Source organism: Saccopteryx leptura, chromosome 2 (assembly GCF_036850995.1).
Source record: "Saccopteryx leptura isolate mSacLep1 chromosome 2, mSacLep1_pri_phased_curated, whole genome shotgun sequence".
Classification (NCBI taxonomy): Eukaryota; Metazoa; Chordata; class Mammalia; order Chiroptera; family Emballonuridae; genus Saccopteryx; species Saccopteryx leptura.
In genome coordinates, this window is record NC_089504.1 from 155,985,946 (window position 1) to 156,058,034 (window position 72,089).

Consider the following 72,089-nt stretch of genomic DNA (forward strand, 5'->3'; position numbering starts at 1 on the left):
TTTTAAAATCATAATCTAGAACATATAAACACAACTAAGCCACAGAAAGAGGAAAAAGATATAAATATACTGTACTTATACTATATTGTTGTAACAGAAAAAATGAAAAAAAATGAGTGTAAAAAAAATTTCTTACGTTTATTCCTGTGGTTAGCATATACACTGGAAGGAACATTGCAGGGTGGCAGAGAGTGACCTATTGGGAGGAAGAAGCTTGAGAGGCAGGAGAACCTGCAGAAGGTGCTGGAGATACTGGGACAGGTGAATCAGGATTGCCTAAGGAACACATGGGAGATGCTGGAGATGATTCTCTCTTCACTACAGGTGTTTCATCTGAAGAAGCAACTGATGTAGAGAATACAGAATCTGCTGCAGATCTCTACACCTTCTTAAAGAATTGTTCCAGGTTAGTCTGAAAGATTGATGACTTCTTCTTTTACAAATCTGTTTATTTTATTGCAAGGCACCTATAACAGCTCCGTACACCTTACTGAATCTGTCATCACTGTGATCCTCAGCCTGAGATTTTGCCAGCCTATCCTTCACCATAGAAAAACCTTCTGCCCGCCTGACTAGGCGGTGGCACAGTGGATTGAGCATTGGACTGGGATGCGGAGGACCCAGGTCGAGGCCCTGAGGTCACCAGCTTGAGCACGGGCTCATCTGGTTTGAGCAAAAATCTCACCACCTTGGACCCAAGGTCACTGGTTTGAGCAAGGGGTTACTCGGTCTGCTGTAGCCCCATAGTCAAGGCACATATGAGAAAGCAATCAATGAACAAATAAAGTGCCACAGGGTTTTGAACCAGTGACCTCAGCATTCCAAGTCAATGCTTTATCCACTGTGCCACCACAGGATAACAATAACTTTTATAGTTAGCCATCTTTCATCACTTTATTGATTTGTCTATTTTCTCATGGCTTTTTTCTTTGATCTCATTTGCATTTAGGTGCTCTGTATGGGTTTCACCCTGTGGTCAGTTTGTAATCGGTTCAGTAGAAGTACTTATACTATTGGGTAGTAACAAGGAGTTTCAGAGACCAATGTCTGAGTTATCTGCTAAGGCTGCCTACACCAAATCATAGTGAATAAAGAGGAAATTATTCACATACCCTAATCCCAGGCTATTTAAATGATGATTTTGAAGATAACACAGCTAAAATAAAATTATCTTATAACATCATTCTAACCACAGCTCTTTTAATACACCTTGTCCTTACTAGATATAATGGAAGAAGAGAATGTAAAGAAGGAGGGGGCCTAGGTCTCTTTCTATGTGTAGCCCAGATTTTCATTTGCCTTATACATTCATCTGTACTTAAAATTCAACTGCAGGCTGTTGAATTATTTTGTTATTTATTTATTTATTTATTCATTTTAGAGAGGAGAGAGAGTGAGAGTGAGAGTGAGAGAGAGAGAGAGAAGGGGGGAGGAGCAGGAAGCATCAACTCTCATATGTGCCTTGACCAGACAAGTGCAGGCTTTTGAACCAGCGACCTCAGCGTTTCAGGTCGATGCTTTATTCACTGTGCCACCACAGGTTTGGCATGTAATGTAGAATTCTTTTATTCCATTTTTCACCTTATCAGATTAATTTTACCAAATTTGTTTTTGAAAGATGTTCATCCAGTTTAATAACGCTCTCACTCAACACACACACACACACACACACACACACACACACACACACACATAATCTGAATGTATATAATGGCAGTAGAATGTAATTTTACTAAGACATCATTTACATCTTGGAGATTTTCGGCTGAGAAACCTTACTGATCTAATTGTATTTTAATAAGAAGTTTTACTTTATTCTTGGGTGTTACTGTGTTAAAAGATGAGATAGTGTCTTGGAAGAAAATTCATCTGAAATCTCTCCCTCATGCTTTTTCTCTCTAAGGTAATTCAGTGACAAGCTTTTAGAGAGATGATGAATGTAATGTAATGTTTCTGAACTTTTGTGTGTGTGTGTGGGGGAACTAATTAACCAACTTAAACTACTTTTATTCAAACACTCCAGAAAGATAACACCAGTCACAAATGTTAAATATCTGTTTTGCTTCAGTTTGCTTATTCATGCATTTATTCAACACTTGCAATGGCAGTTTATCTAAAATTAGGTCCAAAGTAATTTAGGCAGCTATACCCTATGTGAAAGATTCTGTAGAAAGCTTTAAATCATAGTGACAGCATTAGAACTTGCTTAAAGGAAATACATTTCTGAATAACTCCAGAGGAAACTATAAGGAAAAACAAGCCATAAGTATATACAGAAGGTCTTATAAGAAATTACTCAGCATTTAGATATGTGGTCCTTTGAAACAATGGAAATAGATGTATCGCTTTTTGTATTTTATACATCTATTTAAAATAATATAATAGCTCCTATTTATTGAGCATTTATTCTTTGTTAAGTATGTATCTTGGTACTTGGATATTAATTCATTAAATTCTCAAATTTAATTTTCTAAGTTAACCAAACTATAATGCAACTCTCATTTTTCCTATGAGGAAATATTAGCACAAAGAGATTAAATAATTGCATGAAGTCACATCAGTAGGTAGTGGAAGATATGGGCTTTAAATGCCAGCTGTGTGATTCCAGGGCAGGTTTCTAACGTCTGCATCATTTTCATTTCAGTCCCATCACTGGTTTCTGTAAGTATGATGAAATCTTTCACATTGTTTTCTTTCAGTTGTTTCAGGTGAGACTAAGTCATCCCAAAATATTTATGGAGACTTCTAGAGTTAGTTCTTCTGTAAATTTCTAAATTTCAAAAACATACTAGACAAAGGATTTATTTATCTCTGCATTGCTTGGATATTGTAAACATGTCCAGAAATATAAAATAATAGATGTCTGTGATATATCAATTTAACAGGCAAGTGCTGCTATTTTTAGGTTCAAGGATGTTGGTAAATTGATATAATTTAGGAACGTGGGCACTAAATACATATTGTTTTTTTATATCTCAGTGTTGCATCCTAAAAGCATTTATAAACTCGTTTAATTTTGCAAAATGTTTTCTATTAAACTGTGTCCATCTGCAAGACAACACTAGTTTAGAATATTCGTGGTACAACTTTAAAAAGTGTTTATTACAAAACTTTTCCTACATTAGATGCTCTAAGCTTTTAACACCAATTGATAGAAGACAAGGTATTTATAATTTTATAGAAAAAAATTTAAAATACTTTCTTACAGTTCAGCGTATATGTAATTTTGAGAAGTTTTACATAAAATAGTCTACCTGACATCCTTCAAAGAAAGCACCTGAGACATCTGGAAAAAAAACGCTGAGCCCTAGAGAAAAAGTTGTGAAGTGTTTTCAACCTTAGCACTTTTCAAGAGCAAAATCAAATTTATCTAAAAACATGTCATTGCAATTTGCACATTTATTTTTATTTATAATCATGGAGCATAACTTCATTTTTTAGTATATGTGCTATTGAAGTGAGCACATAACTTCCTTCTTTAAAGAGAAAATTGGACGACGACTCACTTAACTGATCTTCGAGTGAGAAATTAACTTGAAAGACATAGGAGAATAAGCTGATATCTACTTCTAGAAAACAGGATATAGTATCAGATTTGATTCAGTATGATTTGACAATGAAAGATCACTATAGCTGTCTAGGATATTCCAGATTCCTTGAAATGGTTTCTTTCATGAACACTCTACTCTGGCTCACAAAAATAACTATTTTGTTGCCTGACCTACAGTGGTGTAAGTGGATAAATCACTGAACTGGAATGCTGAGGTCCCCGGTTCAAAACCCAGGGCTTGCCTAGTTAAAGCACATATGAGAATTGATGCTTCCTGCTCCTTCCCCCTTCTCTCTCTCTCTCTCTCTCTCTCTCTACTCTCTCTAAGGTGAATAAATGAAATCTAAAACAAACAAACAAACCAAAAATTACTCTAAAATTAAAAAAACCCTCTTTTATTGACCCTAAAATACACACAGTGAGGTCTTACTGCTTTTGATAATGGTATAACCTAGTCTTGCTTTTAAAGTTCAATTAAAAATCTGCACTGTACATGAAAACTGTGTTGATGAATTATTTTTTGTGAAAATAATATCTCTATCTCTGAATCCCATAACTCTACTCAATCTTTTATTATAATATTAATTTTATTTTTTGTGTCAGAGTCCTCAGTTTACATATATCACATAGTTCTTAAATGTTTATAGTGTGGGCCATATGTTACTGTTAAACATTTTTACAAAAGTAATAATATGCTTTCTGAATTTTATTTTAAAAAGTTTGAAAAATTACTTGTGTCTACATTTTCAAGAGTTATATTTATTTTTCAGTTTTATTACCATTGTGTACACAAATACATATTTATGAAATAAAATAAAGAGCATGTGGAACACACTATTTTTTGTGCTTTTGAGAATTAGATGAGCTCTGACCTGTGGTGGTGCAGTGGATAAAGCATCAACCTGGAATGCTGAGGTTGCTGGTTTGAAACCCTGGGCTTGCCTAGTCAAGGCACATATGGGAGTTGATGCTTTCTGCTCCTAAATGAATAAATAATAAAAAAAAATTGTTAAAAAAATAAAGAATTAGCCTGATCAGGTGGTGGTGCTGTGGGTAGAGCATTGAACTGGGATGAGGAGGACCCAGGTTTGAGACCCTGAGGTCGCCAGCTTAAGCACGAGCTCATCTGGTTTGAGCAAAGCTCACCAGCTTGGACCCAAGGTCACTGGCTTGAGCAAGGGGTTACTTGGTCTACTGTAGCCCCATGGTCAAGGCACATATGAGAAAGCAATCAATAAACAACTAAGGTGTTGCAACAAAAAACTAATGATTGATGCTTCTCATCTCTCTCTGTTCCTGTCATCTGTTCCTATCTCTGACTCTCTCTCTGTCTCTGTAAAAATAATAATAATAATAAATAAATAAAAATTACATGAGTATAGTTCTTTATCTTTATGTGGAACATAATTTTTAACAGCTGTATAATATCCATTTTTGTATCATATTTAATAGTTTCTAAATTTTTAATAGATTATTGCTTTAAATTTTAAAATATGATATACTTAACTTAATTTACATAAATACTTTTGTACATTTTTGTATATTTTCACATGCAAAAGTTTGACTTGAAATTTATTGTCATTTCTCTATCTAAACCATTTATTCGACATTTTATCAAATCATCATTAACACTTTTTCTTCCATCAATAATGACAAATGTTGTTTGAAACAATTTACATTTGTTATTTTGTAAATTTTCTATTCACATAATTTGCCCATTTTTAATTGGTGAGGGTTTAAAGATTTCATTGAATATTATTTATATATTAATGTTAAATATTTTACTTCTCATAGAATTATAAATACTAACTTAATTTATTTCTTTTAAGTGAAGAAATTTATTTACTTTTCTTGACAAGACTTTCAAATTCAGTTTTCAGAAAAACAACAAATCTTATCTATCACTCTGATTGTCTAACACCTTTTACATGAAACAAAGAATTGCATCTTTTGGAAGACCAAGTTCCAGTCTAATTCAATTATTTTATTCAACCATAGCCATAACCAAATAGGCAACTAAAACAATTACTATATGAATAAACCAAAGAATTAATGACTGGATGATATTTGCACATGACACTTATTTTACATATACCTTTATATTTAGATATATATAAACTGAGCTTGAAATTCTATTGATCAAAATCTTGATTGAAAATGAAAGTATCAAAAAAAAATGAAGGTATCTTTTTTTCTTGCATCCTATTCTAAATAAGTTTTAAAATATAGAAAATAATATTGCCTGGTCTTATATAAATATTTCATGGAATCAAGGTAAGATTTTAAAATTTATTGAAAGCATTACCTTATAAGGAAATATTAAATACACATGAAATACTTTTCATATATTATATAGAAATACAATGATGTATACGTAAGAAAAATTTAATCTTTTATATTTCATATATATCTGATAAAATTGCACTGACAAGTATGATTTTCTGTGAACCTAATGTGTATAAAAGCTTTCTTGAAAGTACAATAATAAGTACATGGGAAGCAATATACTGAAGGAAATAACTTGAAAGATGGAATACCCTGTGCCATTTAATACTTTTAAAGCTAGAAAAACAGTTAAATCGAAAGTTCACAAAATTGTTTAGTCATTTCTAAAATGAAGGTATTTCAAAGTCCATGGAGAACCCATAATCAAATTTTACATGAGGAAGTTAGAAATATACTGCTCACAAAAATTAGGTGATATTTCAAAATGAATATGAAGTGATATAATAAAGAAGCATTTGATTTTTTTTATTAAACAAGAACATCAGAAAAGCAAATGATGCCAAAAAAAGTTGTTCAATTATGCAAATGAGATGCAAAACTAACTTTTATTTTATTGGTGAAAATGCACTGCACAAAAGGCTGAAAGTACTGGAGTATCTGCAAATTCCCCAATTCTTTAATTTTTGTGAGCAGTTCAAAATAGTATGAAATGGAATTCATCATATAAAAATGCAAATTACCGTATCTGGAGAAAAATAGTTCGAAAAAAAACCATGTTTAGATAATGAAACAACTTAGAAATCAGCAACACTGAGTAATTTTGAATAAAATTCAGACTGTAAAACTATATTTTAGAACAGTTTATAGTATAGTATTAAAATCGCTGAGCTATGCTTAAAGTTCAAAAATCTTTAAGATGGTTTAAAAAGTCTCAACAAAATGCCTCCTAAGAAATTTCTACAGCTTCTCCCAACTTACTTCCCTTGGAATATTTGGAATGATTCCTTGGCTTCCAGTCTGTTCAACAGATTAATTTCCTAATCAGATTGGATGGTAGTGTTATTCTATAAATAAGAATCACAGGGATATGATCATAAGGTTTTGTGGATTACATCTGTGTTAAGTTTGGTATGAGTTGGCTTCTTGGAAAATCAAATTATGATGCCCAAGAATAAGTTAAACATATGAACATGTAATCCCTCTGGAAGTGACATAAACTTTCATAATGATTTACTTCCATATTTTAATAGAAGAAAAGCTGATATCCAATTAATGTCTATATTGTCATATTGTATAAATAGAGACAGATTTATTTTTTCTAAACATTAAGGGCTTATATTATACTTATTGTTAATTATTTTTAATATGTTCTTCAAATGGAAGATGATGATTGTGTTTTCCATAGAGAATAATCAAGATGCAGTTGGAGACCTAGTCTGGATATCCGAACCAATCCAATGTATAATTATATTTATCTTAATGAGCATGAGTGAAAATGTCAATTTGTACCAAAATGACAGTCATTCACTCTATAGCTTATGCCCCTCGAAAAAGTAAAATCTACCAGATCTTAGGAATTAATGTGCCTAATATTTCAACTTTGATTTTTATAATGTGAAAGAGCTATTTAAGTTTTTTAAAAAAACTTTTCCTAAGAAAGTTGTCAAAAATTGTTATGGTATTTTTTTACCCATTAGTAGTTTGACTGTCAAAATACCTATTTTCCCATATCTGAATGTGGGAAAATATTGACTAAGGGGTTTCGCGTTGTTTTTAATCTTACCAACTTGGGATTTGTGTGTAACTTTAGTGATTTCTTAGTTTTATAAGCCTTGGTAAAAGGATGATGTTTACTTGTTTAGTTTTTTAGATATCATCATGTTGCAATAGATTTCCTAAAGTGATTTTATTTCTTCTATATTCTACTATGTTTTAAAGATTAAAATTTCTAAATTTATGTTACTGTATTCTCCTATATTACATATACTCATCATTTACCAGATATTCTTAAAATAAAAGTACAAAAGGTTATTGTTATTCGGTATTTTCAGGTTCAGTGTACATTTTATTTCAGAACCAGACTGTCTCATTATATGGTTTTAGTTTATCTATTGATAATGTTTCTTTTATTGCTAATGAGTTCCAAAAATAGAATGATTTGAATTGGTCTGGTCCTGTCTTTCCCTCTATCACTAATTACTTAAACTATGATTTCTTAATAAAACACTTTTATTTTTTAAAAAATAAAAAGCTTACCCAAGGTCGCTGGCTCCAGCAAGGGGTTACTCGATCTGCTGAAGGCCCGCGGTCAAGGCACATATGAGAAAGCAATCAATGAACAACTAAGGTGTTGCAATGCGCAATGAAGAACTAATGATTGATGCTTCTCATCTCTCTCCGTTCCTGTCTGTCTGTCCCTGTCTACCCCTCTCTCTGACTCACTCTCTGTCTCTGTAAAAAATAAATAAATAAAAAAGCTTTTATGCACTTTTTAATTCTACTACTCCCCAGTTACATTCATTCTAGAATTTTATCTGTTAAAATATACAAATAAATTTCTAATATTTTTTTAATTTTAATGGTGATTTTTTTCTACCAAAAATTATTTTTTCATTCCACTATAGTATGCATAGAAAATAAATATTTTTTGTACAAATTATTACATTTATTTTTAAAGCTATATTTCCTATTAGTTAAAAAATTATAGTGTCTTCTGAATAATAAGTATTTAAAATCAACCTTTGAAATTAGCTATATTTAATAAGAAAGCCAGGTTCATGATTCTGAAGCAATTCTTTTTATATGTCACTTTCCTCATAAACATGGTAATTATGCTATAATTGCTAGTTAACTAAACATTTATTTACATGTGATTATGTTGTAATTTTAGCTAAAGATGTTTACACCAAATATGGAAGTAGTTTTACTGTGTAATTAGTTATTTCTTCTACTTCTATACTATATATTTGCATAGTTAGTAAATGGTCTGCATAAAATTACCATATATATATATATACATTTGTAAAGTTACTTTAGAGTAAAGTATGTAGTTGATATAAAAGATGTTATTATACCTTAAAGTGACTTAGAAAAGTTTCACTTAAAATAAAATCATGAAGAAATTATGTTTTAAGAACAATTTGTGTTCTTGAGAATCATTTTTTTACAGATTTGCAAATGGAGTAGACCCTGGTCAACTGTAAGGTACAGAATTTTGAGACTGTTCAAAAATTAAAAGTGCACCATAACATAAATTCACCAATAAAATGCAATGAAATAAATCTGAAAAATAAAAACAACTTTTGTAGACCTTTTATAATTTTAATAACACTGGATTAAAGTAATTTATAAACTATATAAATGTATTCAGAATAAGCTGTCACTGTATACTTTTTCTATATCTCTTTTTAAATTATAATTATTCATATGAATTATTTGTATCTAGATAAACCAGTCAAATTGGACATTCTTATTTTGTTTATATCAATATATATCTCCTGAGTATTACTTTCTGATATTTTTTTTGTGTGTATTTTTCTGAAGTTGGATATGGGGAGACAGTCAGACAGACTTCCGCATTAGCCTGACCCGGATCCAACCGGCATGCCCACCAGAGGGCGATGCTCTGCCTATCTGGGGCGTCGCTCTGCCACAATCAGAGCCATTCTAGCGCCTGAGGCAGAGGCCACAGAGCCATCCTCAGCACCCGGGCAAACTTGACTCCAATGGAGCCTTGGCTGAGGGAGGGGAAGAGAGAGACAGAGAGGATGGAGAGGGGGAGGGGTGGAGAAGCAGATGGGCACTTCTCCTGTGTGCTCTGGCCGGGAATTGAACCCGGCACTCCTGCACATCAGGCCAACGCTCTGCCACTGAGCCAACCGGCCAGGGCCCTACTTTCTGATTATTAATTCAAGAAAAATTATAGGGTGCTTACTATGTGCCAGCTCGGAAATTAGATGTATTTATCTGCTCTTTATGAGCTTACATTCATTTGTTCTTCCCTTGTATTGCCATCACTAGTGATTTGCTTTGTGTTGTGCTTATAATAAAATGCAAATATCTTACTATGACCTACAATGACTTGTGTCCTATCTGCCTTCTTCTCTGATATCATATCTTATTACTTACTCCCTCTGTGCATTTTGCTCCAGCCCTAGTTGCCTCCATTCAGTTTCTGCAAAACAAAAGACCCACTTACCAGTCCCTTGCCTCTACTTCCTTTGGCTACAGTTTTACTTTTCAACGTTTTTATGGCTGGATTAATAATATCATTCAAGTCTCAACTCAAATGTCACACCCCCGTAGGGATCCTACATGACTAATGTTCTCTCTCTCATTATATCATGTGCCTTTACTCAACATTTAACACAATTTTATGTACCTTTCTGTCTCTCTGTCATACAGGAATGTAAAATGGAGGAAAGAAAAAATATAGTAAACACTTAGAAAATAACTGATTCATTAACAAATGTATTAAACTAGATAGAAATAAAAAAGTTCTCATAATTTTTTTTGAGAAATTCTGCCTTTTATACCTTGGAAATTACAAAAAAATTAATATATTTAAGCTCTGCATGTATTATTTTGTTTGACCCAGAGTTTCCAAAGCTTTTATGAATATAAAATCTTTATTGTTTGTTTTTTAAATAGCACCTACTAACATCTCTGTTAACTGTTGTTCTTTACGACACTTGATGGCAAACATTAGCTTTTTTTTATCCTATTGAGATTTTCATTTTTCATAATATGATTTAAATAAGAATTCTAATATATATATATGAAAATAAAAGCTTAAAGTTTTGAGATCAGAATGTATTTTCTGAGTGAACCAAGTTTAGTTCAAAAAGAAATACGCATTTTACCATTAGCTTTCTTGCCCATTGTTGACAGTTGATGGAACAGTGCATGGAGTAATACGTTTTCCTTTTGCTTTCTAAATTTGTATTAAGCCCATAGCAATTCACAGCAAATTTAATGATGTTGTTGGGAAAATGTATAATATAAAATATTTTATTATAAAAGTGCTGAAACATTAAGGCTATACTATATCTGCCTTTATGTTTGACAGCATGGAAAAAGTAGTACTATACTTGTAGGGAGGAATGTAGAATGTTTTTAGAAATGAAAGTGAAAACCTGAACTGAATAGACATTATTCCTTGGTGCTTAACTCTGTGAGATGTTTTTATTATGTTTTGTGTTTGATAAAACATAGCTTTTCATGTTCAAATTTTGGGGAAGTTTATCCTGTTCTGGCATAATGGATTACGTTATAAATTATCTTGCCAATTCTGAAATGGTACATTAAAATATGTTTGTGAAATGATATGTTGTAATATACTTACTATAATTCCTTCATAAAAGTTTTAAATTTTTAATAGAAAGAGCAGATGTAGCTTTAAGGGATTTGTAGGTCTATTTCAGGGTGGTATTTTTATCTACTCTTCTTATTTTCAAGAATAATGGGCTAACAAGTTTTCATTTAAAAATATTGATTACTCCAAATGAATTGTAAGTGAAGTAAAAAATTTCTGTCCTAAATTTTTGATATTATAGTATTTTCTATCAACTATTAATCTTCAAGACTTAAAATAAAAATGTCTATCTCTACTGAATCTATATTAGGCTGAAATTCAAGCTACTTGAATTATCAGCTCAAGAAAGTATACTTACTAATATAATAGATTGTGTCCTTTGAGAATATATCACACAAACACTGCTTTCTTTCTAAAATGGGCTTTAGGTAAGCTTAAATAGAGGAGTCAGGTAATAGACCTTTTTATTTATTTTTTCTTTTAAACCAGATTATTTGGGCTGAACCATTAATATGGTGGACATTACATACTATTGGGTGGACATTAATAGGACAAAGTACTATTCCTATTGACAGAGTCAGAATTTAAATGAAGGCCAGAATTCAAAAATGGTTCCACAGAATGTGAACTTCTTATTGACAAATATGTATTGTGGATAAAAAAGGAGCCACATGCTGAACCTGACAAGGTCAGGGAAAGCCTGCATGGTGGCCTTCTAGATTCAGGAATCTAAAGTAACCACACAGGATGGTCTGAAATTAATACTTTTTAACTAAAAGCAGTTTATGGTGGGCAGTCATGTCCTAGGGAGTTATTCTCTATCTGTACTAAGGTCAATGCTTGCTTTGAAGCCTGTGTGTTGCCTTTTATATCTACAATGATGTACCAATAACATGACTTTGAAATGTAGGAATAATCTTTTTCTGCCCCCTTAGGGCAGGCATCAGACCAGAGCAGGAACCAACAAACTCCTTCATTGTTATTATTATCACGTTAATTAACATACCTATTTTATGCCTTCCTATGTAAAAGAAATTTCAGTATGTACATTTGAACTTTTTATTCAATCTCAGAGATTTCTCCATTTTGCTTTCTCCCACCTCCCTAATCCATCACCAATTAATTTCATATAACCCCTGTTAAGCCAGTTGTTGTGGCCACCATCACAGCTGCCTGGCCAGTGCAGGTTTACATTTGATTTGGACAGACTGTAATGAAACAATGGAGCCAAGATCTGGTGGGCCATTACCTTTAATCCTAGATTGTACCTGGTGGACAAGAAATACACACAGTGGGAAAACACTGCCCTTCTTATTCAGGGCTACCAAAGCCACTGATTTATCCAAGTTTCCTAGAATCAAAGGTTTCTACCTCACCAGCCTTATTCACCTCTGTTCTCCATCTCCTTCTTTTCTGTACAAACTCTGCACAATCTGGCTTCTCCTTCAGCACTCCACCATTTTGGCTGCCTTTCCTCTCCTCCACATGGCCTTTATCTGCTCTCCACCAGTATGGGCTCCTCTGTCCCATTTTATAGTGTAGAAATCAAAACTTTTAATCCAATATACAAACAAGAAAGTCTCTGATACAAAGTCACTTATCTGAGGCATAATAGGATTTCTCATGAGAGTGCACCACCCCACATCATGCAACAGTCAAGGCTGTGGGGCAAAGCTTAGTCTTAAAACTAAGCCTTAGGCTACAACCACCCTGCCTGCTTACAGCCTGTCCCCCCACACTCAATGCAAACTATAAGCGAGCAAACATATATATCATATTTACAAACTTATTTGACCAACAATCCTGTACATCTTCCTCTTTGACTTTGATGTGTAAAATTTAAGTTGTGAAACCACCATTTCCCAGAGGACTTTCTCTATCTGTTGAGACTCTTCTTCCCGGCAATTGTCAACAGTGTAAGGTCGGTGGATAGAGGCATGGTCACGTAGGGACTCAGACCCGCCCACATTGGCTAGGACCGCCCACAATCAAGCCCGCCAAAGGAAGCTTCCCAGGAACCATTTGGAAAGAAGCGATCGTCTGCCAGCCAGTGAAATTTTACCACGTCATAGTAGCTCCACCTCCCTAGAGGGACCCTTTAAATATCTGCCACGTGGTTTAATCTTTGCAACTTCCCTAGCCTCCATTTTCTCCATCTTTCTTTCCTCGGGGCCAGGGAACCTTGCCGGGCGGGGTGTGCGCTCTGTACTCAATAAAGCCGTTTATTATTTCACACTTTGCGGCTCTGAGCCCTCTTCCTTCCTTCTCGGCGAGGAAAAATACCTTACAAACAGTTTGGCTCAAATAAACTCATAAAAATTCTTACAGGTTTGGAAGTTTTTTTTATGTTGACAATATTGATGACTAGAGATATCAGCTTTGAAATAATGTATAAAGAATTGGTAGTTGAAATCAGACAAACATGTAAATGTCAAGGAGGGACTTTTAGGTAGAAGAGAGCAGGAAGCAACTGGAAACTAAGCTTCTTTTGAATACTGAAATTTAATATTGAAGGGCAAGAGAAGAGTCCTTTTTTAGAGACAAAGAAAAAGAGAGGTTTTAGAGCAGAATGATAAAATTTTCAAGAATGGTGGTTTAATAATGTCAAGAGAGGTCTTGATGTCCGATTTTTGTATAATTGATCTATATTATCAAGTTAAAAAGCACCTTAGATATCAACTAGGACAGTTACATTATGTTCAGATGAGAAACTGAGACCCAGGAAATAATTAGTGATAATCAGTATTAATCATTCACTGAGCATTTACAGAGTCCCTAATATATTCCAAGAATTAAGGTAAGTAGTTCTTCCATATAAATATGTTCTTCCTACTCTTATGTGCTGGATGTTTAGAATGGTGATAAAGGGATAATTATCATACAATGTGAAAGATGTTGTAAGGGAAAGGAGTTCTATATTCAAAACTCAGAGCTATGTTGTAGGTCAATGCTATTTTTGTAGGAGCTTTTAGGGCACAATCAAAAATATTTTCACAGAAAATATAATAATTGAAGAGTTTGAAGACTGAGTAGAAGAGGCAGGCCACAGAATGAAGAAAGAACATTACTGGCTGGTGATGAAGTATGCACAGAAGTGTGGGGCATAAAATAACTCAGTGACTACAACAGGCTTTACTTCATCAAAACTCTTATTTGCCCTGATTTCCTGGTTGTCTTTTCATGTTTCACCTCCATTAATGTCACATAGGCACATATTAAAAAAGAAAATCAGAAAAAAGTATAGCTTTTAATGCAATCTTATCTCTGCCGTCTTTAATTTTCTAGCATATGTACATTTGTGGGGTTTTTTTGTTTTTTGGGTTTTTTTGTTTGTTTGTTTGTTTTTTACAGAGACAGAGAGAGGGATAGATAGGGACAGACAGACAGGAACGGAGAGAGATGAGAAGCTTGCGACACCTTAATTGTTCATTGATTGCTTTCTCATATGTGCCTTGACCATGGGCCTTCAGCAGACTGAGTAACCCCTTGCTCAAGCCAGCGACTTTGGGTCCACGCTGGTGAGCTTTTGCTCAAACCAGATGAGCCCACGCTCAAACTGGTGACCTTGGGGTCTCGAACCTGGGTCTTTCTGTATCCCAGTGCAATGCTCTACCCACTGCGCCACCACCTGGTCAGGCCGTACATTTGTTTTTTAATGCTACACATATCTCTACTTATTGGTATAGCTAGTGCATTTTTGTCAAATAGTGTATGTCATATTTATCCTTTGATTATATTTGCTTGTATTTTGACAATCAACTAAAACTCCAAAATGGGTTTAAGACCACAAATGCAACCATTTATAATAGTAGCCAAGGGAGCAAAATCACTTTGTGATTCTGGCAGGGTGCCAAGTGTATTTGCATGCTTTTTTGTGGTTGGTGGCGCTGAGATGGGATGAGGAGACCCTGTGTCCGATGGAAGCTCATTGCTGCTGGGAGGCAAAGTGCAATAGTTCCTATTAAAAGCAGTTTTAATCTGAACTATCCTTTAAATAATCTAACTAATCACCATGATTTAGGATTAATTTAACATTAAGATGCCTTTTATTCTTATATTTTTATATTGTGTAAATTACAGAACTTTTATGATATAGATATTTTCTATGTAATTGTTTGATAAGCTATTTCTGATGATTTTATTTATTTAGTTTTTAAATTTGCTCTATCTTCCTTTCAATGTATTAATTTGTTTTAGAAAAAAATTAAATGCAAAACATAGTTCTAATAGTTTTAATATAAGTAAACTATGGAGAGAAGCAGCAATTTAAGTATTCACTGAGGACAACATGAGATAAAACAGAACAATAAAACTTACTTTATAAACACAACACCTATTAAGGGATGCACAAAGACTACATTGTGAAAAAAAATCATATGGCGTGATTTCCAGCTGTGGGAGTAAAGACCTAACAGAGAACTGATGTGCAATGAAACATTTTTACACTTGACATTAGGAATATTCTAGTGCATTTTCAAACTAAGCAACTTAAATTTAAGGAAATCCATATGAGACATACATCTCATCCTCAGAATATGATAACAGTATTTCATTATCAAGTTTAAAAAGAGTTAATAGCAGCATAGTTTTAAAATCATTAGTTAATGCAGATAAATTACCTCACAATCAGCAATGTTGGTGCTACTCTAGTTCAGAGTATCAACAGAAAATATATTGTACTTAAAATTCATAAAATCTTACCAGAAAATATATAATGCAATGATAAGTCAATGTATGTGCCATTTAAAGTAGAACATTAAGTATTTGTGTGTATGTATGTATACAGTGAGTATGTAGAGGCAGAGGCACATGCACATTTGTTCATGTTAATAGAAAATATTCACATTGCCAGTATATAAATAAAGATAGTTCAGAAATAATCGGAATAACCCAGTCTCATAACTATTAGAGACTTTTAGGACTTATTCAGCTTCACTCATCAGCAGTGATTTAAACTTCCAACCCAGTATCATTTCTCAGTTTTCAATCCTTTGTATCTTTACTGTTATTAGTCATGACCTCTGTTAGATAATACTTTAAATATAATACATTTATGTTATATATTTCATATACCTTTTTCAGCTATAAAGGAATTAAGAAATTTATCTCATCCTCTTTAATATGTCATATAACACTTATGACTCTCCAAAAAAAAAATCATGGGTGGAAAAGTTTCTGACTTTCATAAATGTATTACAAACCAAGATGGTAATGGCCTTTTATTTTTCTTTTAAATTTTTTTCCCTTGCTTTCACTGGGTATTGTCGGGCTCTTTTGAGTCAAATTCAAACAAAAAGAAATATTTCTATTCACGCATGAATTAATCTAGTAAATAGACTGTGTTTCCTAAATATGTGTATTTCTTTTTTTACAATTAGCCATTTAGTGTTTCATTTTTTTTACACAGGCCAGTTGTGTTTATTTTTTTAAACAGGCATTTTGTGTCTATTTATATTACATTTTAAAGAATATTATAAACTTTGCAAGTAGTTTAGCAAAAATTACAAATAAACACAACCAACCAAGAAACACAATACTATTCCTTATTCTCTATAATCATCATCATCTGTTGTTGGGCATCTTTGACCTTACATTCTCCTGCTTTGTCCCTTATTTTCTCCCTGTTCTTGTATAGGCTTCTTTTCTGCTTCTTACGCCTTGAATTTCTATAGCCTCTAAGACTCGGTCTTGGCTCTTTTGTTCTCTCTTTCTGCATCTTTTCTGGCAATGTTCTCTCTCACTGAAATGTCAGTAATCCATTTAAATCATAGCCCTCACCTTAGCTTCTCCCCTCAGATCTCGCCACAACTACCTCCTCTTAGTCATACTTACCGAAAAGGTAATTTGCTACCTCAGTGTGGCCAGCAAATTTATTAACCTCTATTTCCAACTTGCTCCTCTTACTGACCTGCTTTCTGTCCCTGGCATCCTACTCCCAGTCACCCTACCCACAACTTTCAATCTGTGTTATGAGTAAACTTCAAGTTTCTTAGCGGTGTCTGAAAACAAGAGTGAGCAATTCATTGTGTGGGGTTCTGGGTCCCATGACTCTCTTTTTCCTTTCAACCAGAACAGCTGCACTTTTCTTTATTTGATAACATAAGATTTCTGGATAAAACTTGCCTGACCTGCGGTGGTGCAGTGGATAAACCGTCAACCTGGAAATGCTGAGGTCACCGGTTCGAAACCCTGGGCTTGCCTGGTCAAGGCACATATGGGAGTTGATGCTTCCTTCTCTCTCTCTGTCTCTCCTCTCTCTCTCTCTCTCTCTCTCTCTCTCTCGCTCTCTCTCTCTCTCCCTCCCTAAAATGAATAAATAAATAAAAATAAAAAATAAAAAAAAATTTAAAAAAAAAAAGATTTCTGGATAAAACTTTATCAATTAAATAATTAAGTGAACAAAAAAACCTGAAAGCCACTGACCTATTTGAAAAATCTTGAAGCTATTCTTAATCACTTATTAACACAACCTCCTTCTTATGAAAAAATCAACACCTCAATGCTTTGAAACTCATATTTACTTCTGCAGGAAAATTTGGACTGTCTCTCAATGCCGACAAGAAAGTTGCCACACACTAATGGATCCCCTAAATATTTTAGATCTCTGAGAATATCTGTAAGCTCTTTCTAGCCTAACTTATCCAAACAGTCTATCCTGAACAAATGTTATTCTGTTTTATCTCTTTCATTCAGAAAGTTTCCTCTCCATAAAGTACCCTCATCACCCAACTTTGCATGAGATTCTCCTATGGGTTCAAGTGGTAGCATGAAGAAACAGTCCTAAAACCCCACACAAAAATTATATCTTTGTCCTTAGAGCTTCTACAGCATTTGTTATCCCTCTCTACTTCATATATTCTATTTTATTCTGAATTAATAATAGTAAATATGACTGAACATAACTTTGATTTATACTACTCTCCTGGGCCTAAGGGATCTATTGTTATTTTATTTGTAACACTTTTTATACCTATCAGAATGCCTAATATAAAATAACTTTAAAAATGTGCTTAATAAATCAATGTATGCTTTAAAACTTTTTTATTTTGGGGGCAAAACAAAGAACATCGTTGTAATATTTTCCTGCTTTTGTAAAGCAATTTGGTGTCAGGGATGGAAGTACTCATTTTTATTAATTCTCCATCCTACTAGTAAGAAATATTATTAGATATTTACTATGATATGCTCCTGAATTCTTCACTCAACATGTGTAGCAAATTTAGAGTGAATTGGCTCAGGGGAGACACCAAAAAAAAAAGAATTTGCAGAAGACCATTTGAGGTTTTGGTTCAGCTGAATGATGGTTTATTTATTGAGTAAATTTTTATCAGCTACAGATTTAGTCATCAAAAGGTCTTTCCCACAGAGTTTCTTATAAGCTCATCAAAATCCATCTGTTGAAGAAGAGTGTTTTATCTCAACAATATGTGCTGAATTGAATCTGCTTTATTAAAAAGTACACATCAGTCTCTTCTTCAGAAAGCATGATTTCATCACCAGGCTTATCATGAAAGAGAACATATTTCATAAAGAATCATCACAATTGAAGGTGCCGCTTAGGTTACTCTTCAAAATGATCTGTATATGCTTAGTGTGAACACAGCTTTCATTTCTGTTTTCTCGTTTTGATACCTGATGCACTTACCAAGTGCTCTCACAATTAAGATATGAAGTTGATAGCATGGATCAGGGGTTGCCAATGCTGTTTGATGATCAGTATAACCAAGACAACTTTACAAATGCACATTCCAGAGCTCTAAAGTCAGTTCTATTTTACAGCATTCCTAGAGAATGTGACATATATATATATATATATATATATATATATATATATATATATATACACACACACACTTCTCCAGAGAAAATTAGAGAGGTTGTTATGCATTGATAGATCAGGCTTAAGGTTTAAACAAAAAATGAAAACTTGGTAGTATAAGGTAATAGAGTGAGCTCTGTTAACTTTCTCTGAACTCTGGCAAAAAGCATTGTTATATTACTGAGAGTGTTTAATCAGTTTCTCGAGAACAATCTTCCAGATATTCTATAGCAAAAAATATTCTTTAATTAGATGATTCTATTATTATAATTAAAGTATTAGAATTAATGCATTAAATATCACTGAAAGAAATTAAGTATCAGTTAAATCTTGCTCTGATATCTATACTTTATTAATAAGAATTTTCCTAGTAGTTTAATTTTAAATAAAATATATTTCCTAAGTAAAATCCTGAGGATTTATTTCCTATAGTGTAAAAATTTAAGGTAATAAAATTTTATAGAGTAAAAACTGGATATGCTATGAATACTATTTGTATGAATTATTTTGCCCATTTGTTTATATAGCAAATATTTATTATTTCTAGATATGAGATACTAAGTTCAGCATTAGAAAAATAAAAAAAAACAAAATTATTTTTTGTGGCTTTAGGGGCCTTCAGCTTAGCAAATTTGTATTCATCTTTTAAATTTTTCCACAATCTGATTTTCTATTTATGTGTTACTAATTTTTTCAGTATATCTTATGGTAGCCGTATCAAATCTTCAAAATTTTTTGTAAAGATATGTAGTATAATAAAAAGTTTTAAAGGATTATAGATTGCAAAATAAAATATTTAGCATATAAATTCTTAAATTTAATTAATTTATTATTTGTGCTGCTCAAGCAGTGTGGTAATTTGTCTATGAAAATATGTTGATCAATTTTGTGTAAAAGTATGGCATATAATTTGTTCAAATTTTATTACAGTATTAACTGACAGGATAAATAAAAATAGCTGAGTAATAAATATGATCAGCGTGAACAATTTTGACTGGCGAAGACTGCCACACATCACAGTAAAAATAGTAAAAGTAGGGAGAGTATCAATATTGCTGTAAATCTCTACATGAGAGTGGGCTTTTGGAAAATCATTAGGGAAAACAATAGTTTTCAGTCTTGTGAACAAGGCTAATACATTTCCATGTGATTGTAGTTGATGGTACAATATTAGCTAATAGAAGTTCCAACAATTTGATTTTCTTTTGGATTTCTCATTCTGAGCAAAGTCAAATACACTTTTTATCTGTCACCATTAAAAAAGTTATTTTGCACTGTTTGCAGTGGGTAGTGATCTGGATTCAAAATAGTCTGGAAAGAATGGATGATAGGTAAAAATAAATGGAATTTGAAAAGTCCTGAAATTAATTTTTAAAATCACCTGGGAGAGTTGGCTGGCATTTAGCTGGCTCTACTGGGCATTTTATGGCAGACTTCAATTTCCATTGATCAAGTCTGTTTTGATTGATCAGAGCTCTGACCTCTTGCTTTTAAATGTTTTGACTACTCGTCCTTAGGGAAATATAAAGAATATTAGTTATTGCAAAAGTATAGGTTGTCTCTGGAATTCCAACACCTACATTTTTTTAAGAGCTCTAAAAGCATAGAGTAGAGGAAATAAATATAGTAGCAGAGAAAATTGAAATAACTTAGGCATTTTCTTGTCTTCAATTTAGTATAACAGAACAGTTAGGTAAATTTTTGAAAAAGGATCATGTGATTTCAAGTTCCATATAGAGTTTGGAATAGAGATAAACATTCAGTCACACTTCTGGGTGTATTTGCCATAAACACTGAGTCAGGGGTATTTACTTACCTTTGTCTTCTACTGGCAAACTGTTGGAAGGAGCTAAAAGCTATGTCACACCAATATTTAGGAAGAAAAATGAGAAATACCCCACACAGCAATAAGAAGACTTAGCAGAAATACAGTAAGTTAGAAATATATAAGACAAAATCTTCCCCTGAGTAGCAGATGTAAGAAAGAACTACTGAACAATAGATATGTGAAATTTGAGTCTGTAAAAAGTAATTCTTAATCATAGATACAATTTGAGAGGGGCAGTAGATGAACACTAAATTCAAGCAATAAGAACATGTTGTGGTAAGAGCTGAATTATATAGTTAGTTATTCAGTTGTGGTTTAAAACAGATTATTTCATTTTCTGATTGGTTAAAGTAGTGGTTCCCAACTGGGAGTAATTTTGCCCATTCAGGAGGCACTTGGTGTAAGGTATTTTTCCCCGCCGAGAAGGAAGGAAGAGGGCTGGAGCCACAAAGTGTGGAATAAGTAAATGGCTTTATTGAGTACAGAGCGCACATCCCGCCCGGCAAGGTTCTCTGGCCCCGAGGAAAGAAAGAGAGAGATGGAGGTGCAAGATGGAGGCTAGGGAAGTTGCACGGATTAAACCGCGTGGGAGATATTTAAAGGGTTCCTCTAGGGAAGTGGAGCTACTATGACGTGGTGAAATTTCACTGGCTGGCAGACGATCGCTTCTTTCCAAATGGTTTCTGGGAAGTTTCCTTTGGCGGGCTTGATTGTGGGCGGTCCTAGCCAAAGTGGGCGGGTCTGAGTTCCTACGTGACCATCCCTCTATTATCCACTGACCTTACACTTGGCAATATCAGGATGCATGTTTGTTTGTCATGACTAAGGTGGTTCTAGTTAGTCCCACTTTACACGGGATAGTCTTCCATAACAAAGAATTATCCAGCTCAAAATATCAATAGGCCAAGTTGAGAAACAGTGGGCTAATTTAACACAAAACTGCATCCAGTAACGTAGAGCCTCTTCCATGTTTATGGAATCCTTAAGTCTCAGAAATCTTTTATTGGTTTAAAATAAGATACTCTCAACTGATTGTTTTTGTAACATAATGTTCTATGTTTTTAACATTTTCTAAGACATACTAATTTATGTTCAATTTCTGGAGTTCACTTTGTATCATTTTTCTCCTTTATACCTTATGTGGCATGCATTTCCTTTATTTCCTGGCTGTGCTGTTCTCTCAGTTTGTTTAGGTTTCACTTCTACCACTGAATTAATAGTTTGTTGGCCATGTGCCAATTGAGTAATTATACTTTCTTTTTAAAATTTATCTTGTAGTTTCTATTCTGAAATGTTGGGCAATTTTACATGCTTGAAATATATAATCTTCAGGTATTGAAACATTTCAAGTGACAGAAAAAAAAAGAGAGGACCAATGTTCAACAGTATATCCACATATACTGTTACTATTTTGTTTTTCTTTAATTTCTGAAGCTTTTAGGTTTCTAGTAAAGGGAGAAGCATTGGTGGCAAAGATTCACCATTCTGTGTATCACTTTGTCTTTCTTATTAATAATATTTTGATGTTAAATAACAATAGCAAACAGTTTAATTTAACAAATGAATATAGAGCTTTTTATGTGACAGACATATTTTAGGCACTTTAAAAATATTAATCTAATCTTTATAAAAATATAAAGTATAGGTTTTATTATTATCTCATTTTATAAATAAGAAAATGGAGGCACAGAGAAATAAAATAACTTGTCCAAAGCAACTCAGGTAAGAAGTTGCAGAGCTGAATTCAAACCCTGATAGTCTGGTTCCACAATCTACACTTTTAAGCTCTAAGCTATGCTGTTTCTCCAAATTTTATATTACATTATATATACACACACAAATTGTCATACATAAAATACTTAGAAAAAAAGTTGTATAAAATTTGTATTATAATTATTAGCTTATTTTATATGCAAAACAAACTTATGGGATAGGTACACTTAGTATTTCCTTTTTGGAGTTGATTTGTAATAGGTCCAGGTCAATCAAAAAACTTTCCCCAAATCACACACCTAATCAGTTGAAGAAATATACTATGAACTGAGTAAATATGGCATTAGTCCAAATCAGAAACATTATAATTTTCTACAAAACTTGGTCAATAACTCCCACATTGATTAATTTTTTAGTATAAGCTTTATTAATTTTTATTTATTTACTTATTTATTCATTTTAGAGAGGAGAAAGAAGGAGGAAGGAGCAGGAAGCATCAATTCCCATTTGTGCCTTGACCAGGCAAGCTCAGGGATTTGAACCAGTGACCTCAGCATTCCAGGTTGACGCTTTATCACCACTGTACCACTTTATCACCTCTGCACCACTGTAGGTCATGCTAGTTTAAGCTTCAACTGAGAACTAGATATAGCCTCTGCAGATTGTTTTCTAGCTTGCTATTCCACTTCAAATACTGAGAAGGAAAGGGTATGCAGGTAGCTTTCTTAATCATATAGCATATACACCCTTCTAATGTTAGCAGAGGCCACATTTCTTTTTGGACATTATCCCATGTTTCCCTGAATTCCTCTGTTGGTAAACATGTCTTTAAAAATATTGTACATGAACTCATCCTGCTATCTTAGCCATGATTGATCTGCTTAGTTAGGTGTTCAGTGTTATCCCACTAATTACTGCTTGTGCAAACCGTGTAAGTCTCATTTCTAATAATTTAAGAACTAACATAATGTTTTAACTTACAATGTTCTTTATAATATCTGCCTGAAAAAATAAAACTCAAGGTCAACAAGGAACATAACTGTTAAGTCAATCAGGGTATACCAGTAATAAGGATTATGGTGCTGCTGTTAGGGTTTTTATGAAGAATATTTAATGGCATGAGAAACATATGTTATGTAATATGTAAAAGATAAAATATAACATCTACTCTTTAAAAATAAACATAAAAGAAAATACTTTAAAATATATTTTCTAAATATGTGCCTGAAAATTGGATATTTTTCATTTAAAATTAAAAAAATTCCATTGATAAGGGAAAAAAGGAGAGAAGGACAGAGAGAGATGAGAGAGCAAGAGAGAGAGAAGCATCACCTCATTGTTCTACTTAGTTGTTCCTTCTAGCTGTGTACTCATTGACTGGTTCTTATATGTGCCGACTGCGAGGACAAACCCACAGCCACTGGTGTGTCAGATTGATTGATGCTTTATTCACTGAAGCACCCACACAGGACCCATTTAAAATCTTAATGATTAATTTTTAAAGCTGAAAATTTTCTTCTTTGTTTATTATATGTTGAAATAAATTATAATATTTAAAATTCTTAAAAAGACATTTATTTGATTATTTAGGGATACAATCTATTCTGTTTTCCAAATGTATAAACTTTTAAACAAAACAATGAGTAGAATATATTATAACTTATTGAAAAAAATCACTGAAAAATTGATATATATGCAAACCCTCTACCAAGATATTGAGGATAAAAATAATAGCAAAATATGGTTTCTGCCCTCCAAGACCTCACAGGCATGTGTGAAATGGCTCTAACACCCAGTAGCTTGTAAGAGGTCTGTGTGAGGCATACAAATAAAGGACTATGGACATTCAGAGAAGAACGGTTCTAGAACATAGGAGTCTGAAGAGCCTTTCATGAAGTACGGCATTCAGAAAGAACTGTCGGCGAGGACCTCATAGATAGAGAAGGGGTTTTTTAAAAGTAACAAAGAACCTAACTTGTTCTAGTATTTAAGTTTATATACCAAACTCCAAATAGCCAATTTTCAATGCCAAGGCTACATTAACTCTTTTAACATTTTGTTAACTCCTTCTTTTCCCTTACAGATGCTATTTTGAAACATTTTGTTTTATTTACTTTCCATGCAAACCTAAGTGATAGGATATGAGTATAGTCTTCATATCCACTGATTATTTATTCTTCAAATCTCATTTAAAATCTTTTTCTATTGACTTGAGAGAGGAGGAGGAAGGAAGAAGAGGGGAGGAAGGGAGAGAAATGGGAAAAGGAAAGGGGAAAGTGGGGGAAAGAGAAGGGAGAGAGAGAGAGGAGCATCAACTCATTGTTCCATTTTTTAGTTGTTTATTCACTGACTGGTTCTCACGTGTACCCTGACAAGGGATTAAATTTGTGATCTCAGAACACTGGGACAACATGCTATCCACTAAGCCACCCTTGCCAGGGTCTCACACTTTTCTTATTTGTGAGTTTCTATTTGTCATTGAGGCACCCAAGAGGTTGAGGGTCCCTAAGTAATAATCTTTTTTATTAATAATTTATGTTGATCTTCTTTGGTATAAATCAGTAATCACAATAAGTGGAGACTTCATCTTTCTATACCTCCAAATATGGTTAGAGTATCAAAATAACAACTTTTTAAAAATGCACCAGTTATATTAAAGAAAAAGGACAATAAAAAATGTTTATTAACTGAGTGAACTAAAGAAGAGCTGAAAAAAAATACATTTTGGATTTGGATTTCAGATTATATATATATATATATATATATATATATATATATACATATATATATGTATGTATATATATATATATATATATATTGAGTTTCAAATGTTTATCTGAATAATTCCTCTCATCAGTTATTTTTGAACTGATTCCTTAAACACTTCTTCCCTTAAGTACTTAAGTATTTCCTACTTAAATATTTCCACTTAAATTGGGAAGCAGAAGTGTTATTGGGAGGAGAAGTGCTCTTAATTCTTCTTGTAAATTATGTCTAAAAAAAAAGTTCCCCTTGAAGATAGGATCAGAGAATAGAATGAAATGCCTAGGTTACTGATATCTGCCTTTGCCTATATCTCAGAGTAGCATACCCTAAATCTTCAAAAACTCAGTTGACATTTTCATGCTATTTTTATTTCACCCACACCAAATTTGAAAGTATTTCAAGAGTAAATGCAGTCTAGTCATAGTTCTATTTCTCTGAAAAAATATCACAGAATTGGAACAATAATTCACACATCCTCTCTCCAAAAAACTTTAGGGTAGTTCACTTCTAAATCACTGGTCAGTTTTTACCAGTTTTTATTGAAGTTGTATTCTTTAAACTCTTTTTCTGGATGCTCATTCTGTTCATATACTTAGTGTCTTGTCGTTTTGACTGCTCAAAGCTAATGCCATCTAGCTTTAAAAATATGACTTGAAAGAAATTGGCTTCTGGCTCTTATCTTAATAGCCCAATGGTAAGTCTCCAGGCTCCAAAGTGCCACAACATTAAAACAATAAAATATTTGCATATTTAGTCTTATGTGGTAGGCAACAAGGGTACCTGCCATTGTTAGAACACAGCTCAGAAAGATGGCAAACGATTGCCTATTCTGGAATATTTCTGATATTAAGGCACAAGTCTTGATCTATAATATAAGTGGAATTATCGTTTTAAGAAATAGGAGAGGCTCAGTCTAAATTATGAAATTACTCTACATATTTAATTGGTATACCTTTTAAAAATATAAATGCTGCTTTTGGTATCATTTAGCTATGTTTTTACTTTTCCTCACACATTTTTTTATTACTTTCAGAAATCTATTCTTTATCTCTACACAACACTATGCTATATCCTATATTATGTTAAAAGAGTTGTTTTTGAAAACACACAGAAGGGGACAGGAAGCAGGAAATTATATAAAATATATTTGAATATCAAAATGATGATCTTTGTGAATAACAATGCAATTGAAATGTGTAGAGTTTGCTATAAGTATTCTGATTGCTGATATTCCACATGGTAAAGTCCACTAACTTCAAAAGATGAAAAGAAAAATATTTCTTTCTCTAAAGAAAAGCTTTAAAATCTCTTGTGTCTAAGATCAAGGCTACACTACCATTTATAAAATCACTACAACTTTTTCCATTTCCAACATCAGTAGAAACAAGACAGTCAAACTAAAAGAAACTGATTTCACAGTTGCTGTTTTTTTGGGTTTTTTTTATTTGATTTAGCTTGTGGTTCTCATCCCTGTAATTTCAAGAACTACAAGGTTTATAAATTGCAGGCACACACAAGAAATGTAGCATGGAACATCAGTACAGTTTTGTGTTCATACATTTTGCCATATCACTGCTACCTGCTATGTTGCAGACAATTGCAGAATTTTTAATATAGTAATAAATTAATCATAGTTCTTGGATTTAGAAATTAAAATAACCTACCAGAGGAAAATTTCTGACACTTTCAGTAAAAATTAATAAAATGAGAAAACCTGATGTCTTGTGTCACTGATGATTTTTAGGCTAAACAGGTATATTAAATGGCATTTGGAAGTGAATTGACTAAATTTAAAAATTTTGTGGAAGGATGAAAAAAATGGAAGGAGCTAAAACATACAAATTTCAGTTATAAAAATAGTCACAGGTTATAAAGTACAGCATTGGGAATATAGTCAATAATATTGTAATAACTAATAACTATGTTTTGTTTGTTTTATGAGTACTAGACATACCCAGGTGACACTTATTCATGTGGAATGCATATATATATATACACATATATGTATATATTCATATATATTATACTTATATAGAAAGTTATATAAATATCTAGTCACTATATTGTACACATGAGACTAATACAATATTATATGTCAAATTTAATTGGAAAATAAATTAATTTTAAAAGTAATTAAGAAAATCACTTTTGGATCCTTTATACCAGTGTTTTTCAACCAGTGTGCTGTGACACACTAGTGTGCCATGAGACATGGTCAGGTGTGCCGTGAGGAAATTAAACATAGGTCCCCAAACTATGGCCCGTGTTGGGCAGATAAAATGTATTATGTTCACTTTGTTAAAAATGGCGCTGCCCATGTGAGGCCGTCGCCTATGTGATATTAATGTGTGTTGAGAATCCTTGTAGCCTGGGGCTTGGTTTTGGGATTAAGCCTTTTCCACCCTTTTTGATGTGGGGTGGTACAATCCAATCATGCCTCAGAGAAGTGACTTTGTATTAGAGACTTCCCTATTTTGTATATTGGATTAAAGGTTTGGATTTCTACACTATAAAATAGGGGCAGAACGGGAGCTTGCTTTCTTGGTTCCTGGGATGATTAGCATGAGAGAGCAGAGGGAGCAGAGCAGAGAGCAGAAAGAGGTCATGTGGCCAGGAGAAGCAGCCAAGATAGCAGAGTGCTGAGTGAGATGCCAGTTTATACAGAGTTTGTATCTGGGTTAAGGAAGGAGATGGGGAACTGAGGAGAATAAGGCTGGTGAGCTAGAAACCTTTGATTCTAGGAAACTCAGATAAGTCAGTGGCTTTGTGAGCACTGAATGTGAGTGGGTTTTGGAGCCCAGTGTGTATTTTTACTTGCCTGCTGGGTGCAAGCTAGAATTAAAGATGACAGCCCATCAGTTTTTGGCTCCGTTGTTTCTTTACCAACTGTCCGAATCCAATGCAAACCTGCATGGGCTGGGCTGCTGTGATGGTGGCCCTGACTTCTGGCTTTACAGCCCGCATGCTGGATATGGCCCGTGGAGGCTATTTATCCGGACTGCCACCAGCCGCCTCCATCTGAACATAAACATTCCCCTCACAATCCCTCCAGCTATCAGCGACAGGAAGAGTGGAGGCACAAGGAACGCTCACTGACCAATCACCCTCTAGGATTCATCCCGACCACTAGCGATGAACCAATAGTAGGCCGCCTCTCACCTACACCCAGGAAGGTCCCTGCTTGGGCTGCTGCGCACTTGTCATTGTGTGGCCGCAGCGAGTAGTTGAAGCTGCTACTCCTCCCCATGGTCCCGATTTCTAATCCTGGTCAGGACTGGAGGTAAATGTTGACACCACTAGATGAAACCTCAGCCTCAACTGGTTATGTCTATCCTGATGGTGTATATAGATATTTGACCTTTTTCTTTTTAAAAGAGACCCCCGCAGAGGGTGATATACAATGCATCACAATGTTATCTAACTTTAAAGCTAAAGTTTATTGATCTTCCTTTGGACAGTTTTTGGTTATCTGTTGCCAAGGAGTTCCCTATTCTGGCCAACAAAGCTATTTTGACATTGCTCCCGTTTTCAACCACATATCTATGTGACCTGAGCTTCTTAAGCTTGACTGCGATAAAAACTAAAAACAGAGAGAGACAGAACTGTTGAAGAAGAGCTTCGTGTGTGTCTTTCTACCATTCCTGCCAGGATATCCCTTTTGTATTCATTGAAACAGGCCCAGGTTTCACACTAAGTGAGTATAAATACATTTAGAAACTATATTATTAACTATATGTATAACATGTACTGTGTTAGAGTGTCATTTTGAATCATTTTGGTAGGTGGTGTGCCCCAGGATTTTGTAAATGTAAAAAATGTGCCGCAGCTCAAAAAAGGTTGAAAATCACTGCTTTATACCATCCTTAATGCACCTGATTTTGTCTGAATATTTTAGTGTGTAATAAAATTCTGTAATTTTATCTAGATAGCTAAAATAAGAAATGGGAGGGTCTATCAAATATCTGCAACTCTTTCATATAGTTGCTTTCCTTCCTTACATTACTTTTCTTTAATAGTATTTCCCCTTAAGATCTGAAATTCAAAGTATGCAGCGATAAGGAAATTCACTGTGGTGCTAAGTATAGAAAACAAAGGACTTGCTGAATCCCTGAGGTTATATTGAGAAGTGAATCACTATGCAATGATATCAGTCTGAACAGCATATGTCTTTATACAATGTATTTATATAAGCCTTACTTTAAGAGGCAAAGAAATTGGGATTATTTGGGTTGGGCTTCTGGAAAACAGATCAAACGAAGGCTGTTCAGAATCCTCAGACCTTATTTGTGTTTGAAGCATTTGATGGAAAACAAAACAAAACAAAAACAAAACAAGCCAAAAAACAGATATTGTGGATGAGAGTAGGTCTGGAGATTACTATTTATAATTATGAGAACCTTTTATCTTGATAGTTTAGCATTTAAATTTTATAGTAATAAATAAACTACAAGTGTTTTCAAAAAAGACTGCTTTTTTATTAACTTCAATACCAATCAGGAAAAAAAATATGCCTGTGAGTTTAAAATGGAAATGGATTTGTTTTTTGCTGATCAATACTGGTAGTAAACAGCTGGCTGGATGTCTCAAATCTCACTTTCAAAAAGCCTATTTTCTATTTGATGATAAATTTGCCCCTTGCTTATACTTATCAGTGGGTGTTCAGTTGTTACAGCAGATTGGAAGTGATTCAGTTCATTTCTTGGTTATTTTCAAAAGGAGGGAAGGATTTCACACTCTGTGGAGTGCTGCTTCACCAAAAGCAAAGAATATTACAACTCCTGGGAGCGATAATTAAAGCCAATAATAACCTAGAAGTCTGCCGGCTCTTCAATGTTGGGAGCAATGCTTTCCCATTGTGCACCTGTCTTGTTGGAGATGTTCTTCTAGCTGGTTCCTGAATGAGGCAGAAACTGCAATTCAAATGGGAAATGCTGAAATCATTCTTAAGCTTTCATGTGGAGAGTTAATATATGGAAATGAAGGAAGTGTATAAAGGTAATATATTATGTAGAAAAAATAATGAAAGGCTATTTCAAGGAATGCTGCTACATTTTGTGTACAAGTGAGAAAAAGGGAAATATTCTTAGTCAATAGGATAAACTCACAATGAAAAATTTCTAGTATACTCCTCCAAATATTGTAGAAATAATGTAATATAACCCATGCCAAATAGCAGACTCTGATTGTAACAAGCGTTTATACTTTATGTCCCTTATAAATTAGTGAAAGTGCCATGCTTTGTGTTTTTAAGAAATAAAACAGATGAGGTATTTCAAATATGATTCACAGGAAAGAATAGCATTGTCCTAAAAGTAAGTGGTTAGAGAGTCATTGTGATAGTTTGGAATGCTTCAGGTATAGAAATAAGAGAATCAAAATCCATTCAGTCATTCACTTCATATGGGCAACTGGTATGTTTTTGACTGTCATATTCTCAATATCAGACTTCACACTTCATAAAGAAATGATCAGAAATGTTTCTAGAAGAAAGTACTTTATTTTACACTGTACTGCTACGTGTATGAAATTATAGTGTGCAAGAGTGAGGTAGGAGGTGGATGAAAAAAGTCATAACACTTTTAGCAAGTTGGAATGTACATTATCTTGATAATTTCTTTGTCTCTGAAAATGTGGTTTTTGAGAAAGACATACATTGGGATTGGTCTAACTTCTATATAAATCCAGTTATTAAAAATCCTGTCTCTCTAAAATCAATGAATAAAAAAAAAAGCCAACTTATCCAAATATGGTATGCTGTTTAAATATTATCCTCTGAATAAAATAATATTAATATAATAGATTTTAAATCCAATATTTACCACAAATGTCTGTTCATGCATGGGAAAGTCACTTAACTTCTTAGCCTCAATTTCTACTGCTGTAAAGTGACATAATTAAAATGATCATAATTCCCAAATCATAGAATGGTTATAATCATTATATTATTTAGTAAGTATAAGGTGCTTAAAACAAGGCCTTATAATGCTAATTGTTATACCAAATGTTACTTTTATAATAATAATAATTACAATTGACCGAGTACCCCACTAAAATAATCATGCCAATATATTACACAGTGTTTTTTTTAATTAATTTATTTATTTAAAAAAAAATTTTTTTTTTTTTTACAGAGACAGAGAGAGAGTCAGAGAGATGGATAAACAAGGATAGACAGACAGGAACAAACAGAAGGGAAGCATCAATCAATTATTAGTTTTTCATTGCACATTGCAACACCTTAGTTGTTCATTGATTGCTTTCTCATATGTGCCTTTACCGTGGGCCTTCAGCAGACCGAGTAACCCCTTGCTCAAGCCAGCGACCTTGGGTCCAAGCTGGTGAGCTTTCGCTCACACCAGATGAGCCCATGCTCAAGCTGGTGACCTTGGGTTCTTGAACCTGGGTCCTCAGCATCCCAGTCTGACGCTCTATCTACTGTGGCACCGCCTGGTCAGGCACTCATGCAGTTTTGACTCAAAATTTCATTTAAATATTTCAATTTCTCTAAATTTGGTCTTTGGTTCAATGGTTGTCTCTGATAAAGTTTTCACTGGTCTGCAGTGAAATGAGAAAAATAATGGTGCTGTAGTAAGCTTGCACAAATCTAAGTTATTTTTACTACTAAATATCTTCCTATGTTTTGCTGTTAAAATTTCCTTTTTATGAAATGATACTGTCAGAAGAAAAATTGTTTGGTTTTGGATGTTTTTAATATAACTTAGACCCTCTTTTTTCTACTAACACACACCTTTACCCCAAGTCTAATGGTATATTGAGCTTCCAACTGTGTGCAGGGAAATATAACGACCTGTGAATGTCTGAGACCTACTTGTATTTATAAAATATTGTGCTTTTAATATTATTAAAAGATAATATTTGTAAATATATAATATCATTGCTTTCATAGAAATATAAAATAGACACTGGCACAATTTTCATTTAGCTCCTGAATTAAAGCGGAATCTAATAAGATGTTAAAACCATTTTACAGGCGAATTCAAAGAACATTATATTTGGGTCATCTCAAAAGCTGAAATAAACTTAAAAAACTATTCAATATCCACAAGGCAAAAATAAGTTGCAACCCACAGGGCACAAACAATTTATTCATATTTCTTTTTTTTTTTTTTTCTTTTTTTTTTTCTGAAGCTGGAAACGGGGAGGCAGTCAGACAGACTCCCGCATGCGCCCGACCGTGATCCACCTGGCATGCCCACCAGGGGGCAGAATAACCTGTTTGTTTTCTTGCTCTAGTGGTTTTCAAACTTTTAATCTCAGCTCTCTAAGTCTCTTAAAAATTATAATGTTTTTATTTTTTACACATGAGTTATATGTGTTGAAATTTGTTATATTAATATAAAAATAGGGAAACATCTAAATTATTTATGCATTAATTCATTTTAAAATTAGAAAAACAAACCCATGACATATAGCTGAAGTAACATTTTAAGAGAAATAACTTTTTAAATACCAAAATTTATAAATGATTGATATTCTTTTCATAATAATATGAAAATTTTTTTTCTTTTTTTCTTTTTTTTCTTTTTTCTTCTAAATGTATTCCCCTCAGGGAAACATAGCACTACTGAGTGTCTATTACATCCTATGGAGAACGTCAATCTTAGGTCACAGTGTTAAGAAATATGAACAATTTTATTGCAAATGTTTTAATCTTTGCCTTACTAAAAACATTTGAATTTTCATGTCTGTTTCTGCACTGTTGTTTGGGTTGGCATATATAAAGAAAATCCCACTTAAAAAAGTATGCAATCTTAAAAATGTCTTTGGACATTCCCCACTGAGGACTCTGTTTCTTATTTTTAGAGCTGCCCCAGTGCATTTATACACACACTCTTCTAGACACAATAGCTTCTGATTTTATCCTCATCTAAAGATCTTTCTTCCTGATTTGTTGAAAAAAAACATATAATTTCTACCTACCTGCACTTGTGTTTATATATTCTTTTTCTTTTTCTTTTCTTTCAGATGAAGTAGCTTAGCTCCTGGGTCAGGACAGTCTGCTTGCATCCTTATTTTCACATGTGCTCATCACTTAAGGGCATTATATAAGCAACTCTTCTGCATATCCATTATTATAAATTACTTCCTCTAATATAAAACCCCCATTAGTTTATATTCATAGTGTTGGTTTTACAATATTAAAATAGAATTAAATAATAAAATAACATAAATCTATCTTGGGTCCATATCCCTGCCCACTTACTACTCTATTTCTTTGGTATCTATTATGGCAAATCCATTGTATTATGTGCTTCTATTCACTACTTTTAATTTTTCTTTTCTTATTTTCATAAAAACTTTCTTAAATAAATCATTATCTCTTACTTCTCCACAAAACTGTTACTGTCATGCTCAACAGTGGCCAAATTACAGTGCTAAATTTGGTGTTGCTTCTCAATACTCATCTTACTTGACCGTGGAAACAGCATGTGATGTTTAGCCACTTCCAGTTCCTTCAATCATTTTCATTTGGCTTTTAGAACTTCCTCCATTTTTTTTTCTTTTACTTGCCTCTTATCCCTTCTTGTTGTTGACTCTCCCTATTTATATTATTTATCATATGTATTTTGTGTCTCCAATCTCACTGATGCAATTTCTACTGTTCTGAATTTATATCCATGGCCCTGATGATATCAAATTTTACCTCTTCTAAATTCAGAGTCAAATACCCAAATGATAAGCTACACATCTATTTGAATGTATACTCATTATAAAAATGTACATATCAAAAATATATTGCCCTGTTGGCTCAGTGGTAGAGCGTCGGCCTGGCGTGCAGGAGCCCCAGGTTCAATTCCCGGCCAGGGCACACAGGAGAAGTGCCCATCTGTTTCTCCACCTCTCCCCCTCTCCATCTTCTCTATTTCTCTCTTCCCCTCCCACAGCCAAGGCTCCATTGGAGCAAAGTTGGCCCAGGTGCTGAGGATGGCTCTGTGGCCTCTGCCTCAGGCACTAGAGTGGCTCTAGTTGCAGCAGAGCGACGCCCCAGATGGGCAGAGCATCGCCCCCTGGTGGGCATGCCGGGTGGATCCCGGTCGGGTACATGTGGGAGTCTGTCTGACTGTCCCCCATTTCCAACTTCGGAAATGATCTAATGATCTTCCCTTTTTCTGCTCAAGACACACTGTCTCCTTGCTGTTCTGAAGCATACCAAATGTGTTACCAACTACGTGATGGGCCCTACTCTCAGCTGTCCACAGGAGTTACCTGGTCCCTTTCAAGTCTTTGAGCGAAGGTCACCTCCTCATTGGAACCTTCCCTAATTTATTTAAAAATTACAAGTCTTTCCACAGTCTTTACCCTTATCAGTATTATCAAGTATCATTTTATCTGTTTTTTCACTATCTTTATTCAATAAATACTTATGAGAAAAATGAGTGGGTTAACATGCTTGCTCCCTCTTAGTGAGCCAGAGCTATATTAATATAAACCCATTGACTTCTGAGAGAGAACGTGTTGGGAATCAGCCACAATCATGGCCAAGATTTAATATAATTATGATTTTTGTGCAATTCTAATGTAATTCCATTATACAGAAGCTCAGAAAATAGCCTTTCTAAAAATATTGCTCAGACAATGTTAACCTAGTTGTAAAAGAGTCAAAATTAATAATATAAGAAAGAGGAACTCTTACTATAAAGAGCCCAGGAAATGTCTGTAAAAAATATACATATTATTAACTGTTAGAAATAATTGATGTAACTGATAGTTATAAAATTAAAGGCAAATAATAAAAGCAATTTAGAATTATAACTAAAGCAAAATACTCTAGGGTTAGGGTTAGGGTTAGAGTTATTTTTTAAAAGTCTTTCTTAGGCTATTTTTTTAAAGTCAACAAATATCATAAAGAAGGGGAAAATTATTAGGAAAAGGGAAATAACATGATAAATGCAAAGGATCAAAACTTCTTTGCTTTTTACTTTTGAAAATTAGAGAGTTTTGTTTAAGTACCTATCTTATAAACTGTAATGCTGGTGGCTGAGGCCAGGCAGGTCCACACTGAATTCGATCAGATGGTAGAGAAACTGCAGAGCCAGAAAGCGCTGGGCCATTCGGTTTAATAAAGTCTCACAATGGGGACAAGCACACAGGCAGGGGAAACCACCTCACAGGCAAACAAACAGCAAGAATGGCCCCTCACTGTGGTGGCCAAGCAATTTGTACATTGTCAATCCCCCTGAGCACAAGCACCCATACCTTATATAGGCCACACACACATGGAACTGCCACATGCTCATGCACTAATCAGAAACACAGCTGCCCCACATTCCACCCCTTTAGGGTTGCTCACTTCACAATCTACATGACAGGAAACAGAAACTATAGCAACAGCAAAAGTTATACAATAATTACAAAGGTGCCCTTTACAATGTCTCCCTAAGCACTTTGCCCAGGGTGTCACCTGGAGGCTCACCTCCAACTCTCTGCCCCATGGTAGGTAGGAGAGCTTGTATAGTCCAGGGCTGTGCCCATGGAAACCATAAAATGTGCTTGGTGCATCTCTGCAACTGGATGAGATCCAGCGCAGGAGCACCTCCACAGATGCCATGCCCCCCCCCCCCATCAGGGTGTCTCATAGTATTGTTCATGAGAGACATGTCCATCCATCATGAGAGCTGGTGCCACTTCTGGTCACAGTCCAAGCATCAGTCCAAGATAGACAGCCCAGTTGTCTGTGCAAATCACCAAGGTAAAGGTCCATAACAGGCAATTAGCCATACAGCTCTTTATTAAAGGACCTCAGCACCTTTCTGTAGTGTGCTGTCCATTGCCACAGCCCCGTCCAAATCTTTCAACAAGCTCACAGGGCTTGGAGGGATCAAACACATTCAAGACCTTTGTTACCTTAACAGTTTTCTTAGCAGCTGCTATAAAAAAATTAAAAAATAAAATAAAAAATAAAACCCACCTCTTACCTTCTAATGGTAACACCTGCTGCACATAAGAAGGGGACAAGTAGATTGCCAATTTCATATGGAGCCTCTGGCCCTCACTCATCCCTGTCAGATGGGTGCCCCATTCTTCCCCTTATTCAAACTGGGACAACAGGTTTTGGGGATCCTGTAACCTGAATGCCAGCTATTTTACTGGCAGATGCTGGGGCCACCCACTCCCCCACTTTTTCAGCAGCTGGAACCTCTGTTCTGACTCAAGCTGCCACCAAAGCTCCAACAAGACTTTATTAGGCTTTGTAATGCTGGTGGCCAAGGCCAGGCAGGTTCACATTAGATTCAGGCAGATGGTAGATAAACTGAAGAGACAGACAGCATTGGGCCATGCTGTTTAATAAAGTCATACAATGGCGGACAAACACGCAGGCAGGGGAAACCACCTCTCAGGCAAACACACAGCAAAATGGCCCCTTACAGTGGCAGGCAGGCAATCTGTACTCTCTCCTCTCTCTCGAGCACAAGCACCCACAGCCTAAAATAGGCCAAACATACATGGTGCTGCCATGTGTCATTGAACTAATCAGTCAAAGGGCTTACAGTCAATAAACCAGCAAGCAAGCCTAACACAGCTGCCCCACATAAGCTTAAAAAAACATTTTATATACTTGTCAAATCAAGTTAGAAGATGCATGCCAACTACACTTTGACAAGATAATTTGAAAGAAATAGAAACAAAGAGCATCAAAGCATAAAGATACCAGTATATAATTTAAACAGAATAAGCATAAAGGGTTTAACTTCCCTCAGGTTATATAAAAAGTAAATTCTAATCATATGCTTCTTACAAAAGAAGCATTTAAATCTACATCATGCAGTAAGGTTGCAAATAAGAATCTAGAGTATTACATATCTCAGAAGTTAAGAACAACAATAGAAAAAAGTAATAATGGCAAAACTACTATTTTATGTATTAGTTTCCTAGTATGTGGCAATGAAGTATCAATAACTAGGTGACTTAGACAACAGGTAATTATTTTCTCACAGTTTTGAAGCCCAGAAGTCTAAAATTGAGGTATAGGCAGGGTCATACTACCTTGGAAGATTCTAGGGAAGAATCTGTGCTAGGCTTCTCTGCTACCTTCCAGTAGCCTTAGGCATTCCTGGGCTAATAAATGGCAGTCTTCACCTGGTATCTCTTCACATGCATTTTTCTTCTGCATGAGTATCTGTTTTCAACTTTTCTATTTTTACAGGGACAGCAGTTATTGAAGTAGGGGTTTATGACAATGAGTAGAGTGAATGGCCCTATTTCTAAATAAGTTCACATTATGAGTTCCTGGTGACTAGAATTTTAACATATGACTTTTTCAGGGACATGATTCAACCCTTAACATTCTATAATGTAAAATTTAATATATAATATTAAATGAGAAAATAAATTTGTATTTATAACTGGAATTCATAATGAATATATGAGTGATAATTGTCAACTAATATAGCTATCACATAAAAGAACACTATCTTTTGGCCTATAACAAAAAATTCAAGAAAACTTTGAGAAATTTTTAGGAAACCCATCAATCTATGATAAATTAGGTTATCAAAATAGAGAATAACACATAGATAATATAAAAATAAAGGTAACTAACAGATATATAATCAAACTTTTATTACTAATGAAATAAATATATTTTATTTTCAGGATCTAGTGAACATTTTAAAAACATGAATTATATATTAAACCATAAGGAAAGTAATAATATATATGTAATATTAGTATGTTCTAGGCCCTGTTCAAGTAGTATCTCTCTGTTCTTCACATTATGTTACATAGAACAAGAATATTGTAAAAGTTTAAAATATAAAATCTGTCCTCAGCATATTTTTTAAAAATTAGTTGAAAGACAAATCAATTATGTGATAATAGATTGGTTATAAATTTACAGAAGAACTTATAAGAAAAAAATGACATTGATCTAAGCATTAAACTCAAGAAGCAAATAATAAATATAACTGCAACAATTATATAATAAAAATACAAATATTAAACAGAAACAAAAATAAGTAGAACACAAATACAAAGTAAAGTTGGCTAATGTCTTAAAATATGCTTTGAAAGACAAGAAACAGAGATAAAGTCTATTTATGAAAAAATATTGACTATATTTAAATATTTGTTTTAAAATTTTTGCATTTATAATGTACTTGAGTTGATTCTGAGTAAATTAAAGTTATTTTAAACTTCTCATTATAGTCCTTGTTTATTGATTTAAAAATTAAATATAATGAATGCTTTGGAAAATAGGAATAACTAAAATGGACTGTATATTTAACTTCAAGGGTCCAATAATCTTGGAGAAAGTTACTTCCACAGATGAAAACAGACCCAGAAAATACTTTTGTGAGTTTCTTTTCATCTTTTCAAACATAATTATTATGTTATTTTCAGAGAATGAAGAAAATATGAAAAAACATACAGAGTTTCCTCTAGCTAGCTATACTAATCTTTATATAAAGTTTGGATAGACCCAAAAATATCAGTGACTAATGTCATTACTGTAAATGTAGATATTCTAAATAAAGTATCAGCAAACCAAAAGCAGCATTACATTTCATATAATTCTGTATGTAACATTGTCTTTTAAAAAAAATTTTTTTGGCCTGACCTGTGGTGGCACAGTGGATAAAGTGTTGACCTGGAACGCTGAGGTCACCAGTTTGAAACCCTGCACTTGTCTGGTCAAGGCACATATGGGAGTTGATGCTTCCTGCTCCTTCCCCTTTCTCTCTCTCTCTCTCTCTCTTCCACTCACTCTCACTCTCTCTCCTCTCTAAAATGAATAAATGAAAAAAATTTAAGAAATTTTTTTTAATATTGCCTGTTCTATATCCTTTACCATTACTTCTGTTAACAGTTCTTGCTTTGTTTTATAAAAAACTCCTCCCTTGTCTCAGAGACTTTTTAAAATTATTTTTATTTATTTATTCATTTTAGAGAAGAGAGACAGAGTGAGAGATATATAGATAGAGAGAGAGAAAGAGAGAGAGAGAGAGAGAAGAGAGAGGAGCAGGAAGCATCAACTCCCATATGTACCTTGACCAGGCAAGCCCAGGGTTTCAAACGGGCAACCTCAGCATTCCAGGTCGACACTTGATCCACTGTGACACCATAGGTCAGGCTTGGGAACTTTTTTTTTTATTATTGAATAATTTTATTTTTTTAATGGGGCAATATAAATAAATCAGGATACATATATATTCAAAGATAACATGTCCAGGTTATCTTGTCGTTCAATTATGTTTCATACCCATCACCCAAAGTCAGATTGTCTTCTGACACCTTCTATCTAGTTTTCTTTGTGCCCCTCCCCCTCCCCCTTTCCCTCTCCCTCTCCCCCTTCCCCCATAACCACCACACTCTTATCAATGTCTCTTAGTCTCACTTTTATGTCCCACATACGTATGGAATAATGCAGTTTTTTCTGATTTACTTATTTCACTTCGTATAATGTTGTCAAGATCCCACCATTTTGCTGAAAATGATCTGATGTCATCATTTCTTATGGCTGAGTAGTATTCCATAGTGTATATGTGCCACATTTCTTTATCCAGTCATCTATTGACAGGCTTTTTGGTTGTTTCCATGTCCTGGCCACTGTGAACAATGCTGCAATAAACATGGGGTTGCATGTGTGTTTACGTATCAATGTTTCTGAGTTTTTGGGGTATATACCCAGTAGAGGGATTGCTGGGTCATAAGGTAGTTCTATTCTCAGTTTTTTGAGGAACCACCATACTTTCTTCCATAATGGTTGTACTACTTTACATTCCCACCAACAGTGGATGAGGGTTCCTTTTTCTCCACAGCCTCTCCAACATTTGCTATTACCTGTCTTGTTAATGATAGCTAATCTAACAGGTGTGAGGTGTTATCTCATTGCAGTTTTGATTTGCCTTTCTCTAATAACTAAAGAAGATGAGCATCTTTTCTTATATCTGTTGGCCATTTGTATTTCTTTCTGGGAGAAGTGTCTGTTCATGTCCTCTTCCCATTTTTTTATTGGATTGTTTGTTTGTTTGTTGTTGAGTTTTATGAGTTCTTTGTATATTTTGGATATTAGGCCCTTATCTGAGCTGTTATTTGAAAATATCATTTCCCATTTAGTTGGCTGTCTGTTTATTTTGTTATCAGTTTCTCTTGCTGAGCAAAAACTTCTTAGTCTGATGTAGTCCCATTCATTAATTTTTGCCTTCACTTCTCTTGCCATTGGAGTCAAATTCATAAAATGCTCTTTAAAACCCAGGTCCATGAGTTTAGTACCTATGTCTTCTTCTATGTACTTTATTGTTTCAGGTCTTATATTTAGATTTTTGATCCATTTTGAGTTAATTTTAGTACAGGGGGACAACTGTAGTCCAGTTTCATTTTTTTGCACGTGGCTTTCCAGTTTTCCCAGCACTATTTGTTGAAGAGGCTTTCTTTTCTCCATTGTGTGTTGTTGGCACCTTTATCAAAAATTATTTGACTATATATATGTGGTTTTATTTCTGGGTTTTCTATTCTGTTCCCTTGGTCTGAGTGTCTATTTTTCTGCCAATAATGTGCTGTTTTGATTGTCGTGGCCCTATAATATAGTTTGAAGTCAGGTATTGTAATGCCCCCAGCTTCATTTTTATTCTTTAGGATTGCTTTGGCTATTTGGGGTTTTTTATACTTCCATATAAATCTGATGATTTTCTGCTCCATTTCTTTAAAAAATGTCATTGGAATTTTGATGGGAATTGCATTAAATTTGTATATTGCTTTGGGTAATATGGCCATCTTGATTATATTTATTCTTCCTAACCAAGAACAAGGAATATTCTTCCTTCTCATTATATCTTTTTTGATTTCCCTTAACAATGGTTTATAGTTTTCATTATATAAGTCCTTTACATTCTTTGTTATGTTTATTCCTAAGTATTTTATTTTTTTTTGTTGCAATCATGAAGGGGATTATTCTTTTGAGTTCATTCTCAAATGTTTCATTGTTGGCATATAGAAAGGCTATTGACTTCTGTATGTTAATTTTGTATCCTGCGACCTTACTGTATTGGCTTATTGTTTCTAGTAGTCTTTTTGTGGATTCTTTGGGGTTTTCAATGTATAGGATCATATCATCTGCAAAAAGTGATATCTTTACTTCTTCTTTTCCGATATGAATGCCTTTTATTTCTTTTTCTTGTCTGATTGCTCTGGCTAGAACCTCTAGTACCACATTAAATAAGAGTGGAGAGAGTGGACAACCCTGTCTTGTTCCTGATTTAAGAGGGAAAGCCTTCAGTTTTGTGCCATTTAATATGATGTTAGCTGATGGTTTATCATATATGGCCGTTATCATGTTGAGATATTTTCCTTCTATACCCATTTTGTTGAGAGTCTTAAACATAAAATTTGTTGTATTTTATCGAAAGCCTTTTCTGCGTCTATTGATAAGATCATGTGGTTTTTGTTCTTTGTTTTGTTGTTATGGTGTATTACGTTAACCGTTTTACGTATGTTGAATCATCCTTGAGATTCTGGGATGAATCCCACTTTATCATGATGTATTATTTTTTTAATATGTTGTTGTATTCAATTTGCTAGTATTTTAGCATCTGTATTCATTAAAGATATTGGTCTGTAGTTTTCTTTTTTTGTGCCATCCTTGCCTGGATTTGGTATGAGGGTTATGTTGGCCTCATAAAATGTGTTTGGAAGTATTGCTTCTTCTTCAATATTTTGGAAGACTTTCAGAAGAATAGGAACCAAGTCTTTATTGAATGTTGATAAAATTTGCTGGTATAGCCGTCTGGGCCTGGACTTTTATTTTTGGGGAGGTTTTTAATGTTTTTTTCTATTTCTTCTCTACTAATAGGTCTGTTTAGGCTTTCTGCTTCTTCTTGACTCAGTCTAGGAAGGTTGTATTGTTCTAGGAGTTTATCCATTTCTTCTAGATTGTTGAATTTAGTGGCATAAAGTTTTTCATAGTGTTCTACAATAATTCTTTGTATATCTATGGTGTCCATGGTGATTTCTCCTCTTTCACTTTAGATTTTGTTTATATGAGTTCTTTCTCTTTTTTCCTTGGTAAGTTTTGCCAAAGGTTTATCAATTTTGTTGATCTTTTCAAAGAACCAGATCCTTGTTCTATTAATTTTTTCTATAGTTTTTCTTTTCTCTATTTCATTTATTTCTGCTCTGATTTTTATTATCTCCTTTCTTCGGCTGGTTTTGGGTTGTCTTTGTTCTTTTTCTAGTTCCTTAAGGTGTGAAGTTAAGTGGTTCACTTGAGCTCTCTCTTGTTTGTTCGTATATGCCTGAAGTGATATGAACTTCCCTCATATAACTGCTTTTACTGCATCCCATAGATTCTGATATGTTGTATTGTCATTTTCATTTGTCTGTATATACCTTTTGATCTCTGCACTTATTTCTTCTTTGACCCATTCATTTTTTAAAAGTATGTTGTTTAGTTTCCACATTTTTGTGGGATTTTTTTCCTCTTTTTTGCAGTTGAATTCTAGTTTCAAGGCTTTATGATCAGAAAATATGCTTGGTACAACTTCAATTTTTCTGAATTTGCTGATGTTGTTTTTGTGGCCCAACATATGGTCAATTCTTGAGAATGATCCATGTACACTGGAGAAAAATGTATACTCAGTCACTTTGGGATGAAATGTCCTGTAGATGTCTATCATATCCAGGTGCTCTAGTGTTTTGTTTAAGGCCACTATATCTTTGTTGATTCTCTGTTTGGATGACCTATCTAGAGCCGTCAGCAGTGTATTGAGGTTTCCAAGTATGATTGTATTTTTGTCAGTTTTTGTTTTAAGGTTAATAAGTAGCTGTCTTATATATTTTGGTGCTCCTTGGTTTGGTGCATATATATTAAGAATTGTTATGTCTTCTTGATTCAGTGTCCCCTTAGTCATTTTGAAATGGCCATTTTTGTCTCTGAGTACTTTTGCTGTCTTGTAGTCAGCATTATCAGATATGAGTATTGCTACGCCTGCTTTTTTTTTGGATGTTATTTGCTTGGAGTATTGTTTTCCAGCCTTTCACTTTGAATTTGTTTTTATCCTTATTACTTAGATGAGTTTCTTGTAGGCAGCATACAGTTGGATTTTCTTTTTTAATCCATTCTGCTACTCTGTGCCTTTTTATTGGTGAGTTTAATCCGTTTACATTCAGTGTAATTATTGACACTTGTGAGTTCCCTATTGCCATTTTATAGATTGTTTTCTGTTAGTTTTGTGTCTTGTTTGATCCTTCTCTTTCTTTTTTCTATCATTTGTTTTTTGTTTGGTTGTATTCCATACATCTTTCCTCTGTTGCTATCTTTTTTAAATCATGTGCTTCTGTGGTGGTTTTTTCAATGATGGTTACCTTTAAGTAATGAAAAGGGTTCCTACCCTGTTCATTGTAGTGCACTATTTTGTGAGTACTTTTGCACTCCATCATCCTTTGCTACTGTTAATCTCCATCCTCTCCCCCCCTTTCTTTTTGTTGTTGTCACAGTTTAAATTTGGTTTTAATGTGTTCTTCTTGGAGCTTTTACTTGTGGCTTTGTTTTTTTTTTTTGTTCTTTGTGTCTGATTGGAGAACCCCCTTTAGTAATTCCTAGAGTGGGGGTTTTCTGATTGGGGACTTTTTTGAAGCTATCAACCAGCACTCCCTACTGCAGGGATCGAGAACCTTTTTGGCTGAGAGAGCCATGAAGGCCGCATATTTTAAAATGTAGTTCTGTGAGAGCCATACAATGACCCATTTATGTTATGCATTATCCAATAAAAATTTGGTGTTGTCCGGAGGACAGCTGTGATTGGCTCTAGCCACCCACAACCATGAACATGAGCAGGAGGAAATGAATGGATTGTAATACATGAGAATGTTTTATATTTTCAATATTATTTTTTTTTATTAAATATTTGTCTCTGAGCCATATGCAGCCATCATAAGAGCCACATCTGGCTCGCGGGCCATAAGTTCCAAACACCTGCCCTACTGTTTTGTCACAAGAGTGAGAAAATGAAGAACTCTAGCTTATCAGACTATTTTATTCTTCCTGCTTCACATTTTCAGTATGTTCTAATACATTTTCTCCATTTTTTGCTAACCTCTTATAACTGAGTTTCTGTTACATGAAAATAAAAAATATATACGATATATAAAATGTATTAATACACCATAATCAAATAAGATTTATCCTAGAAATTTAATGTTTTTAAATTAGAAATCAATCATAAAGCAAATAAGAACTATTACCTCAAGAACCGAAGTGTCATTTAATAATCTTAAATAATATTAACAAATATAGCCTTACCAGGCGGTGGCGCAGTGGATAGAACGTTGAGCTAGGACACAGAGGACTCAGGTTTGAGACCCCGAGGTGCCCAGCTTGAGCGTGGGCTCATCTGGTTTGAGCAAGGTTCACCAGCTTGAGCCCAAGGTCACTGGCTCGAGCAAGGGGTCACTCAGGCTGCTGTGGCCTCCCGGTCCAGACACATATGAGAAAGCAATCAGTGAACAACTAAGGAACTGTAACAAAGAATTGATGTTTCTCATCTCTCTCCCTTCCTGTCTGTCTGTCCCTATCTGTCCCTCTCCCTGACTCTCTCTGTCTCTGCCACACAGACACAACAACAACAACAACAACAACAAAAATAAAAAACCAAAAAACAAATATAGAAATACAGGAGTATTTTCTTAAAACTGTATAAGATATAAACTTTAATCAAAAGCCAAAATAACACTTGATGATGCACAAAAAGTTATACTCATTAAAACCAGAGGAAAGAAAAGCTATCTTTAATTGTTATTATTATATTATATGATTCTAGAATTTGTGGCCAATGCATGAATAAATGAAACAGCTATAAGAGAGAAAACTCTTAAAAATGAAAGTATAAAGTTATAATTTTCATATGACAGAAGCTCTAGAACGGCGGTTCTCAACCTGTGGGTCGCGACCTCGGCAGGGGTCGAATGACCAAAACACAGGGGTCGCCTAAAGCCATCGGAAAATACATATTTATTATACATTTTTAAATAAAATATGCATTGTATAATACATATGTATTATATATGTATGTATTGTATAAAAGTCATCGGAAAATACATATTTATTATACAATACATTTTTAAATAAAATATGTATTTCCGATGGCTTTAGGTGACCCCTGTGTTTTGGTTGTTCGACCCCCGCCGGGGTCGCGACCCACAGGTTGAGAACCGCTGCTCTAGGACTTATTGAGAACTATTAGATTTAATAAGAAGGTCTATTAAAAGATATGATAAATATACTTGTAATAATATCTCTAAGTTTCTGAATTGGGGATAAGTGTCTGTGAGAGGTGGTGGTAGGGGATGGTGTGGATAAGCCTTTGCTTTAATATCCAAATTAAAAGGTGTCTGCTCTCCACCTAATATTCCTGAGGATCCCCAAGGATGAGTGTCTGTGTGTGTCTCATAGAATTATCCTGAAGTCTCCACCCAACAACTTTGGCCTTTTCATATACAGTTCTCCAAGCTGCTGCAGCACTTTCCTGATCTATTATCCTTCAATTTATTCTCTTAATTCCCCGAATTACAGCCAAAGCAACTCTACCTTGGTTTAACAAATGTTAGGAAATATTTCAATACAATATAAAGGAATGATAATCCATATAATGAAGTCTGAAAACCAGATAAAATGGTCTATTTTTGCTCTCGTCCATTGGCTAGAATTTCCCCCTAGAGCTCCCTTTAAACTTGGCTTTATCTTTAATTGTACTTTCTTTTTAAAAAACTCTCTCTAGAGTCACAGATTCCATGAAGTCAATTTATAGCAGGGTACTCCCCACCACAGCTCTGCTTAAAACAAAAAAAGGAGAAAAAGAAATATATATAGTTAATAAACTTATCAGAAATGCTCCTGTGTTCTGAATGAAGATCTAGTTCATTATTAAACAGAATTCTTAATAGCTCAATCAGAAGCTTCAGTCTTTGGACAGCATCCCATATTCAAAACTCCCGTTAATTTGCATAACTAAAAGTCTTGCTAGTATGGTCACTCTAAAAAAGGAAGAATGTGCCTCAGAAACGAAGTTAGCTTCTACCTTTTAAAGCCTTGAAAGCTACAGGGAAAGAAAGTGCACACAATTGAAAAATAAAATTGTGCCTTGGCTAATAATTATGTAAGTATTCATATATGTTGGGCCTAATTTCAGAATAGTTCTCTTCTAAGTAAAGGAATATGAAATAAAATAAATAGCATTGTATTTCAGCAATAACCAGAAAGGCATTATATGTATACATATATATACATACATACAAGTTAAATCACAGCAGCTGCCCTCAAATATGCCAGCCTTCTTTTCATTCCTTATGAGACTGCATTTGCTTTTCCTGGAATATTTTTTCTGACATATTTATATCTGCAGAAATTGTCCTTTCATGATCAGTAATATTCCATATTCTTTTTATTCTACTTCTTGCCATTTCTTTATCCATTTCTCACCATTTTACAGATTATATATATATAAATATATATATATATAAGTTTACTTATTTATTGTTTTTCTCTTTCTTTTTGAATATAAGCTCTATAAGGAATAAAGTTCCAAAGCTTAGTACAGTATCTGACTCATATTTCATGTTCAGTAATTATTTGTCATAAAAATGAATAAATAGAGCTCACAAGTCAAATTAGTATGCAATCCAAGCCAAAAACATCAGTGTAAAATTTCTACAAAAATGAAATTTAAAAAGTTAGAATATTTTAATCTACTTTATATCAATCTAGGTTAATGAATAAAATGCTAATTAATAAACTGTCATAAATACATAAAAGTATTCATTCACACCTGATTATTGACATTGCATTTACCTGATTATTGGCATGAGTTTTGAAAGTCTACAATATTCACTCTCCAGATTCTCAGGGATATGCCAGTGGATATTATACTTTTTATCAACTTATAATAAAGATACCAAGGCTCATTAATATAAAGATTATATCCAGTTAATTCAAAAAACCTCCTCTAAAAGTATAAATTTAACAATAACATCAAAGAGCCTTAAATATTCAATATAACTTTTACTTTAAAAATTCTGTAATACTTTAATTTTAATTTTTGTTATAAAATTAACTTCCCAGATGTTGCTCCATATTCAATATTAATTTATTTTATATATCATACCTTTAAATTGTGCTACAGAATGCATCTTTATTCTTAAATTATTGAAGGTCAAATTATTTTAGACCTAATGGTCTTGTGTTGTATAGGGTCCACATTTGTGGCCATAAGTCACAATAGAAGAAAGATGTATTGGTTAGTAGTCTTGGTTTTATTTAGTATCATACCTGGAAATATTCAGTGACTTTGATTTGATATTTATCCTCTTGGGAATTTTACCAAAATGTTTTTATTTTTATTTTTTAAGGTATATGTAAGGGATTATAGAAGGATTTTATTTATTACCTTTATTTATTCCCAAGACATTAAGATGGATCTCTTCAATCTCATAAGACTTGTGCTATTCACCTGGCCTAATAAATCTACAAAATTACTATGTTAGCTTCTTTGAAATAGATATGTTTAGGTTACCTCAGATAAAAAAGGGTTCAGAGTAAAGATACATTGGATTACAAAAAATATCAGAAAAATACATTGTAGTATTTAATGAAAAACAACATTCATTATTAATCAGGATCTAAGAGAAAATTTCATGGTTGGAAAGCAGCTCTGGTAACCCAGCAGCATTTCTGGCATTTGGCCTTGAAGGATAAAATTTCACAGGTATTACTGGAAGACATTCCTAGTGTTAGAAGTATCCAAGTGTTATGAAGTGTTCAGCTCCAGAAAAGCTTTACATCATTAATTGGTGCATAACAAATTATGCCAAAACTCAGTGGTTTAAACAAGAAGTCTTTATTACTATACATAAGTTTTTGTCTCATCTGGGTGATTCTGAATCTAGTTTTGTTGACCTAGGCTAGATTTGGCTGACATAAGCAGGCCTCACTCATGTATCAGTGATTAAATAATATGGTGGTTGGGGCTGACTGGTTAAGGATGGCCTTACTCATGTGTTTAGGGCTAGATCTGCTGTCACTGGGGTGATGGATATGACTGGGCCAGGTGTTTCTCAACATCTAGTGGGATTATCCTTTAGTACAATAGTATCAGGAAAAAGAAAGAACAGTATCATGCAACATTTCCCAAAGCCTAGATTTGGAACTGAGAAATTGTCACTTTCAGAACATTCTATTTGATAAAGTAAATATAAAAGTGGATAAGTATTTACATCTTGATGAAAAATTAAACAAAAAAGGAAAAATAAAGAAAAAATATTTATGGACGTGGATAACAGTGTAGTGATTGTGGTGGACAGGAAGTGGAAGAAGGTATATAGAAGGGATAAACGGTGATGAAAAAAGGCTTGGCTTGGGAGGTGAACACAAAATATAGTGTACAGAGATGTGTTGTAGAATTGTGCACCTGAAACCTATATAATTTTGTTAGCCAGTTTAACCCTAATAAATTCAATAAAAAATAAAAAGTAAATAAACAAAGCTCATTTTACAGTTAATAAGACAAGTATACAAACAAAACATGTAGAGCCAAAGAGGGTGAAGACTACAACAGTTAAGCTACCAATCTATCATAAATAATAAATAGCAAATTAAGGTTTGTGGTATGAAAGAATAGTGGAAAGTTACTCCATTTTTCCAGACACAGAAGAAAACATAATCAGAATTCAACTTTTGAGAGTAACATGGGAGCAATAAAAAATTGATTGTAAGTGGGGATAACCTGAAGGTAGGAAAAACAGTAGTGATATTATTCAAATATACATTAACATGGTAATGAGAGCTTAAATTCAGTTTGTATTTAAAAGAAATAAAAAAAGCTGAGATATAAAGGTATAATTGACCCAAGCATGGAATTCTTAAATAAGAAGAAAGAATAAAAACAATTCTAAGCTCTTGTACCTTGGGATTTCTTAGACTTTTTAAATAAGAAAGTCAAAACAAAACAAAAAAAATTTGGTTCTGAACAAAATGTCATAGTGCTGGATTTAATCATGTAGCATTTGATTTTTTTTCCGTCAGTGTGGGAGAAGGATTCCTATTGGAAGTCACCATAATCAGTTAGTAACATAACACTAGTCATCCTACAATCTTATATTTACTCCTATTTCCTTCCCTTTGGTGTTTTTTTCTCTACCTGGGAAAATTTATGCCTTCCCTTCATGAACTTTTTAGTCAATTTTCTTCAGGGTATGCTCCTGAAGCCTTTCAAAATTAGATTATCCTCTTGAGGAAAACTATAGATCTGTAAACTCATTGATTGAGAAAAAGCCAAAATAGTCTCAAAATATATATATAGATATTTTCTTTAATTAGAATTCTTCTATTTTCTTCAATTTGTCAATATCTACTTCTAGAGCCAATTTAACTTAATTTTAAACCTTTACTCCTCCAGCAAGCACCTATATTATCTTCCTAAATATTAATGTCATAGAACTAAGAAGACAAATAAATAATCTTTTCTTGAATTGGTTCATTTTCTTAATGTAATTTATATTCTTTTCTTTAAAAAGTCAAATTAAAAAATTTAAATTCAGTCATTCTTAAGTGTCTGATCATGTGTGAAAACAGAAACTTTCATTTATTGTGTGATTTCTTTTACATGAATATTATGGGTTGAATTATGGATGCCTAAAATTCATGTCTTAGAGCCCTAACTCCTAGTACCTGAGAAAGTGACTTTATTAGAAAGTAGGGTTGTTGCAGATGTAATTAGTTAAGGTCATTAGTATGGGCTCTAAACCAACACAATTGATGTTTTAAAAATACAGAATTTGGATACAGAGACATACACACAGAGAGGACACTGTGTGAAAATGAAAGCAGATATCTGCAAGCAAATGAATGCTAAAGATTGCCAGCAAAGCAACATGAGCTGGGGAGAGGAATGAGATAAATTCTCACTCATCATTCTTAGAAAGGGCTGTTCTTAAGAGTGCAACATGGAACCCTTGACTAGTTTCAGCCTGCCAACTAGCAAAATTCAGACTCTAGACTTTTACCCCGTTACATTAACTCTTACACAGCCTGCAGACTTACTTTACAGATTTTGTATGTGCCAGTACCAACAATTGCGTAAGAAAATTTCATAAAATAAGTATCTGTTCTATCTAGATAGGTAGATAGGTGTTAGATACATATTGATATAGATATATGGATAACTATCTCTATATCTATCTATATCTCTATCTCTAGAAATCTCTCTCATTTTATATACAGTAATATTGATATTCAATGTTTAGTAATTTGCCCAAGGTCACACAACTTGAAATGACAAAAAAGATTCAATCCTAGGTCTCTGACTCTATAGCTCATTATTTTAGGCACTGTGAAGTTCGGTAACACCCTAATTCAGATTGTTAAAAAGCAAAATTCAACTCAGTAACTTCGAAGATCTAATGCGCTACATTCAGTGATTCCTGAATTGGGCTGCAGCACCTTTAGCAGATAGAAAGGAGCCCCAAGATGCTGTATAAAGTGGAAGATTTTTATAGGCTGAAGACTGTGGGAACAAGAGGAAGTTTCTGTAACCATTCTGAAACTTCATTTCTTTAATACGACCTTTTCTCCTTTCTTTCCTTTTGTTTCAAACTGACCTCATCCTGCACTCTGACTCACCTGCCTCCTTCTTCCTTTCATGTTTATTTCCTTAATCATTAAGCCCTCAGGACAGTGAGGGCCCTGGTGCACTTTAAATAATCCTTGGAACAAAGTTTTGGGTCTATTGACCACAGACAGAGTTTCAATTAAACTAAAGATAACATCCAGTCCTCAGTTGTGTTTCAGCTCCAGAATGAGAAAGGCAGCAGTGAGACCAGATGAAACTATACCATTGCTGACATCAGGACCAGATGCACTGATCAACTGCCCCCTAACCTAGGGCTAACCAATCAGTAAAGACATGACCAGGACCCTAACTCCCTCAGTCACCACGATTAATGATTCTCCCCCTATAAAACCCATCCTCCAAAAGCCATCGCAGAGCCAGGTCTTTGAGTATTAGCTCACCAGTGACCTCAGGTGTGGGCCACTTCCTCAAGTAAAAAATCCTTACTTCCTTTGCTGCAAACTCCTGTTCACCTTTGACCAGGCTCTGATGCACACAGGCAAACAGATTCCTTTAGTCTGGTAACATTTCTAGCAAACAGTGGAGCATTGCAGGCAAGGCCAGCTTCCTCTGGGGAAGGGCAGGATCTGTTAGGTAGATTACCTCACAAATGCTGACCAAGTGATTTCAGATTGACTGATTAAAGGCCATATTTCTGGAAGAGGCTGAAACTTCAATTAAGTTTAGTTTGCTGTTGTGGGAATTAGCACTAGTGACTTCATTTAAGGCCTGTTGTCTCTTCTTAACAAAACTGTTTTCCATTTATTTTTATGTGACTTGAGGGAGAATATTTCCCTGTTATTCTTTTAGTACATTGATAGAACAGCAATTGTATTTTTCAGAACACATACTTATAATTTCAGTCATATGAATATTGAAAAGATGCAGTGCCTTGAAAGATATTTCAGATACTTTGGTCAACTACCTCAGATCATCAGAGTTAGCCCTACTGTGAATCTCTACCTGATCCCCACACATGGCAGAAAATGCTACTAGAGAAGATAGGAATTAATCACTACCTCACTCCAGAAATTCTTTAGACTAGCCATATCAATTTTAAGGTAAATCCTCACAACTTTAGCCTCTGTGTTTCCTGTAGTAAGTTTGGAAATCTTTTCTTTTTAAATATGTAAATCTAAAAATATACACTTAGGCTCTGAACAGCCATTAGTAAAAAATAAGAGTTACTTCTGGAATGTTGTAATTTATAAGATTTATATATTTGGTCATTCAGATTATAAAAAATTGTTTTTCATAATGTCAGGTTAGGTATTTAGTTAGACATGAGCTGGGACAGGCAAAGGAGGGGGAGGGATGAATTGCCCCCATGCACTCCAGATGTGCAGGAGCTACCTCACCACACCCAGACTGATGGTCTCCAGTACCTTTATATACTGTCAGCCACATAGCAATACAATGAAGACAGATAAATGAGAAGAGGCTTGGAAGAAAATAAAAGGGGAATGGAAAAAATCCAAGAAGTAAACCCATAAGCAGAGGCAGATTAAGGTCAGTTGAGGTCCCAGGCAGAGTAGAAAATATTGGGCCCTTAGAAAAAAGAGAAAGGCCCTGGCTAGTTGGCTCAATGGTAGAGGATCATCCTGGCATGTGGAGGTCCTGGGTTCAATTCCTGGCCAGGGCACACAGGAGAAGCGCCCATCTGCTTCTCCACCCTTCCCCTCTTCTTCCTCTCTGTCTCTCTCTTCCCCTCCTGCAGCCAAGGCTCCATTGGAGCAAAGTTGACCCGGGTGCTGAGGATGGCTCCATGGCCTCCACCTCAGGTGCTAGAATGGCTCCAGTTGCAATGGAGCAATGCCCCAGATGGGCAGAGCATCACTACCTAGTGGGCTTGCCAGGTGGATCCCGGTGGGGCGCATGTGACAGTCTGTCTCTCTGCCTCCCTGCCTCTCACTTCAAAAAAATAAAAAAAATAATAAAAAATAAAAAATAAAAAGAGAGACAGGGATAATAAAAATACATGTTAATCATATTTTTAAATAAATAAAAATATTATGTACTATTGTTAAAATTGTACATATGAAATCAAACTTGGTCTCATTAGAAAAAAGTGTAAAGTTGGGGTTTTGCAGGGCCCTTCAGAAGTCAGGGCCCAGGGCGTGCACCCACTGCACCTGCTGTTAAATCCTCCTCTGCCCATAAGTACAAATATTTCATCGACTTATGACCTATGCAACTTACGACCATTTGACTTTATGACCACAATCACTAGCCACAACTGCTCCACGTCTGGCAGCGCAAGTGTTGCCCAGCTGGGTGTACAACAGTGCGGACCAGCTTCCAGCAGCACTACCATCTCCGCATGCACCATTTCAACTGTTATCCCAGACTCAGTACAGCAATTTGTGTTTTGTGTCTTGGATATTCTTCATCAAACCCCTCCCAAGATGTCTACTAAGAGGAAATTGTCTTTGCAAATATTAAACGAGTTGTACTGGTAAAGCAGTGTTTTACTTAAACCTGACGAATGTAAAAATAAGAAACAAAATGGTGTAGAAATGATATAAATGGCATAAAATGAATAAAGAAATTATGATATATAACAATAATGAAAGAAAATTATGATAAATTTATGACTTAAAAATTTTTATAACATCATTTCACAGTACTGTACATATAGCCTATTCAACATACAACCAAATCGTGTTAAGACCGGTCTGTCAGAACCAATCGTGGTTATAAGTCGAGCACTAGCTGTACCTAAATTCTGTAACTAATAGGGGACTTATTCTCATGAGTGAGTTGCCCGCTCATGCCTTCCTGAGTGTATTCCTGCACAGGCAATAAACCCTTGCTTTCTTTGCTTGCTATACTTTGTCTCTTGATTGAATTCTTTCTTTCACACAAGACAAGAATTGAGGTTTTTTGTCGCTTCACTGGTAACAGTATATATTTGGGTTTCCTCCACAGTTTTTTGGCTCATAGCTCCAAAATCCCTTGGAATTTCCTGAGTTATAAAATCAATAGGAGCATCTTTTGTTATAATATTTGGCCTCTTGTCCTCAAGTTCTAAAAACACTTCAGAATCATAAAGTTAAAATGGTTATCTTATCATTCATAACAAGCCTCTTTCCACCAAAGCTGGGTTTATTTTAATGAGGTGATTTTTTTTTTTTTTACAGGGACAGAAAGAGAGCCAGAGAGGGGGATAGATAGGGACAGACAGATAGGAATGGAGAGAAATGAGAAGCATCAATCATCAGTTTTTCGTTGCAACACCTTAGTTGTTCATTGATTGCTTTCTCATATGTGCCTTGACCATGGGTCTTCAGCAGACTGAGTAACCCCTTGCTCAAGCCAACAACTTTGGGTCTAAGCTGGCGAGCTTTGCTCAAACTAAATGAGCCTGCGCTCAAGCTGGTGACCTTGGGGTCTTGAACCTGGGTCCTCCGCATCCCAGTCCAATGCTCTATCCACTCCGCCACTGCCTGGTCAGGCAATGAGGTGATTTTTAGAAAGCATCTTAGAAAGGGAGTTGGTAAGAGAACCAACCTTAATAAAGGGTTGGAAACTCAGTCCCATCCATTGATTAAGAGGAAGGAGAGAGGGGCCAAAGGTTGAATCAATCACCAATGGCCAATCATTCAATCAATCATGCCTATGTAATAAAGTCTCCATAAAAACCAAAGAGGAGGGGCGTTCAGGAAACTTCCATGTTGAGGAACCAGAACACTTTCACATACCCACATTCTGAGCCCCAAGTTCCATGAAGATAAAAGTTAACTTTGTTTTGGACTTTGTCCTATGTATTACTTCATCTAACTGTTGACTGCTGTGTAGTGAGCCAACAGGTTTTCTGAGTTCTGTGAGCCATTTCAGTAAATTAAATAAACACAAGGAGGAGGAAGTGGGAGCTGCCAACTTATAGCCAATCTTTCAGAAGTACAGTTAATGACCTGGGCCTGTAATTGGCATCTGAAGTGGAGGATGGGCTTGTGGAATCTGATACTATCTCCTGGTAAATAGTGTGAAAAATGAGTTGAATTATCAATGCTTTGTGGTGTCTTAGAATTGCTTGTGGTGTGGAGAAGCTTACACTTGAATACATGCACACTTACACACATACATATACACATGTGGACATTCAGTCCATGGTTCTTAATTCTGCAAAGTAGACTTTTCAAGTGCTGCTGCTGAGAAATAGACATTTCAGGTAACACAGAGAGAGACCAAATAATATTCATTTTTATGTGTACTCATAAAATTTGATTAAAACCAATTAAAAGACAGTTACATGAATTGCATGTACAAAAAGCTGTATCTTATCTTCCACACCTTTCAAATTTCTTTTGTCACTTATCAAGTTATACATTTTTTAAAATTTACCATTGTGAATGTGAATGCTGACTCCTTGAGAAACAAAAGAAAGTGTAAATATATTATTTAATCTAGTCCAAGCAGGACTAGATTATATATAAATATTAATATTTATATATAATCTAGTTTTATATATATATATATATATATATATATATGACAGCAGCTACAACAAGTTTAAATAAATATCTGAGATTTCTGATTCATGACAAGATGATAAACCAACATAGTGTTCTGGGTGTCATCCCCAGCTCAAGTTTTGAGATGCCAGGAAGAAGTGTAAAGATTTGGGGTAAATAATTATAGCAAATAAGTGTGAAAAACTCCTGAGGATAACACAGCAGATGTGACCTAGTATGCAAAGTCAATAGAAACTCATGGTAGACAAGGTGAGCTTTCATAACTTGGAAGATGAGCTGACAGCTTGGAATTTTTTGTTTTCCTGTTCATTTTTCTCCATTTGTTAACTGTCCCCATCCACTGAGTGTTAACAAAAACAAACAAACAAACAAAAACAAAAAAACACAGCAGAGAACAAGTTAGTAAAGGTAACATCAAACTCTTCCAAGAGTGGTTGAGATTAGGAGATGATAAAAACAATTGAAGGCTGAGTACTAGGACCCTTGCATCTCTTTTCCTTTCTTCCACTCACACCCTGAGGGTTCAGTGAAGTCAGTCAAGGGAGAGAAAACATTCTAAGAAGAGGAGGGCTCAGGGAGGCGATACTCTGTTTATACCCAGCCACATTCATGGTACAGAAAAAAGAAGAGAAAAACAAAAAGAGAAAAGGATGCCATCTCTGCGAGGACAGGGACTGTTTCACTCGGCCAATTTTAACTGTCAGTGCATTTGTTCCCTCGTGCCCACACTACAATGATCAAAATCAAATGTTTTAAAACAGGGGTCGGGAACCTTTTTTGGCTGAGAGAGCCATGAACGCCACATATTTTAATGTAATTCCGTGAGAGCCATACAATATGTTTAACACTAAATACAAGTAAATGTGTACATTTTATGTAAGACCAACACTTTTAAAGTACAATAAGTCTCTGAATAATAATGTTGTTATGCTATTGCTAACCAATGATGAATAAAGTACTTCTTACCATTAATGCAACTTCTAGTGCTGCATGGTTTTGCTGATGGCTTTGTAGTCTGGTTGATACGTGGTGAGGTTAAGCTTCATTCAGGCATTGAGACTTCCATCCGTTAAACGTGATCGTAGGTTGGTCTTAACATTTTTTAGATGTGAGAAAGACTGCTCATATGCATACGTAGAGCCAAACATTGTCAGTACAGCAATACTCACACGCTGCAGTGTGTGGTATGTGACGGAAGCACGTACCAAGTTTTGACAATCAGCTGGTCCGCCGGTTGAAGTGTTTTCATTTCTCCCACAAGTGTTTCATTTCTCGCCAACTCTGCTTGCTGTCATGCAAGTCTTTCCAAATCTTCATTCAATGACTTGAACTTATTCACCCACATTGACCTTCAGGTCAGCAGCTTGTAGCTCAAAATCTCTGACGGAGAACTCAGGTCGGCGCTGTCCACTGCACACTGGTGTGGATGGGTGATGAACTTAAAAAGACCAGTGCACTCACGAAATTCTTCAAAGCATGCTTTGAATGACTGCAGGAGATTAGATATGAAGCCTGCTAGCTGCTGGAGATCAAGATGTTGAGCAGGGTCACTTGCTGTGCATGCATCTTTAAACTCTCCCAGTTGTTCGAAGTGTAGTAAACGACCTGTTTCAATGTTGGCAATGAAGAATTTCAGCTTGTTTTCAAATGCAAACACTGCTTGTTGAAGGGATAAGACTGTATTTCTAACACCTTGCATTTTCATATTGAGCTGGTTCAGATGTTCAGTCATGTCCACGAGATAGTAGAACTTCAGGAGTCACTCAGTGTTAGCTAACTCAGGATGCTCGACGCTTTTCGTTTCAAGAAAAGTCCGGATTTCGCTCAGACAAGCTGCAGAAACAGCTGAGCACCTTCCCTCTTGACAACCAACGCACATTGCTGTGCAGAAGCAGATCAGGATAATTATTCCCAACTTCATCCAGCAATGTTTTAAACTGGCGATCATTTAAAACTCCGGCAACAATAAAGTTGACCACTCGAATGACCAGCTACATCACCTCACCAAGCTGCTCGTCACACATCTGAGCACAAAGTGCCTCCTGATGTAGGATGCAGTGAAAACTTAGGATGGGTCCCTTTTCATGTTCGTGAAGAAGAGCTACGAATCCTCTTTTTTTCCCCACTATGCACAGAGCACCATCAGTACACACCAAAATAAGTTTATCCATAGGTAGATTTTTTTCTTTAGCGAACTCAGTGAAAGACTTGAATACAATATTATTAACATTATTTTTATTTTATTAAAGATTTGTCTGCAAGCCAGATGCAGCCATCAAAAGAGCCACATCTGGCTCGTGAGCCATAGGTTCCCGACCCCTGATTTACAACAACATGGATGGACCTTGATAACATTATACTGAGTGAAATAAGTAAATCAGAAAAAACTAAGATCTATATGATTTCATACATAGATGGGACATAATAATAAGACTCAGGGACATGGACAAAAATGTGGTGCTTATTGGGAGGGGAAAGGAAGGAGAGAAAGGAGTGGAGGGAGGGGAGGGAAACAAAGAAATCTAGATAGAAGGTGACAGAAGACAATTTGACTTTGGGTGATGGGTATGCAACATAATCAAATGTCAAAATACCCTGGAGATATTTTCTCTGAACCTATGTACCCTGATTGATCTTTGTCACCCCATTAAAATTAATAATAAAAAATAAAATAAAATAAAAGAGAGAATTGATAATTAACTCTATTAGTAGTTTGCTAATGGAGTCACAAGTTGGGATACCTAGGGCTAAATTAATGGATAAGAATATAATCACAGGATTTTAAATTCTTTATAAGACAGTTTCTGATACTGAAATGGTCTTTGTTACTTTGGCTCAAAGCTGTTTAGACATATAATGAAGACTATAAAGAAAGAAAAAATTAAATTGGAACTGTTACCATGCATTAGACTATCATTGCTGTTTATATTTCTTACTTCTATTCATTTAAATACCCTCTCCTCACATTTACATATTTCTAGCAAGGAGTCTTGCTAAACAAAAAGAATGCATTAGATTTCCATGCTTCCTTTTAATTTATTTGTTCACATAATGAGTGGAGTTTAAAGATAATATAAATATCAGGAAATTGTTAATAATAATTAAATTTTTCAGTCTTATCTCCAGCTCTTGTTTTCTCTTTTCAGATAAAACTTAAGAATGACACTTCTTTAAGTACTAGCCATCTTTTGAAAATTTAGTAAAATATAAATTAGATGCCCAGTAGAGAGAACTCCTTAGAAAGTATGTGCCAGGGTGCACTGGTGCACCCTAGAAGATTTCCAGGTGCGCCCTATGATATTTTTATTTTTTTAACCCCTCTTTTATACAAATTCTAAAAAGCATAACTCAAAAAATGTAACATAAAAATGTTTTTTTAATGTCAGAATAAATTTAATTTTGTCATATTTATTTCATTTAATTACCATAAAAAAGCACATGTAGGCTTTATTTTTTTTTTAATATTTGACTTAATTATTATATTTCTCAGAAATTTGTATATAGTGCTCCTACAATTATTTGTAAAATTTTAAATGTGCTCCGACTTCAAAAAGTTTGAGAACCACTGCTGTAGAGGATTAGATTTTTTTTCTCTCTCTTTCTCTATCTCTCCTTCTCCTGTTTTCTGTCTTCCCTCCCTCCTCTACTTTATTTCTCTCTTTTTTAAAAAAATAATTAATTGTATTCCATTCACAGATAACAGGTTAAATCTATGTATGAATTTTAGAACATTTCTTGTGGAACAAAAAGGGCAGTAGTGGTTTCATTATTACTGAGATATAGTATCAATCAGATGTATTCTTTTTAGGCTCAATCTGTTTTAGGGTTTCCTATATAGAAAATAAACAAATAAAAGTATATATATAATATATGTAATATTATAGTATATACAAAAAAATATATAATGAGCTTGTTGGGAAACATAAACATCATAATATAAAATACATTGTACTCTATAGATCATCATAATATTAATTTTTTTTACATATTTTACATTTTATCAAATATATATGTATGGTATATTTCTGAAGTGAGAAATGGGGCGGGGCAGACAAACACACTACCACATGCATCCAACCAGGATCCACCTGGAATGCCCACCAGGGGGCGATTCTCGGCCCTTCTGGGCATTGCTCTACTGCAATTGGAGCCATTCTAGTGTCTGAGATGGAGGCCGTGGAGCCATCCTCAGTGCCGGGGCCAACTTTGCTCCCATGGAGCATTGGCTGCGGGAGGCAAAGAGAGAGAGATGTAGATAGAAAGGAGATGAGGAAGGGTGGAGAAGCATATGGGCGCTTCTCTTATGTGTCCTGGCCAGGATTTGAACCTGGGACTTCCACACGCAGGTGGACTCTCTACCACTTAGCAAACTGGCGAGGGCCTCAAATATATTTATATTTTTAAAAACAATTCTTTCTTTCTTTTAAGATGCTCAGCATTTCAAGATTAAGACTTAAGTGAATGTACTATTCTGTAATACACATTTTTGTGAAAAGGGTAAAAAATTATTAATGTGTTCCTCAGTCTTTCACTTCTTTTTGCTCACTGGGGTTTGGACCTAGTCTGGTCCTTCAAACTTGCATAATGGAGATTGTGGAAAGGCAAAAGAGTAGAAAGGACAAAGTCAGAGTATCACAGGAAAAGGCCAAAGTGAAGAATGGACTGCTTTCCACTCCCGCACAGAAGAGGCACAGCAATAAGTTAGAAGATGAATTGGGAAGAGATATGGGAGAGTAGTCTCAACTGAAGTAACGGGGCAAAGAGCCTTTCAGCAATTTCCAAAGTATAGACAATCAAAAAAGACAGATATTTTTAATAATAATCTCTCCAAGCAATACTCTTGGATGCTCTGTAATGTTATTGAGATATGGTTGCACTGACTGACATTTCTTCAACTCTAAGTTTGGATCACAGGATCATTGTTTTGATAAAGTGGCACATTTTTACTCAAGTAGAGTCATTAGATTACCAGCCACCCCAGTTCTCCCCCCACCCTGAAGACCAGTAAACAGGCTTTGTAAGGTATAGCAATATAAACTCACATACTACATTAAAAGCTACATTGCAATAACATTGCAAAAAAATAGTTCTATAAATATTGTATTAATTGGTATTATTTCCTTGTTTTCATTAATATTGTTTGTTTTAGCATATGTTGGCTCTATTAAAATAATCTTCAAGACAAGATCAAATGAGTATACACCTTGGATAAGGTTATTAAGAAAATGTAGTAAAATTTTGCATGTGGAGATAAATTTAAAGCAATTTCAGACATACTGGGTAATTTTTAAATCCTCTCACCTTGTATATTATACAGTACTAATATGAATATGTTTGTTTTCTCAAGTATGTTAGGGTAAAAAAGAATGTAAAAATAGTCTTTATTGTTTGTTGAGTAATTAAGAGAAAAGAAATAGGGAGAATTGTTGGTATCAGTGGGGCAAGAACCACCAAACCAAGCATTTTAATTTTATGGATGGGACCATAATAAGCTCATTTCTGTTGAATAATACTTGTTTTCTGGATCTAAATAATCTATTTCTACATATCATTAATGTCTGAAATATTAGTTCGATATAATTTATTTAAGACTTAAGGTTTAAAATGCCAATACAAGAGTGATTGTATGTTTTTAAGTGACAAGATCAGATTTTAATTATTAAAAAATTGCTTTATATTATTATCAATGCACTATGCATAGAAATCTCTTATTTTCAATAATTACTTGATAGAATAATATTTATTATATTTTGAATTATAAACTAAATTCTCTTGAACTTGAGGATGCTTATTTGTCCACCTCTTGGCAAAAGAAATCCAACATGCTGAGTGTGTCTGATGATTGAATGGAGAGAATTGCCACTAAACCTCAAGCTGTTCAAACTATTTCTGCACAGCTTTCAAGTTATCATTGCTAGCATGGCATTGAGATAGGCCCCAATCCTGTAAACACTGTTCAAAGCTGATGCCTTGCTCTGGAAAGCAGTTGCTGTTACATAAATCTAAGATGCCATAAAAATCGCTTGACAGGCGAGGTGAAATTGATAGGCGATTACTACTGAAAGAATGATTGACAGCAAGACAATGCAGAACATCTTTGACTGAGGAAAACGTGACCCGTAGAGGATGGCTTTTTCAAACCACCAAAAATGGTTTCTACTAGAATAAATAAGAAAATGCTCTTAGCTGAGAGATTTCTCCTAAAATGACTGATTATGACAAAGGGAGAAAAAAAGAAATAGAATTTCATATATTGAGGGATAACAGTGACCTGAATTTTGCTTTTTATAAGGTAATGATTCTTAGACCTGTACATACATCTCAGTGATGTGTAGTGCCTATGAAAAATGTAGGTTCCTCATTCTCAATGCAGACCTAGAGAATTATAACTCAAACATGGAGGCTTGGTTTCAGCATTTATAAGGTATCAGAGGTAATTATCCTAAAAAGCCAAGATTGAGAACCACTACTAAGAAATACTTTTATGGTACTCCTTAAAAATATTTGACTTCTACTCAATGAAAGTCTATTTTTATCATTTCTATTACCTCAACAACATTGATTTTATATTAAAATATATATACACACACTTTCTAGCAACTTCAAATAAAATCTATTATCTAAAAACTGAGACTCAACCTTTTTTGACTAAATTTTGAGTATTAGACAATTTTTTTCTGCTTTCTTTAAACACTTATTTATCATATCAGATCCTCAGTATTCCATGACCATGCCAAGCACTTCCAGAAAACAAGGTTGAAAAGAATACCAGTTTTATTATTTTTGTCAATGATAGCATCCCAGAAGAGTTGACACGGAGACATTTGTTTTATACATATTTAAACTAGCAAGATAGGAACAAATAAGAAAACAAAAAATTAAGGAGTTAAGAGTTTCTAGTATGCTAGCAGTAAGTATTGGAACAATGAGTCAAAGTGGTTAAGATTAAAAGAAAAATCCAAAAACTAGGAAGAGATGATAAGTTACAGTGAGTGGAAACAAGTACATGGACTAGAGGACCGATGGGTAAACAATGCAAATTTAATAGAAGAATGAATTTGACTGAAAATATAGATGGACAAAAGTACTAAAAAGAGGTGATACAAATTTTGCTACAGAAATCTTTTGGAATTGTCCAAAATAAGCCTAAATTGGTGGATTCCTGCTATGGTGAAAATAAAAATTATTGGCTTTTTAATAATGAAACATCTGTGAGATAAGAATGCTGAATTCATATATCTCAGGATGCTAACAAAAGTTGGGTAAAGGTGGAAATAATTAACAGGGACTAAAATGTTCTTATAAAATTGGGAGTGTGTGGTAGACTGAAGAATGACTGTGACAGGCTGACCAGTGGTGGGACAGTGGATAGAGCATCAACCTAGGACACTAGGTCTCAAGTTCAAAACCCCAAGATCACCTGCTTGAGTGTGAACCCATCCATCTTGAGCATGGGATATTCAAAATGATTCCATGGTTGTTGGCTTGAGCTCAAGTCAATGTCTTGAAGCCCAAGATTGCTGGTTTGAACTAGGGGTCCTTGGCTCAGCAAGAGCCACCCCACCATCTGTCAAGACATATATGAGAGGGAACCTATAAACAACTAAGGTTGCTGCAACTACAAGTTGATGCTTATCATCTCGCTCTCTTCCTACCTCTCTCTCTCTTTAACAACAACAAAAAAAGAATGACTGTGACAAAAATGGAAGAGGAAGTATAAAATGATGATATGGACTTCAAATAAGAAATTTTTGAATGTAGTAGTTTGGTTTTCTAGAGTAGAAAGAGGTAATGGCAATCATCATATCATTTTGTCCTGGACCAAACATGGTAATGTGGAAAAAGTAATTTCTTATAATTAATAAGTATTAACATGTTAACAAATATTTACTATACATTTAAACTATGCTATTTTTATAATTGAAGAAGGGTGAATATATAGATATAAAGCACAAAATTTTTACCCTCAGGATGAGTTTACAATCCAGTTTGGGAGATACATCTGCACCCTGATAATGTATAAACAAAAGACTGGGATAAAAGTAGTTGAAAATATTGATTGTATCTTAAATATGGAGCAATTCTGCACCAAGAATCTAAATCACAAATCTACTATTATGATGTGGAGAAACTATTTTTAAATTTAGTTCAGTAATATTGGAAGTATTTTGATATCCAAGGCTGGAAGCTGTAAATAAAGCTATAAGTGTGTGACTTATATTTGTTATTATTTAAACAAAAATATTAAATTAAAGGCTTAAATTGATGCTGAAGATGAAGTTAGTATTTTTCTTTTTCTTTTTTTTAATTTTTATTTATTCATTTTAGAGAAGAGAGAGAGAGAGAGAAAGAAAGGGGGGGGGGGGAGCAGGAAGCATCAACTTCCATATATGCCTTGACCGGGCAGGCCCAGGGTTTTGAACCAGCAACCTCAGCATTCCAGGTCGACGCTTTATCCACTGTGTCACCACAGGTCAGGCAGTATTTTTCTTGATAAAAAGTAAAACACCTCGTGGGAGGATACAAAGAAAGCACAGAACAAGAGGATGAATGTATTCTCAACTTGACTAATTTATTGTACTAGAGAGAAGCTGCCTGACCAGGTGGTGGTGCAATAGATAGAGCATCAGCCTGGGACGTTGAAGACCCAGGTTCAAAACTCTGAGGTTGCTGGCTTTAATATGGGCTCATCCAGCTTGAGTGCAGGGTTGCCAGCTTGAGTGTAGGATCATATACATGACCCCATGGTCATTGGCTGGTTTGAGCCCGAGGTCACTGGCTTGAATAAGGAGTCACTGGTTCAGCTGGAGTCCCCTGGTCAAGGCACATATGAGAAATTAGTCAATGAACGATTAGGGTGCCGCTACTATGAGTTGATGCTTCTCATCTCTCTCCCTTCCTGTCTGTCTGTCCTTGTGTTTCTCCCCCCACCCTCTCTCTCACACACACAAAGGAAAAAAAAAACCAAAATAAGAAAAGCTGATGAAGTTTATAGTTTTTACTTGCTTGGACTTATAAAGAGAAAAAGATAATTGAGTGTATATAACAAATTTGTTTTACATCACCTATAATGTTTTTTAGTATACACATAACTATTTACAAAAAAATACTTTGTAGGTGTTATTGGACTATCAAGTGTCAAAATTTTATTAATAGGACCCTTGAAAGTGGAATCATATCAGGCTTAGATCACTTCTTTCATTATTTTCTTCATTTAACATTTAAACAGTCCTGCCATTATTAAAATCTAGTGGTGGAAACCAATTTGCAAATCACATAAACAGATGTAGAATGGTAATTGTGTCAATTTAATCCTGAAGTGGTAGTGCTTGATATGACATTCTAAAGGATGAGAAGAAACAAAAGGACGAAAGAAAGAAAGAAAGAAAGAAAGAAAGAAAGAAAGAAAGAAAGAAAGAAAGAAAGAAAGAAAGAAAGGGAGGGAAGGAGGGAGGGGAGGAAAAAGGAAGGAAGGAAGGAAGGAAGGAAGGAAGGAAGGAAGGAAGGAAGGAAGGAAGGAAGGAAGGAAGGAAGGAAGGAAGAAAGAGACACAAAGTGTAAGTCCCTGTGGCATGAAGAACTACTGGTAACTTCACAGAACTGGAATAAAGCCACTGTGATTGGGCATGGGGAGAACGAGTGATTCAGTGTGAGATGACAATGAACATGACATAGGGGGACTAACTACATTAAAATTTTGGGGCCATATTCAAGATATTATACTTCATATTTGTAAAAATAAGAAACCATAAATAGTACTTAGCAATGGCCTCAATAATTCTGCATAACAAACAAGCACACCAATTTCAGCAGCATATCATGCTAACATTATTTACCTCATAAAACTGTAGTTTTTTTTTAGCAGGGGGCTGAGCTTGGAAGGAGTAGTTAAATCTGCTCCTTCTATTTCTTATTATCATTTTGGACATTGGCTAGTCCAAACAAGTTCTTTTTAGTGATAGTGGAAGCCCTAGAAGGGAGATGAATATTATGAAAACCTGGGGTTGGCACTTGATTGCTTTTACTTCTGACTTCAGCTATTGGCAAAAACAAATCATATGGCTGGATGTACAATTATGAGGGTGGGGAAACATATTCCTCTACTGTGGAAAAAGAAGCAGTAAAAATTATACATATTAACCTGATGTACTACACAGTGGAAAAGGTTAAGCGTATGTGCATGTGTGTATGTGCAAGAGAAAGAAAGAATGGGGAGAGGCGAGTTAAAGAGATTAAAGTAATATTATAAAATTTCCTTTTAAAAATATTTGTATTAAATATAAAGAAATAAGATTTATTTATCTATCTATCTATCTAGCTATCATCTATCTACTTACCTACCTACTTATCTATTTATCTAGGCCTCTGTAGTATTCTTCATATGAAACCATTGTTCTCTGAACTTGGAGGGTGAGGTAGTAAAAAGAAAATTGTATGGATTTAGAAGATACTTAACAGAGACAATCAACAAGCATTAATGATGCCTTCATTACAAGGGGAGAGTGAGAGAAAGTTAGAGGACATGCCAGTAAGAGTTCTGAATTGACAAATTGAACATATAATGATGCCATTCACTGGAAACGAATCAGCAGAAAAAGAACAAATTTAAAGGCCTGGATCACGATAAAACATTCTGCTTTGTAAATATAACACTGAAGGTACTTTTCACATATCCAAGAAAGGAGATAATAATCAGAGGATTTGATTTTAAGATCTGAATCTCAGAGAAACATCTCTCTTGGGGACAAAAATTTTGAGTGGATAAAATTACTGAAGAACACTGAGGAATATTCATAAATGGTGTATTCATAAAAGGCCTGAATAGTGGAAGGTCAGTCTCCAGAGGGTAGGGAGAAACAAACAAGGTAAGGGGAAATCCAGGGAATGAGGCTGTCATGGAGCCAAGTGCGTAAGTGGTGTGCTTCAAAAAAGAAGCAAGTAGACAAGAGTCAAATGCTGCTTTGAGGTCAACTAAAATAAAAACTAAAAGGTTTCTTGAGGAGTCTCCATACTGTTTTCCACAGTGGCTGCACCAGTCTGCATTCCCACCAGCAATGCAGGAGAGTTCCCTTTTCTCCACATCCTCGCCAGCACTTATTCTATGTTGTTTTGTTGATGAGCACCATTCTGGCTGGTGTGAGGTGATATCTCATTGTGGTTTTAATTTGCATTTCTCTAATGATTAGTGATGTTGAGCATTTTTTCATATGCCTGTTGGCCATCTGTATGTCCTCTTTGGAGAAGTGTCTATTCATCTCTTTTGCCCATTTTTGGATTGGATTGTTTGTCTTCCTGGTGTTGAGATTTACGAGTTCTTTATAAATTTTGGTTATTAACCCCTTATCAGACGTATTGTCAAATATGTTCTCCCATTGTGTAGTTTGTCTTTTTATTCTGTTCTTGTTGTCTTTAGCTGTGCAAAAGCTTTTTAGTTTGATATAGTCCCATTTGTTTATCCTGTCTTTTATTTCACTTCCCCGTGGAGATAAATCAGCAAATATATTGCTCCGAGAGATGTTGGAGAGCTTACTGCCTATGTTTTCTTCTAAGATGCTTATGGTTTCACGGACTACATTTAAGTCTTTTATCCATTTTGAGTTTATTTTTGTGAATGGTGTAAGCTGGTGATCTAGTTTCATTTTTTTGCAGGTAGCTGTCCAATTTTCCCAACACCATTTGTTAAAGAGGCTGTCTTTACTCCACTGTATTTCCTTACCTCCTTTGTCAAATATCAGTTGTCTATAGAACTGTGGGTTTATTTATGGGTTCTCTGTTCTTTTCCACTGAAAATCAAACTGCCTTTTGACCCAGCTATCCTACTTTTAGGAATATACCCCAAGGACACCTTAGAACAGCTCCAAAAGGAGAAATGCACCCCCATGTTTGTGGCAGCATTGTTCACAATAGCGAAGATCTGGAAACAACCCAAGTGTCCGTCAGAGGACGAGTGGATTAAAAAGCTTTGGTACATATATACTATGGAATACTACTAGCCATAAGAAATGATGACGTCGGATCATTTACAATAACATGGATGGACCTTGATAACATTATACGGAGTGAAATAAGTAAATCAGAAAAAAAACTAAGAACTATATGAATCCATACATAGAAGGGACATAAAAATGAGACTCAGAGACATGAACAAGAATGTGATGGCAACAAGGGTTGGGGGTGGGAGGAGGGGGAATGGGGTGAAGAAGGAGAGAGGGGTTGGGGGAGGGAAGGGACACAAAGAAAACCAGATAGAAGGTGACAGAAGACAATTTAACTTTGGGGGAGGGGTATAAAGCACAACCAAATGTCAAAATAATCTAGAGATGTTTTCTCTCAACATATGTACCCTGATTTATCAATGTCACTGCATTAAAATTAATAAATAAATTAAAAAAAAAACAACTAAAAGGTTTCCATTCAGTATACTGACTGCTGATGTAATGGTGGGATAAAGAAAATGTGATTAGGTTTAAGACTGGAATATAAAGTGATAGGTATAAGGTGAAAAGTATTCTAGTGATCATTTGTTTGCTTTTGCTTTAAATTTATTTAAGTTTACTAGGCAAATCACCAATGCTGCCCTTCACCATCCCCACCAAAAAAAAAAAAAAAAAAAAAAAAGCCAGGACAACCAAAATTGTGGTTATCTGACTGTGAATCTCATATTCCTGGCGTTTGTCTTCTTCTCTGTCTAATTCCTGCTAATGTAAAAGTAAGTATTCCTCAAACCCGTACTAGAGCTAAAAATAACATGCACACATAAAGAGTGCAGGGTAGTGACTTAAGGGGATGTGGAACTCCTCCAAGGACAATTACATGCATAGTAGCATGCCAACAGGAGCTGTTCAAAGTTATTGTTCTGATCTGTTGTTGAATGACAGCATAGCAGGTGTCAGTCATGTGAGCGGCAAAAATAAGACCCTAATAAAACACAACAAGCATATGTGAAGTGGTAGGCCAAGAGGAATTTTATTTAAAATTATACATTTTAAGTTCTTAATTTATTGAGTGTGGGGAGTGCTACATTTCATTAAGCAATCAATTTTCTGTTTTAAATATTTCTACATTATGTCTTAAACAGATTGCCCCCAAACTACTGTTGGAAGTAAGAAATATAACATATTGAAATATAAATGAATATGAAATCTATGTTTTTGGCCACAGAGAAGCTACCCTGATGCATTTAATACTAACGACATAAATGCTGACTATGAGAACCAGAAATGTTCAGTAAAGTAATTTTTTATGTTTTGCATGATTTAGAGTCACATAGAATCTAAGTGTTAGAGTAAAGAAACGTAGTGCCAGCCTTTTCCCCAGGAGAAACCATTATCAAAATCAACAGGACTCAGAGAATACTGAATACACTGGCAAAACTGCTGACACATTCAAATCTCTAAGAACTGATAAGCTTGAAAAATCAAAAACTTTGTGTGATATAACATTTGGAGTACTTCAAAACAGTTAGCAAAACCCCCGAAAAGACCGTATTTTTACATCAATAGTATTGGTTTTATAAAATATAAATTTGATTCTTGAAAATGATATGCAATATATAAGAGCTGTGTTTAAGTAATAAAGATACTGTTTTTCACATTGTAGTCCCAGAACCTATAACAATGACTATAATAGGGGACAAATAAGTGGTTTCTGAATAAATAATTTCATAAAATATTTTCTCAACACACAGGAAGTAGAACAATAGACTTCAAAGTTTTGTTCTGTATTGATTCTGACCTGCCTGATGGTAGGTAGATAATTCTTTAGTCAGAAAGACTGATCAGAAATAGGCTTAGAGGCTGAAGAACTCCTTTTCCACTTAACATAGAAAACCTGCAGACAAAGTTTGCAAATTAAATTTTAATTTTATACTTTGATTTTTAAAAACATTTCTACTATGTAAATTTGCTTTAGGTTTTTCTTAAAGAGTTTGAGTAGTTTGTTAAATGAGTGTTGTACTTTTCTTTATTTTTGTTGTTTCATTTTCACATGTACAGTAGAAAAGCACTTTATTACATAATTCTAATATAACAAAGGGTTACAATTGTTAATTTCAATACCAAATGTCTTCTTTAAGGTAATCATGAAGTTTTCTAGTTCTGCAATCAATTTGGAAACTTGAATAAAGAGTATTTATAACATCATTATAGTTATGTCATCATTGGACTTTTTCTTTCATTTTAATCAACCTATATGTTTTACACTTACATCAGAGCAACAAATCATAGCTTTATATTTTTTATTCTCACAACTTAAGAAGTGTTTAAAAAGTTTGTCATGTAAAACACTAATTCTGATTACACTAGGAACACCTAAAGTTATTGGTATGTTAATTAAATGTGGTTTGGGAAAAAGAGTCATTTGCCTTATAACATTTATTTGCATATTAATAACAAAACTTTGTTCAGTGGAGATGTTTTCTGATTAAAGTGCTAATATAAGAACTCGCTTAGAGATTATAGGATTGCAAATAATGAACTGAAATAGTCATTATTTCTAAAAAAAAAAAGTATTCTCAGACAAACTATTTTCCTAAAGGAGCAAGGAAACGGATTGAAACTACAGATACAATGTCTATACACACCAAAAAGTAAAGAAAGCCATGTTCTAAGGCATTTTACTGAAAATTACTGGTTCTTTTGCAAAATAATTTACCTAATGATATTTATGGACACTCATGGTGGTCTGAAAAGGTTTCCAGTGTTTTTGCAAAGAAAGATCTTATATGAACATAAAGATCACATAAGAGAATACTGGCAAGGCACACACACCCACAGTGACCAGCAGTGAATATGAGACTGAATTTGCAATATCAATACTCAGAAATATTTAAACTGCTATATATATCTGAAAACCTTAGCACCCAGTATATCTGAAGTCTAAGGACAGACTCTCTTTTAAATTGTATTTCAGAGAACTAAATTTCTAATTTCTCTGTTCAATATTGCTCAATTTAGATTTTTAAATACATATGTAAAATTATGTAGACTACTGAGTTTGTAAAAGTTTTTAGAAAGCCATGTTTTCTAAAAAGATTTTCTTTTTAAAGAACTCTCATTATTTAATCCAGCTGCTCCAAACTCTGCTGTGCAATTATGTAGTTCTTTGGTTGAATACACACACATCTTATATCATAAAGATCATAATTTTGTATAACTACATTGTGGTTTTGTAATATGCATTATGTTACATCCCTTATGACTAGACATCCATTCCCTTTTTATATTTATTCTTTTATTTTTCTATTGGGAAAGGGGGTAAAGTTTGGACCCAATTTATAATAGCATATATTATACTAGAAATCCCGGTGATCATACGAAATGACCGCTGTTCTAGATATTATAAATTGTAATTAAAATGATTTGTGCAAAGGTGTCTTCTAATTCAAACTGAATTACCCAGGGCAGGCGGCGAGGACGCCCCTTTGCTTACTGCCCCACAGGGTTTCCCCCTTCTACTTGCTTAATTGCTTAAAGTAGAGTGCAATGAAGGAAACCACTGGCGGTACATTTCTTAAGAGCCACTACTAGCTCAATAAATAAAGGTGATTTAAATAATAAAATGTTAATTCACATGTCAAAGATCTCTTTGTACACAACATTTCTTGTGTAGATCTTTCCATCATTTTTAAGCTCGCCTTGTAGAGGACCATCAATTATTTTTAATTTTACATCCGTTCTTTCACGAACTCTTGAACAGGCAACATAAAGTTGACCATATCCAAATGCAGGCTCAGGTAAAAAAATGCCAACACGCTTAAGCGTTTGGCCCTGAGATTTATTGATGGTCATAGCAAAGGCAAGTTTTACAGAAAATTGTCTACATCTCAATTGAAATGGCAACCCTGTTTGAGATGGAGCCAAATCAATTCTTGGAATGACATGTATTTCACCTTTAGAGGAGCCAGTCAAAGACTTAGCTATTATGACATTTTTCAATTGGAGAACCTCTAGTCTTGTACCATTGCAAAGACCCCTTCTGGTGTTAAGATTTCTTAACAGCATAATAATTGCTCCAATCTTTAACCTCAATTTGTGAGGTGGCTTGCCAGAAGGCGGGACTATTTGAATGCCGTGACAACTTCACCCCATTGCTAGTACAGTTACGCAAGCAACCAATAAGCTATTGGCGACAGACACTTAAGCCGCATATAATAAAGATATAAATATATGGGCATCAGCCTAAACTAGTACCTTGTAGTTTTTTAAGTGTCATATTATTTGTGGTCTAGATTATTATTTTCAAATTATGTTTTTTTCTAGTCATAAGATATAAAGAGGTAAGTTTTTACTTTCTTCAATTTATAATTAGGTTCTAAAAATATATTACTGACCAGCAATGTTATATCAATATATTTGCAGTTAGTCTTTTGTTCTCTCTTACTGTTCTCAATTGTCACTGGCAGAAGTCTGCCATTAAGTCAAGAAGAAGACATTGACACCTTTAACTTGACCTCATTATAGCACTGAGTGAAGAGGGATAGGAATAGACAACACATGAAGCTTATTATATTATATTTAGAAAATTACACACAACTTCCCGCTTGACATCTCTACCTGAATGCTTCAGAGATAATCATACGCATAAGTTTATTTTCTTTCTCCTTCACTAGACCTACTGATCTTTCTACTTTTTCCTGTCTAGTTCAATAGTATATGCTATCAGATACCCAGTTACTTATACAGTGTGTCTGTAAAGTCATGGTGCACTTTTGACCAGTCACAGGAAAGCAACAAAAGACGATAGAAATGTGAAATCTGCACCAAATAAAAGGAAAACCCTCCC